Below are 60948 nucleotides of genomic sequence, written 5' to 3'. Positions count from 1 at the left end.
GTCAGAATGCAAGAAGAGGGATATGGAGAATAAGGAACATGTGTGTTCCATGATGGGATGTTGGAAGCAAAATTACCCAGGGTGTAAAATGAAGAGAATTAACCAGCAACTAGCACTCGGTTGTAGAACATACAACAGTACAGCACCAGAACAGGCCCTTCAGCCCACGATGTCTGTGCTGACCATGAAGCCAACCTAAACTAATCCCATCTGCCTGCACATGATCCATATCCCTCCATTTGCTGCCTGATCATGTGCCTCTCTAAATGTCTCTTCATGTTGCTGTGGTATTTGTTTCCATCACCTCCCCTGGCAGCATGTTCCAGACACCCACCACTCTCTGTGTAAAATAAAACTTGCCTTATAAACCTCCTTTAAATTTTCCCCCTCTCAGCTTAAATATATGCCCTCTAGTATTTGACATTTCCACTCTGGAGGCAAACACTCTGACTATCCATCCTATCTAAGCCTCTCATACTTGTATCAGGTCACCCCTTAGCCTCTTACGCTCCAGAGAAAACAACCCGACCCAAGATGATTTAGATGATCTTACAGGACTGGAGGGTTTGGGTTATAAGGAGAGGCTGGATAGGTTGGGACTTCTTCCCCTGGAGTGTGGGAGGCTGAGGGGTGGTCATACAGAGGTTTATAAAATCATGAGGGGCATAGATAGGGAGTCTAAAACTAGAGGGCACAGGTTTAACATGAGAGGGAAAAGAGACCTGAGGGACAACTTTTTTGCACAGAGGGTGGTGGGTAGATGGAAGGAGCTGCCAGAGGAAGTGGTAGAGGTGGGGACAATTATGGTATTTAAAAGACATTTGGACAAAATACATTGATGGGAGAGGTTTAGAGGGATTTGGTCTAAATGCGGGCAAATGGGACTGGCTCAGTTAGGCAACTTGGTTGACGTGGACGTGTTGGGCCAAGGTCCTGTTTTTGTGCTGTATGACTCTATGACTAATTTTTTTGAAGTGAAGATTGACCTGCACTGATCACCTTGTACTATCTCACCTACACTGATGATAGCTTAAGAGTTCAGGAACTGCTGTTTAGCTTGCTCACAGAACCACCTGGTGCCTAACGCCCGGAACTGCAACTCCTGCCTATCGTGGATATTGATTACATTTAATATGGGTTGGGGTTGTGGCTAGTCTGACTACAACGCAGCAAAAATGTCACCTTCACCATTACTGACTGGATGTTTAGTTAGGAAAATAACAGGCTGTATGAAATTTGACATGTGTATGTAAATATGAGGATTAACTGCAGGTTAGTTTATGGGACAAAGGAATAGGAGTATGTTTAGTTCTGTGACCACATTCTAATTCGTGGCTGATCTGTGATCTAGCTCCTGTTACCTGCCTTCTTCCCTGATCTCTTAATATTTTTGACAATTATTTATAATGCAATCTCAATTTTAAAATTAACAGTTGGCTCACTATCAACTGCTGTTAGTGAAATAGAAATTTCAATTGCTATCCCTAACGTACCCCAGTTTAGCCTCCTGCCTAATCATTTGCAGTTTACCTTCCTACCTTTGGTTTTGTGAAAGTGTCTCTTTATCTGCAAAGTGGTTTTATTGGCAGGTCTTATCACTCTTTTGTAAGGTAACTCTCAATGCCCTTGGTTTTTGATTGTTAAGCATCATTTCTTAAAGAGAGATAAAGGAAGTTGAGCCCAGGGAAATATTTTACAGTATGACCTTACTACAATTTTGTAGATAATAAAGGAAGATGTCAATGTTTATTCAAACAAACAATGGGATCAAAGGGACTAAACAAATGGATCTAGAAAGAGTTAGCATCTACAGGGAAAACAGGCAGGATGTGTTTTTTACTAAAACATAATGCAATAGGCAAGAATAATTGCCAGGAAAGACCATCAACCATTGACATGGAAGCAACAGCCGTCCAAATGTTTCTGGAGGAGGAAAGTATTGAGGGACATGGTACAACATGGGATCAATTGTATAAACATTATAATAGGTCTAGATGCCTTTTATGACTTCTTACAGGATTTCCACATTCCCCAAGCTCATTGTACAGTTCTTATCAAAATTGTACTTTTTATATTCATCTACTAAAGGAGGATATAATTACTGCTTGAGCTCTACACTTGTGAAGGTGGTGCTGAGCTGCCACTTTGAACCATTGTAATCTGAGTGAAGCTTCTTCCACAGTGTTCTTGGGGAGGGAGTTCTGGGATCTGGAACCAGTGATGGCGATGGCCTGATGATATATTTCCAAGTAGGGATGGTACATGACTTGGAGGGGAACCTATAGCTGGTGGTGTTCCCATGAGCTTTGTGAAAAAAAAAGTTATTAATTCATGAGATGTGAATGCCATTGGCAATGCCAGCATTTAATGTCCATCCCTCATTGCCCCTGAAATGAGGAGAGTGTTGGTTGGTGTTTGATGACCTTTTTATAAAAAAGTTATCAATAAAATTTGATCAAATTATTGGGGGCGTGGATGGGGTGAACGTGCACAGTCTTTTTTCCCGGGTTGGGGAGTCAGGAACTAGAGGGCTTGGGTTTGGGATGGGAGGGGAGAGATTAATAGGAACCTGAGGGGCAACTTTTTCACCCAGAGGGTGGTCAGTATATGGATGAGCTGCCAGAGGAAGTGGTTGAGGCAGGTACATTAACAACATTTAAAAGGCACTTGGACAGGTACATGGGTAGGAAAGGTTTTAGAGGGATATGGGCCAAACATGGCCAAATGGGACTGGCTTAGATGGGAATCTTTGTCGGCATGGACTAGTTGGGCTGAAGGGCCTGTTTCCTTGCTGTATGACTCTATGGTCTGGAATCACAGAAGGGCCAGATAGGTTAAGGATGGCTGATTTCCTTCCTTGAAGGACATTATTGAACAAGATGTTTTTTACAATAATTTGGTAGTTTTGTGCTTGCTTTTACTGAGACTACTTTATCGTACCGCTTAATTTTAAAAAAATCAAGTGCAAATTAAATTCCCGATACACTTGCAGTAAATCATAACAAGATATACTAATAGTCACCCTGAAGCTTAATGCATGGCTTCAAAATTCTTCTTCATTTTTTGATTTGTTTCTCCATTTGCATTTCATTATGAAACAAATAGAAATCACAGAGTGTAAAGAACAGGAAACAGATAAAGGAAATGAAGATACATTCCCATTCTTTCCTGCTTCCTACTCAGCAGCGTTCGATCATCACTTCCAGGTGCTGCTCACAGACAAAGTTTTGGTCCAAAGTTTATTTTGGAGATATTGAGTGCAACCTGCCCCCAAAATAAAAGTCTGAGGTTTATCCCCGACTCCATCTGAACTGATCATACTTCAAAAGAATTAAACTCTTGCATTTTAACAAAACTGAATGGTTCTATGTTGTTTGTGGCTGTAAAATGGAAACCATTTGGGATTTGTAATCTGCATTGCCTGTGAACACTAAACAGGTATGAAATTTGTAACTGAGGAAATCGCATTGTGGTGCACACACCCCTGAGTCAGAAGGATGTGGGTTCAAGTTCCAATCAAGAGACTTGGATATAATCGAGGGAACTCCAGGGGGAATGCTGCACCATCAGGCTTGCTGTCCTTGGGTGAGTGATTAAACTGAGCCCCCATCTGCTCACTTTGGTGAGAAGAAACAATCCCATGGCATCTCTGGGATGTTCTTCCCAGGGTCATCATTGCGTTGGTGTTGTGGTTGATTGGGATACCTTGGGCAGGTGAAGAGGGAAAGGGTTGGCATGATGTTTAGGAGAGGATTAATGGGTGTTGGTACCAGAAGGTGGGGTAGTGGGAACTGGCTTTTAAGGGAGACAAAAGCAGGCATCTATGTGAAAAAAGATAGATCATTCATAGAGTCATACAGCACAGAAACAGGCCCTTCGGCCCAACTTGTTCATGCCAGCCAAGATGCCTATCTGTGCTAATCCCATTTCCCTCTATTCCTTTCCTATCCATTTACCTGTTCAAATACTTGTCTAACCCTGTGGTTGTACCTGCATCTACTACCTCTTCCAGCAGCTGGTTCCACTTACCATGTGAAAAACCTACCCCTCAGATCTTTCTCCTTTAATTCTTTCCCCTCTCACCTTAAACCTGTGCCGTCTAGTTTTAGAGAAAAGACAGTGACCATCCACCTTATCCATGCCCCTCACAATTTTATAAACCTCTATAAGGTCACTCCTCAGTCTCAGTCTCTGGCTGGTAAACTCAGGTCCTTTAATTAATCCGAATGCCAGCCTCAGAACTCGGTGCAGGACCTGGGTTAGTGTTCGAAGAGCCTGTCCTACAGAGGGGGGTGGGGGGTGGTCCTTGTACGGTCAGTAGAATTTTGCATTAGTGACATTCAAAGTGTATTGTGTTCTGTTTGTGATCACAGCACATGTCAGCACCCTCCAACAGCAGGCGAGTCATCAGCACGGAAATGTCATCAACAATTCCAAACTGGCTATGACCCATCATTCAAATATCCCTTCATCTAATTATTAAAAAGGCGTATGTTGTGTTGGCCTTCATTAGTCGGGGTATTGAGTTCAAGAGCTGCGAGATGGTGTTGCAGCTCTGTAGAACTCTGTTTAGACCACACTTGGAGTATTGTGTTCAGTTCTGTTCGCCTCATTATAAAAAGGATGTGGAAGTTTTCGAGATGGTGCAGAGGAGATTTACCAGGATGTTGCCTGGATTGGAGAGCATGTCTTATGAGGATAGGTTGAGTGAGCTCGGGCTTTTCCGGTTGTAGAGAAGGAGGATGAGAGGTGAGGTGATAGAGGTGTACAAGATGATGAGAGGCATAGATCGAGTGAACAGTCAGAGATTTTTTCCCAGGGCGACAATGGCTAACATAATTTTAAGGTGATTGAAGAAAGATATAAGGGGGAAGTCAGGGGTAAGTTTTTTACACAGAGAGTGGTGGGTGCGTGGAACACACTGCCGGCAGAGGTTGTGGGGGGCAGATACATTAGGGACATTTAAGAGACTCTTAGCTAGACACATGAATGATAGAGAAATGGGGGGGGGGGGGGGGCTATGTGGGCCGAAGGACCTGCTCTGTGCTGTAGTGTTCTATGTTCTAATACCGGGATTAGTTCAAGAGATGAATCAGAATCAGGTTTATTATCACTGACTTAGATGACGTGAAATGTGTTGTTTTTGCAACAGCAGTACAGCGCAAAGACATAAAAATTACTACAAATTACAAAATAAATAAATAGTTCAAAAAAAAGAGAATAATGACATAGTGTTCATGGACCGTTCAGAAATCTGGTGACAGTGGGGAAGAAGCTGTTCCTGAATCGTTGAGTGTGGGTCTTCAGGCTCCTGTACCTCCTCCCTGATAGTAGTAACGAGAAGAGGGCATGTCCCGGATGGTGAGGGTCCTTAGTGATGGATGCTGCCTTCTTGAGGCACCGCCTCTTGAAGATGTCCTCGATGGTGGGGAGTGTTGTGCCCGTGATGGAGCTGGCTGAGTCTACAACCCTCTGCAGCCTCTTACGATCCTGTGCATTGGAGCCTCCATATCAGACGGTGATGCAACCAATCAGAATGCTCTCCACTGTACATCTATAGAAGTTTGCAAGAGTGTTTGGTGATGTACCAAATCTCCTCAAACTCCTAACGAAGTACAGCCACTGATGTGCCTTCTTTGTGATTGCATGACCCCCTCCAATTCCTAAAATGTATCTTCCAGAGTTCTGTGTAAAAGCCTATTCTGTCAACTCTAGATTCATCTTTCTCTTGTTTTCCCTTGTGTTTATACCGACCCTTCAGCTTAATTTATGATTTTGTCCATTTGCTACTTCTTTATAGTTTAATCCTTGCAAACCTCTGTAAGGCATGATCAGTTTGGGCCTTCTCAGTAACTCAGTCCTTGAAGCCGAGGTTGTGTGCATCCCTCCCACCTTAGACTCTGCCTAACCTTTCCTGCTTGCTTTTCATCTGATGCTGCTCTTGGAGACAGGTTGTGTGAGGAAACACTACAGTATGCCACAGTGTGGGAAGAGTCAGTATTGAGATGCATTTAAGTTTAGTGCCTGAGCTGGACCTCCCACTGAATGCAATTCTTCAACCAATCCAGTGGCACAGCTCCCTCACCAATCTGCTCCCCAGGGTCTGAGAGACACCAGGAATCTCACAGCAACATAGGTTTTCCCTCCAGTACGTGAATCAACTTTTACCCACACCTTCTGTGGTTGCCCAGGACCTGGTATATGAACACATAGTGATTGTTACCGGGTCAGTAACCAGAACCCTGGGCTACTGATCCAGAGACAGGAAATCCAAACCTACCATGGCTAACTTAAATTAAGTGGAGTAACAATGGGGCCATGGATCTGTCAAATTGCTGTAGAATCCCATCTGGTATATTCCTGTCCTTTAGTGAAGGAAACGGACCTAGAGTGGTCTATGTGTAGTTCTTGGCTGCCCAGTGTGTCACTCAGATACAGGGCAACTGGGCAAGGTAATACTGTACATGCCAGCCTCAGCAGTGATGTCACCATCTTGTGGATCAGTAAATAGGAGAACAACTCCACAATGTTCTTCACACAGGGAAATTCACAGTGAGTGTTATTTGATTGGTTTGTCAGTACCTTGCTAAATTTAGAGTCTTTATTTGATTACGTTCTGCCTAAAACACATAATTCTAGCACAAAAGGACAATCTGTTTCTACCTAATGATCCTGATTTCTGCTGCAAGGGCATTAAATGCCTCTAGAACCTCACAGGCATGATGCTCTCTGTATGAGTCTCCTTGGTGAACGTGCACATCACACCCATTCCCACAATTTGCTAAACAGCATTGGTAGCTGGAGCCTAGGCAAATATTCCCCATACCAGCCCTTGTACTCAGGCCAAATGTAGCCCAGCACTACCGGCTTGGCATGGTTTAGTGTGCGTAAATATTACATGCAGCTCCATCTGTCCATTTGGGCTTTACTGTTGAGCAGGAAGATACAGGAAACACAATTCCTGACATTGAACTTCATGGGGTGTTTGGAGGGAAAAACCAAAAAAAATTAGGGATTACAATTCACATTTATTGTACAAAATCCAACTTCAAAGAAATTTGTCCTGAACAAAACAAAACAAATCAATTAAGAATTTGGAAATTGAAACCTTCCTTTCCCACAATGAAAATGTTCAGCAGGTTCCCTTTCCAAGCCCCAGCAAGTGGCAAATGTTTCAAACTGTTGGCTTCATCTCCAAATCCCTGTGTGACCTCAGCCCTTCCTATGTCAAGGTCAAAGTCAAAGTCGAGTTTATTGTCAGATACACAAGTCCATGTGTGCACAGGTGCAATGAAAAACTTACCTGCAGCAGCATCACAGGCACAGAGCATCAGATAAGCAGCATTCACAAGATAAACATAAATTATACACAATTTTTACAAGAAAAAGATCACAATTAGAACAAAAATAAACAGTCCACTTTAGTGCAAAGTGACCAGAGTGGTCATCGTTGTTGCTAAACTGTAGCGGTGATGAGGTTTTCCTATTTCTGGAGCCTCCTACAGTTAATAATCCCCTGAGATTTCTGTTCCTTCCCCTCACACACACCCTGCACATTATCACCTCATTTCGATGCCACAAAACAAACAGAGCATTGGAAGAACTCAGCAGGTCAGGCAGCATCTGTGGAGGCAAAAGTGTTAGTGGATGTTTCAGGTTCTTCCAGCGTCCTGTTTTGTGTTCCAGATCCAGCATCTGAGGTCTCTTCAGATCGTCCTAAGCTCAGAAATACTCTCCCCAAACTCTTCCACCCTTTTTCCCTTGACTGAGACGCTCCTTAAAACATAGAACATAGAACAGTACAGCACAGAACAGGCCCTTCGGCCCACAATGTTGTGCCGACATGGCTAATCCCTCCTACCTACAGAATGCCCACATCCCTCCATTTCCTCTCATTCATGTGCCCATCCAAGCCCCTCTTAAAAGCCCCAAATGAATTTGCCTCCACCACCCTATCAGGTAATGCATTCCAGGCATCCGCCACTCCCTGAGGAAAAAACTTACCCCTCACGTCTATTCTGAACCTACCCCCTCTCACCTTAAATGCATGCCTTCTTGTATTGGATCGCTCACTAATGGGAAAAAGATATTGCTTGTCCACTCTATCTATGCCCCTCATAATTTTATACACCTCCAACAGATCACCCCTCAGCCTCTGCCGCTCCAGAGAAACGAGCCAAGTTTGTCCAGCCTCTCCTGATAGCACATGCCCTCTAATCCAGACAGCATCCTTGTAAACCTCCATCTTTATTGCTGTTCAAATGTGTATGAGCTTCTTAGGATGTATTTCTACATTAGAAAATCTTATTTAATGCGAGGTATTACATGTTGCATCTCACATATTCTGGAATATCATTGTAACCCAAACATTGTCGTATGATTTAGAGTATTTGTCAGTGGAATGTGTCAGTCCAGTGTTTCCATTACTAAAGGAGAGTTATGAATGTTACTTGCTTGAATGGATATTAAAAATTTGTACCAAAGTTGTAGAAGGTTTCACATTATTTACAAAACGATGTCTGGCTAGTGAGTAGGAAAATATATTTATCTTAGAAACTAGATGATCCTGTGTCCTATCATGAAAGAATGTTCAATAGAGAGATATAACAATACTCTGCAGCCTTTATTTTCAGAGATATTATCTGCAATGTTAGTTTGAACATTTCTATCAATAAACGGCACCGTGGTGCCACACTTGGTGCTGCTCCCTCTCAGTTCCAGAAGGTTTGATCCTGATCAGTCCGGGTGAAGGATCTTGACCCAAAACGTTGACTGTCCATCTCCCTCCACAGATGCTGCCCGACCTGCTGAGTTCCTCCGGCATCTTGTGTGTTGCTCCACATTCCAGCATCCGCAGTCTCGTGTCTCCATTCTGCTGGTTCCACCACAAAGTTTCTATAGTTTCTTACAAATTTCTACAGGTGAGACAGAGAAATGGGTGGCGAGGTGGGACTACGCGTTGAACCAAATGATCCCTGTGTTATTAGATAACATGACATTTGAAAATGCATCATCAATATTTAAGATTGAACAATTGTTTAAATATTTTTTAAACATGATCTGAAATGAGATGTTAAAAATTATTGGAAAGTGTGCCAAAAGAACCAAATATCCAAAGAGGATGGTTTCAGCATGGACAATCTTCTGAAATAAAGAAACTGAGCAACGACTGTAAGTTGAAACGTGAGGATATTTAGCGACTTGCAATATCGATATGGAGACTTTAATCACTTTTCACTGTCAACACAATGCATGAGGGGGAAGGTTCTCCCCAGCTTTAGGAGGCTGGTTTAATCATACAGTTTGGTGTGTTTGGTGAGTTAGAGCTTGGTTTTACGTGCTCCAGCAGGAGTAGGATCCGAGAGGGCAGTGGATTGACTGGTCGACATGGATGTCCTGGTACAGCACCTCCTGACTCTACAGAGTTCCCTCGCTGGGGCCCAAGGACACAGTTTGTTGCAGTTAATGTGTGCATGGGCAGGTTTTACATCAATGAAGTAGACCCTGCCTCCATCTCCCACAGGAGTTGATCTAAATGTGTTCTGTGCCCTGGAACAGGTGGGATCTCATAGGTAGTGGCACCACATCCAAGCTCTGGCTCAGGGTGGATTTAGTAAACCACCCGGGACCTGTCTCCTGTTCAGGTATCAGACATACAGAGAGAACTTTATTGGGAGTTGGAGGAGATTCGGTACGTCACCAAAGACTCTTGCAAACTTCTACAGATGTATGGTGGAGGACCATTCTGACTGGTTGCATCATAGCTCGGTATGGAGGCTCCAATGCACAGGATCGCAAGAAGCTGCAGAGGGTTGTAGACTCAGCCAGCTCCATCACGGGCACAACCCTCCCCGCCATCGAGGACATCTTCAAGAGGCGGTGCCTCAAGAAGGCGGCATCCATCACTTAAGGACCCTCACCACCCTCTTCTTGTTACTACCATCGAGGAAGAGGTACAGGAGCCTGAAGACCCACACTCAACATTCAGAAACAGCTTCCTCCCCTCCACCATCAGATTTCTGAACGGTCCATGAATCCATGAACTCTACCTTGTTATTCTTTCTTCTTGCACTATTTGTTTAGTTTTGTAATTTATAGTAATTTTATGTCTTTGCACTGTACTGCTGCCGCAAAAACAACAAATTTCATGTCATATAAGTCAGTGATAATAAACCTGATTCTGATTCTGATTCTGAACCATTTCTTGACTGGGCAGAGTGTTGGGAAGCAGGAAGGGGCAGAGTGCAGAAGTCCAGAAGGGAAATAAAAAGTTTGAAACTGGTGGAACCAATTTGCACAGAAGTGTTCTCCCTCAAAATAACAGCTTTTGCAGGGAAGCTCCTTAATGTGCGTACAACCTTAGGTTCCTTCTCAAGTACACGGAAGCCATATTACTTGTAGCACCCGGTCCTGTTGTTTGGAAGAGTTGAGGTGTTGCCTGGTTTCTGGCCTCCTGTTGTCTGGTCCCTCTGTCCACCTGTTGAGACTTGAATTGATCCCCACTGAGGGCTTGGCCCACTACCTCGAACACTTGAGACATACATGGAGACCCAGTGTACCTCTGCTTTAGTGGGTCCCGTATAAAGCACTACAGAGCACACCAAGCGGCTGTGGTTCAGAGAATCCCATCTTTTCGTGCTGCCCTCTATTTTTCAGTCCAGATGAAGGGTCTCAACCTGAAACATCGACTGTCCATTTCCGTCCACAGGTGCTGGCCTGACCCGTTGAGATCCTCCAGCATCTGGTTTGTTGCTACTGTATTCCCAATGCTCTATGTGACTTCACTCATATTAGTTTGTACCGAAGTGATAGTGACATACTCTATCATGTTTTTTCATTGCTTAGAAGTCACTTGTGAGCATTAACAGCTTGCCTGAACCATTGGGGTTGCTTGGTGCTTGTGAATTCAGATGCCTGTTTTAGACGGAGACTTTAAGAAAGATGGGCATAAAGTAATAATGGCAAAAATAAATACGCAAATCAGAACGTTCTTCAATGATTAGGATTTATATTGAAAATAAATTCTTGCAAACTAATTGAACAAAATGGAAAGGGGAACAGGTTACATCAACTAATTATTCCATTCATAATCGAGTGTTGCAAATTTTAATTAAGCTACAGCTGAATGAGCAAATACAAAGGAAAAGCAGAAATTGTGTTACATTTGTGTGCAGCCGTTATTATACAGGCATATTATAGGAAAACACATATCTTTGCTGTTTGGAAAATAAGGCTGACAAACTTGTGACATCAGGGTTTGATAAAAATGATTGTACATGTTATAATTGTATATAGATGGTAGATCTGTACTGCCATACATTTATTTTAACCAGCATTCAGTATCAGTATCGCAACGCTCTGCCTTCCTGTTACACTCAGCAGGTGAGTGATGTGACGTTAGTCTGTGCTCCTAGCTCCTGAGACAGTTATTTCCCAATCTCAGTCAAGCCAATTGGAACAAAGCAGTTGCCACGCTCGAGAAATGGCTTAATAATTGAGTGAAATCATCTCAGTTTTAATAAGGCTGTACGAATGTTGGGAGTTGTCCTCCTTCTGCTGTAGAGCTACAACTGTCCGGGGAATGTTACTCAGTCAACCCTGCACAGGGATCAGTCCACGAGCCGGGATGGGAAAATATAGGGAGCTGTAGATTAGTCAAAGAGACAAATCCCTTGCAGGATGTATTGTCGACAGCTCTGGTTTAAACCGTTATTTCAAAATCAGCTCCAAAAGGAGAGATTCTATCATCCTGTACTATCAGGGAGCAACTTGGAAAAGAAAATCCTCTGAAATGAATGATTTAAAAACTTCTCCCAACCACTCATCCCTGATTTACCATTTCTGACAGGGAGAGCTAGCCATTGAATAAGCCCAATAATTTCCATACAACACAAACACTTTTGGTTTTAATAAAATGTCACTGTCAGCAATTTTAAAGCATGCACTTCAATTCTGAACCACAGCAATTAGTTCTTAGCAGAGTTAGTGAGCTCGACGGATTATGGACAGGTTATGTATGGAAATTTGGAGTTTAATTAGTGGGTGTGTGCTTTGAGTGTATTTATTTGAATTTTGGGGGAACCTTGAGTGCAAGGCTTGGACATAAGTTGCCATGTTGTTGTTGTGGGACAGATAATGTCCTGTCTCTTCTGTCACATCTCTCCTCCTCACTTGTCGTCCTATTTCATAACCAGTCACTTTCTGCTCTTATGTTACCTTGTGGTATTTGCACCACGTACATCCTGATCCCAAAACCAACACCACCTTCCCTCCATCTGCTGCATCCGTCTTCACTGCTCACTGTTGTCCATCCTTCCAGTTTACAGAGATCGTTGCTGTGAGCTCACCATTATCTCCATCTCAGACCATGACGTGTGCAGCACTGTTCAGTCTAGTGAACTGTAACCTCACTCACGATTCCTCACTCCCAGCGGAGTAAAGAGCAGGGGCTGACAAATACGCCCAAAGGTCAGTGACAGCAGTGAGACGAGGAGAAATTCCTTCACTTGGAGCAGTGGAATCTTTGGAATTCTCTGCCTCAAAGGGCTGTGGATTCTCAGTCACTGAGTACATTCAAGGGTAAAATTGATTATCTTTGGAGTGAATTACTAACAACGCAAATGAGGACTGAGCAGGAGCAAAGGCCAAGGATGAGCACGATCTCATTGATTGGCAGATCAGGCTCAAGAGGACTACTTGGCCCACTGCCTCTGTTTCTCATGTTCTTATAACTGCCTCCTGTGTCATGAGGTATAACAGACAGAAAAATAAATGCAGAAAGCTTATCAAATAATATTTCACCCATGTCTACTATGCCCATCAGTCCCAGCCCTTCACAGTGGTCACCGCACCAGTGGATGTCATATTCTGCTCCAGGGTCCCCGGGCATGGACAAGGTGGTGAAGAGAGAACGCACAGGACCTTCGCTGTCAATGAATCAAAACCAGTCTTCTTCTTTCCCATCCCGACACCACTGATTATTGCAGAATTAACCCATATTCTGCCTGTTCTAATGAAGAATCATATTTATTATTTTAAGCTTTGTTTCTTCTGTTGATAAGAACATGAGACACAGGAGCAGAATTAAGCCATTTGGCCCATTTATCTCTGCTCTGCCATTCGATCATGGCTAATCTTGATCATGATGTTGATGAGCCTACTTTGCATTTCTAATAATGAATGTTCACCCGGATTTCACCGTTTGCGGTGTGCTATTTCACCTCTACATTTCCTGTACTTAGTCCTCGATGACCGGTAGGAATACTTTCCTGCTGATCTTCACTTCAGTAGCACTGCTCTTTCAGATGGCTGTTCACTCTATATCAGTGGGTGGCTGCTGGTCAGCACGGACTCGGTGGGCTGTAAGGCCTGTTTCCCTGCTGTATCTCTGTGATTCTATGACTCCTCTCGTTATTCACACAGTTGCTTTATCCCAGGCTTCCTCTGTGTTGGTCTCCAGTGTCTCAAAGTTGAGAACCCTCTGCTTCATGTGTTCGTTACAAATCCCCGTGCTTCATTTTAAATGGCTGCAGGAGAGGGCATTGAGAACAAGCACAGAGGGAACGTTTAACTCCCTTCCCTGGGGAGGATGTTGTTGTGTTCCACAGGTTGAAAGATGACCAGTAACTCCATTGTTGACCAATCAGACGGTGGTTCGCCTCTCACAAAACCTGCAGACAGCCACAAGAGTTCCAGACCTCTGAAATGATCTTGTCTTTTCAGTGACCATGAGTAGAATATATGTTATCCTTAGCTGGTGCAGTGGAACGAGTAATTAGAATCAGAGGAAATCATAGGAGTTATACAGCATGGAAACAGGCCCTTCGGCCCAACTCATCCTTGCCAACCAAGTTGTCCACTTGAGCTAGTCCCATTTTCCCACATTTGGCTCATATCCCTTTGAACTTTCCTGTCCATGTACCCGTCTAAATGTCTTTTAAACATAATTGTCCCCCCGTCTGCACTTCCTCTAGCAGCTTGTTCCATGGGATTGAGGGACTTGTTCCTCAGGTCCCCTTTAAATCTTTCTCCTCTCGCCTTAAACCCGTGTCCTCGTCGTCTTAGACTCTCCACCCTGAGAAAAAGATTGTGACCATCCACCTTATCTATGCCCCTCATGATGTTATGAACCTCCTTCGATCCAGAGAAATCAGTCTCAGCCTATCCAGCCTCTCCTTATAACTCAAACCCTCCACTCCCAGCAACATCCTGGTGAATCTTTTCTGCACCCTCTCTGGCTAATTATAGGGATGAGGCTGATTTGGGAAGAAGGGAACAGGGCTGAGTTATTAATATTAGTGTAATTGGGTTCAGATTTTTAATAACTGAATTTGATGTGCAGTTTTGGTTGTATCTGATGCATTGTGAAGGCAGTCTGTTTTTTTAATTCTTGGCGTTGTCTCTATTTATTAATATGCCTACATAAATGACCGTTCAGTAGGCAAAGCCTGGTCCAAAACTAATGTCAGACAGGTGGGTGTCCTAATGAGGCTGGGACATACCCCGTGAATCGTAGGGTCTTAGGGAGTATGAGGAACCAAGGGACCTCGGAGTGATAGATCTTTACAGGTGGCAATACAAGTAGATAACACGGTTAGGAAGGCATTACGGATACTGGCCTTCATTAGTTGGGGCACTGAATGCAGAATAGGAGGTTATGCTCCAACTTTATAAAAACCTTGGTCAGACTTCAGCTGGAGAACTACATGCAGTGGTGGTGACCATGCCTTAGGAAGGATGTGACAGTGCTGGAGACGGTGCAGAGGAGATTCACCAGGATGTTGTCTGGGATGGAGCAGTTCAGTTATGAGGAGAGACTGGAGAAGATAGACCTGTTCTCCCTGCAGCGGAGGAGGGTAAGAGGGGACATGAGTGAGGTATATAACACTATATATTATAACAGACGACAGGAAACTTTTCCCCTTATTAGAGGTAGATAAAACTAGAGGACATAGATTTAGGGTGAGGGGGAAGAGATTAAGAGGGGACCTGAGGGGGACCTGAGGGAGACCTTCCTCACCCAGAGAGTGGTGAGTACCTGGAATGCTCTGCCTGAGAGAGTGGTTGCAGCTGGGTCACTGACAGCATTTAGGAAGTGTTTAGACGAGCACTTGAATGGCTGAAGCATGGAGGGGTATAGACCAAGTGGTGAGTGATACAGGAAGGTGCCCACTGGTTGGCGTGGATGAGTTGGGACAAATGGCTGGTTTCCATGCTATACAATTCTATGTGGAAATGGACAGTGAATTATTGGATAATAAAGAGTGAAAGGCTAACTGTTGGCCAACGGCGTTCAAAAACTGGGATCTGGCAGAGGTGTTCAGTGAGCACCGTCAGTACGTTCATTGGCCAGAAGAAAAGGAAGCAGCAAGTAAAATTGGTGGGGATTGGACAGAAGGTAATTAAAGAGCAACAGTGGGAGCCCGTTCAAACCCATATTAGTGAACAGCAATGGAAGAGTTCTGGAGGAGTCACAGCCACTGAAGGCAGAAAGCAATTGTGTGGCAAAGAACAAGCCCATGCTGTGTACAACTGTTTCACGTTAAAAATATTAACCAGCTCCTTCCTCTATAAAAGAACAAATCTTTCAAGAAGAGATTCATTTGAATTGACTCCAGCAAGTGAAAGTTCCATAAATTCCTCAGCACGCGATTCCTCTTATTAACAATTAACTCCATGGGTGTCAATTCTGTTCAACTTAAAGATTATAATTAGAGGCAAATTGTTAGTTGCACATTCAATTAAAAGTGATTTAAAATGTGTATATAACTGAGTGTCGCATTGATTGGCCCTAAAACAAAAGGCAATTTTGGTAACTTTTGTTTTGGTTTTCAGGACTAACATAAGCAAAATATTAACTGGATGGCAGCTAATGTATTTTCACAAGTAACCAGGAATGATGAGTGGCTGGCTGTACTCAAAATCTTCTTATTTTGTTTTTAATCCACTTTATATACTTGGCTACATTTGTGTAAACGCCTGGGTATTTGTAGTGTGCACAGCTGATCCCCCAAGAGACAATTCCTTGAATTACTCCATCACAGATCAACGGCCCTCCAGAATCACCCTGCAAGGAAATGTGGGAGAGAATCAGAATCCACTTGAGAAGGTATCGAGAATCTTCATTATATTCTTGACACAGGCCCCTTGGGATCTTATATCGGGAATAATGACTAAATACCGTCTTCAACGGAAGCAGAGCTGGAGGAAGATAGTTGAAACCATTTCTATTTTTTAAGACATTGGCCCTGCAATTTTAATCTCTGTAGAATTGAAGTGGCTGCAAATAAACTGGAATTAAAAGATAAATGCTGAAAATCTAAAATTAAAAAAAACATCAAAATGTATCTGTTAAGAGAAGATTGGTTCAGATGAAAAGTCTTGAAATTTTTCTAAGCGTTTGGGAATCAATCCATTAATATTAAACACCCCTCATCTGCGCACATTGCTACATCAAAGTCTGAGCCAAATTAATTTTACATTAGGTGATATTTGAGAAGATTTTGCATCTTCCTTTTTCTTCCAAAGGTGCCAACACTTCCTGTGTGATTTATTTATCGATGCAGCAGCCTTATGTCCAAGAACACAAATAGCATGTGTATTGGTTAGGTATTGAACCAGAAGTTGCCATCAAAGTTGTCTCCCCCTATCTCCCCCTTGTGCTCGTTAACTGGAACATTCCATGGTCGAGCAACCTAATGCAGAGAATAACTGTTAAACTGTAGCGGGAAGCATTCCTTATTAGAGATTTGCAAGGAGCATTCAAACTGTAGCTTGCTTTGGTCTGTATCTGTGTGCTAAATACCCAGAAGCAAGCTGTTCCTCTCTGACTGCTGCACAATCTCACATGGCAGCTCTTCCTATCAAAGTGCACCTCAATGTGAAACATTCTACAAACAATGCAGATTAGATTTCATGGTGAAAAGTGACAATAATTAGGTCATACATGTAGAAACATGGATATTACATACCTGACAAGAATCCTTGCCTCCTTTGTGGTGCCCTGCACAGATCATGTAATGATTCACTCTTCCATTGTAGGAGGAAGGTCCATTGCACTTATAATGAGAAATGATCGGAACCTGAACAGCCATGAGCACGTCTGATAGGCTGTAACTGTAAACAGTGGTGACTCCCCATCCTGAGACTGTACATAAAGTATCTTTCGGCACTGTTCTTGCAGAAGTTGGAATTGGTATGGGGCTGATATATGCATTCTGCTTTGCTGGTTTGTTAATCTGATATATATACATATAAAAAAGTGTTACATACAATGCATCGACTGAGCTGATTTGCTAAAACTTTGGTGTGAAGTATCAAACAAGTTCAGATTAAGATGTTCCTTCTTGCATGTTCAGAACCCACATAAACACATCTACATCTGAACAACTCATTTCAGGGGTACCGATGTTCATAGCAGAGGTGTAATGAAGTTCCAAGGACTCCCTAGCAGGTTTCTTGAATGTATCTTTACATTTTCAATTCAGTATGTGAAAAAAACACTACAGTTGATTATAATAGTATCTACAGGAGGCACTGCCTCAACAAGGCAACATCCATCATCAAAGATCCCCACCATCCGGGCCGTGCCATCTTCTCGCAGCTCCCATCGGGCAGGAGGTACGGAAGCCTGAAGTCCCACACCACCAGGTTCAGGAACAGCTACTTCCCTTCAACCATTTGGTTCTTGAACCAACCGGCACAACCCTAATCACTGCAGTTTAGCAACACCATGACCACTCTGATCACTTTGCACTGAAATGGACTTTGTGTTCTTTTATTCTAATTGTGTTTCTTTCTTGTAAAATTTTGTGTATAATTTATGTTTATGTTTTTCTTGTGAATGCTGCTTATCTGACGCCATGTGCCTGTGATGCTGCTGCAAGTAAGTTTTTCATTGCACCTGTGCACACGTGTACATATGACAGTAAACTTGACTTTGACGTTGACTTTGATTTCCTCTTGTAGAGTTACTTAATTGCCCACAACTAAAGCCCATGAGGCATCACAGATCTCTCTACGTCTAGGATACCTCCTCGCAAACACCCTTCATTCATATTCCACAGAGTTCTACAGAATATTTAGTGTTTTGCCTGGACCTTTTATCGCATTCACACTTTGTTGACGATTTACAAAGAATTAGATGCCAGAAGCAAGCAGCCAATTTGGCCCATCTAATCCATTCTGGTGTATTTGCTCTACACGAGTCTCCTCCCAATCCTTTTCTGCCTGTCAATGTGTTCCACCTCTTGCTTTCTTTGACCATGAACACTCAACCTCCTCCCAGATGCATCTCAACCACAATCCACTTTCACATTCTCACTCGGGGGATGTTTCTTCAGAATTTCCCATTAATGACTCTAAGTTTGAGGATCTTTGACTCTGATGGGAATGGGTCTCTCCAGGAAGTGAGGCGGAGGTGGGAGTGACTGTGTGCCAAAGGTCACAGCAGGTCTCTGAAGGTTCAACAATATTGGAGGTAACTTGGTTATAGTCATAGAGTTGTACAGCATAGAAACGGGCCCTTTGGCCCACCATGTCCGTGCCAACCCTTCTGCCCATCTACACTAATCCCATTTGCCCGCATTAGGGCTGTGTTCCTCTGTGCCTTGACTATTTAAGTTAGTGTCTAAGTGCCTCATAAACGTAGCGATTGTATCTGATCCCACCATCTGCTCTAGCAGCACATTCCAGATATCAAACACTCTCTGTGTAATAAAAACTTATCTCTCAGATCCCTTCAAACTCCTTCCTCTCATCCTAAACCTTTTGATACCCTTAACAGAGGAAAAAGATTTTGACCATCTACTCTCTCTTCCTCTCAGACTCTTGTATAATTCTATCAGCTCACCCCTCAGCCTCCTTCGCTCCAGGGAAAACAAGCCCAGCCTCTCCAATCTCTCCCCATAACTAAAGTCCTCCAATCCTGGCGACATCCTGGTGAACCTCCTCTGCACTGTGTCCAGTTAGAAAGTTCATAAAAAAAGTAAAATTAAGTAAATATCTGGTGTAAGTTTCTGGTATAATGCCACTGAATCTTTGAAGTTCCTGTCATTATAAATCTATTTTTGTCATAATGAATATCACACACAGTCGGTGCTTTGGAATATATTGTACACAATTTTGAAAATGAATTTTACTCCGACTTCTCAGTTTATGAAATCTCACTGAAAGTGTTTGCTGAGCGATGCCTGTAGTTGGCACATTCTTGCCTGTGGGGTGCTGGAAGTTCCCTAAGGTGAGTATCTGGGAAAACAGGGTGGAATCTGATCCACTAGCTCTCTGCAAGCAACACACAAAGCGTTGGAGGAACCCAGCAGGTCAGGCAGCATCTGTGGAGGGAAACGGACAATCGATGCTTCGAATCAAGACCCTTCATCTGGACTGAGAGAGTCTCAACCCAAAACGTTGACTGTTCACTTCCCTCCACAGATGCTGCCTGACCTGCTGAGTTCCTCCAGTGTCTTTTGTGTTGCTCCAGCTTCCAGCATCTGCAATCTCTGGTGTCTCCTCACTAGTTTTCTGCCCCTGTTGGAAAAATTCCAACGTGGGGGTCTGTCTTCTGCTCTCCCTGTCTGTAGAGGACTCTGGATTACCCAGGCCTTCCATTACATCAGGCCCTGATAGATCTCACTGTATCTGCAGCTGTTCAGAGCAGGAGGAGGTGTTAGCATCAGTAAGGTTCTATCATCATGGGATCCTTCCCGTCAGGGACAGGTCAGAAGTGGAGTCTGGCTACCTGACCCGGACACGACAGGACCCGACCTTGTGTCAGGATTGGTCGGGTTGAGGGTACGTGTTAATTATGCAGACACAAGAGACTGCAGCTGCTGGAATCTGGAGCAACACACAATCTGCTGGAGGAACTCAGCGGGTCGAGCAGCATCTGTGGGGGGGAAGGAATTACAGGAATCGGTCTTGATGCAGGGTTTCGACCTGAAACGTCGACGATTCGCTGAGTTCCTTCAGCAGATTGTTGGTTGCTCTTAATTCTGCATCAGGTTCAGGCTGGGCTGGGGATACTCACTGACGATCCATTTGGATTTGGGTCATGCTGTGTGTGCAAAGAATAAGAAAGGCAGAGAGAGAAAGGGAGGGGCAGGCATGCAGTGAGAGATGCATGGAGTTGAAAGGTAAGGAAAAAGGCTCTTCAGCCCATCTTTGTCCATGCTGACCTTGTCTGAGTCGAGGAGTGTTTGTGTGAAAGTGAGGGGGGGGCAGGCGTGCAGAGATGACGGCCGAGTCAGATCAGGGAAATGTCATATACACTTGGGCTTGGGTTGGGGCTGCGGTGAGCCCCAGATTTATACCTAAGCAGAATTCTAATCAGAACTCTTGTTGTTTCAATGCAGGCATGGGGCATCTGCTCCAATCAGTTAAATTACCTCGAGCTTGCCAGTTAAGAACAGGGAGGGTCACTGTCAGCTGAGAGCAGAGGAGAGAGAGGTTACAAGCTACTGCCCGTCAGTTTGGAAATAAAAATTGGAAGCTTGTAGTTGTGGGAGTAAGAGTCACACAGCCGTTGATACTTGAGTAGTGTCTGACCCACTTTCATCAGTTAAATGTAAACCCAGCCGTACAGCACCAGCATCAGTCGTTTAATGTCATCAGGTCACATTCTTCTTCTTTTGTATCAGTTTTTTTGTGTTTGAGGATGACTTCCTTCTCCTGTGTCTTGTTACAGGAAGGATGTGGAGGCTTTGGAGAGGGTGCAGAAGAAGTTCTCCAGGATGTAGAGGGTATGAGCTATAAGGAGAGGTTGGACAAACTTGGTTTGTTTTCTCTGGAGCAGCGGAGGCTGAGGGGAGACCTGATCGAAGTTTATAAAATTATGAGAGGCAGAGATAGAGTAGACAGTCAGAATCTTTATCCCAGGGTAGAAATGTCAAATACTAGAAGACATACATTTAAGGTGAGAGGGGGAAAGTTTAAAGGAGATGTGTGGGGCAAGTTTTTTACACAGAGAGCGGTGGGTGCCTGGAACAGGCTGCCAGGGATGGTGGTGGAGGCAGATACAATAGTGGTGTTTAAGAGGCTGTTAGATATATGGATCTGCGGGGAATGGAGGGATATGGGTCATGTGCAGGCAGAAGAAATTTAGTTTAATTCAGCAAAATGTTTGGAACAGATATCGTGGACTGAAGGTCCTGTTCCTGTGCTGTACTGTTCTATGTTCTACGTTCTACAGAGGGTGGAGATCCCTGTGTGTGATTTATTTTAACGGGATGGCTGTTGCTCATCAGTTACCACAGGGTCTCGACAGTGAGGCCTTGGTCCAACAGTCAGCAGATCCAAGACAACAGGAGATATGCCACACTGTGTGCACACAAACACACACAAAGTACACACAGATGTATTCGGACCCGCCCGCTCACCATGAACGTAAGCATGTAACTGCGCACACTGGATTCCTCTGCTCACTCATACGCACACCACCACCCCAGTCCCCCTCCTCAGTCTCCCCTATCTCTGACCCAATTCCTCTAGCCTCCTCCCGCAGTCTCCCACTCCATGGTTCCCGCCTCTCACCTTCCTGGTTAGTCCATTACCTCGTCTACCCCCATGTGATTCCCCAGCACCGCTGCTCCCCAATCTCCAGATGCCAGCTGCTCAAACTCTCTCTTGGTGTTTTCAAGGATTGTTTCCTAAAATCCCCTAGACCCAACAACCACCCCACCAAGCCCCCGTCTCACTGACTTACTTTCAGAAGCATGATGTCATGTTTGAATGTTGCCGGCTGGTAATACGGAAACATGATGAGTTTGGCCACCTTGTAGTACTGCTCGTTACCATCAGACTTGGATAGACGGTGTTCACCCAGAACAACCGTGATGAGATATGGACTAGAACGGCAAAACAGCCACAGGTTACGTGTTGTAGCAAGAGCCTTCTAAAATCTGACATCTCATTTTAAAATATGTAATTTATATTTGCAAGAAACTTACGGTTTCACACAGTGAGCTGCAGACAGGATCCAGGATGGGTTAATTAAACTTCCACTGCAGTAATGCACGGATCTTATCTGCAAGGAGGCTTGATATGGAAGAGAGTGGGGGACAACCTCTGATCCTCCGATGATTCTGTCCTGGGCTAAACCTGGCAAAAGGAAATCATGAGCATTTAAAACAAAATATTGGGACCCAGCCACTCCAGACCTTGAGTTTGCTCCTCAACCCCCATGCTAACTGCAGGATTGCATTGACCTTCTGCGGCTGCAGTTCTCAATGCATTGCTGTGAAGCGGAGGGAGCCGTCAATGGTGAAAGGCTGCGGACCAAGGAAGCTGAGGCTCAGGGTCTGGATCACCTGATGGCCATCTGTCAGGTCACCAGCCAAAGGCCTTTCCACTGTCACTGACAGCCAGAGACATTTGGAGACTGCTGTAAAAAAAAATTAAATAATTAAGTTAATAATAAAGAGTCACAATATCACCAAATGTTAAATTAAAAACATTAATATCAATTAATTTAATGGAGAACCAAAACATTTACTTTCACTTTCTTTTTAATGAGTCCATTAGGCTTGTACTGGATGTGGTGGTAATGTCTAGTGTTAGGTACAAAGGGTATCTGAGCCCTTGGCTGGGTAGGTTACTGAACACCCCGGACACAGTGGTAGTTGTAGGGGTGGAGCAACAGATTAGCTTTAGGCGCATCTGACCTCCAATACATTCTGCATTTACTTGCTGCAATGCAGAGGTGCAGAAGTTTGGAATGTGCAGGTGCATGTTCTGCAGCTGCCCCGTGGTCCTCTGTGGACCCACTCATTGGTGAGAAATTGTAGCGCTCTTCTCACTCACTGTTACAACAAAGGTTCTTTGGCCACAACTTCGGCAAGGCATATGGACATGGTTAAACATGGAAATTTCAATGAAAATAACAAAAAAAACTACAGATGTTGGAAATCTGAAGCAAAAGAGAAAATGTTGGAAACACTCAGTAGGTCAGGCAGCATCTGTGGAGAAGGAAATGTTTCAGAGCAAAGACCCTTTGTCAGAAGTGGGAAAGGGAACAAACAAGTTAGTTTCAAGTTGCGGGGGGAGGTGTGGTGGGGGTAGGAATTATACAAAAAGGGAATAGCTCTGAAAGGATGAGGAAAGGATTGCTGAGGGGAAAAGACGGCTGATTGTTGATCGGTTAATGAGGGAAATTAGAGAGAGAACACAAATAATGAAACATAAAAACTGTGAAATGCAAATCTGTAGGAAATGCCTGGAGGGAAAAAATCTGAGCCAATGTTCAGTATGGATGATCCACATCAGAACAGAGAACAAGTTACCTGAATTCTTGAATTCAATGAAGAGTTGGAGGGCTGCAGCATGTCCAGATGGAAGATGAGGTGTTGTTCTCTTTAACTGCTCACTCTTAACCTACCAAGCCGCAAAGGTTTGGGATGCGGGAGGAAACTGGAGCATCCAGAGGAAACCCACACGGTCACAGGGAGAACGTGCAAACTCCACACAGACAGCACCGGAGGTCAGGATTGAACCTGGGTCTCTGGCACTGTGAGGCAGTCTTATAACAGATAAATAGTTTGCAAATTCATCTCAGTCATTGTAACCTGTACTGGAGATTTTATGTAACGGACACAAAGATATTGACAAAGGACAGATAAGTTCAGAAGATGCTGTAAGGTGACCATTGGGTTAACCAAGATCCGAAAAAATATTAATACCTGATAACCACATCGTCAGAATGGAGGGAAATGTTAGCTTCTGTCACCTTCAGACCCTAATTTCACTGAATACTAAGAAAACAAAGTGATTATATTAGTCTAAATCTTCAAATTCTGGTTTAATTCATGAATGTCACCAGTTTTGTTCAATCATTCACAGAATTGGAACATTGCTGGCTCGGCTGATATTTATTGTCCTGATGCAGAGCTTCAACCTGAGACGTGGACAATTCCTTTCCTCCCACAGATGCTACACGAGCCGCTGAGTTCCTCCAGCAGACCGTTTGTTGCTCCAGATTCCAGCATCTGCGGTCTCTTGTGTCTCTGTGATATTTATTGCCCATCCTTAGATGCCCCCTAGGACATTTCAGAGGGCAGTTTAGCCCCAACCGTACTGGTGGGTCAGGAGTCATATGTAGGCCAGTCTGATTAAAGATGGCAGGTTTCCTGCTGTGGATGTGGAGAGGATGCTTCCATCAGTGGGAGAGTCTAGGATCCAAGGGCACAGCCTCAGAATAAAGGGACGTCCCTTTAGAACTGAGATGAGGAGGAATTTCTTCAGCCAGAGGGTGGTGAATCTGTGGAATTCATTGCCACAGAGGGCTGTGGAGGCCACGTCATTGGGTGTATTTAAGGCAGAAATTGATAGGTTCTTGATTGGTAAGGGGGTTAAGGGTTATGGGGAGATGGCGGGAGAATGGGGTTGAGAAAAATAATCAGTCATGATTGAATGGTGGAACAGACTCGATGGGCCGAATGGCCCAATTCTGCTCCTATATCTTATGGTCTTATGAAAACCATCAGTAAACCAGATGGAATTTTATGATAATTAATAGTCTCATGGCCACCATTATTGGTATTGACTTTTTATTCCAGATTCATTTAATTACTTGAATTAAAATTCATCAGCTGCCTTGTAGAGTTCAAACTAAATCTCTCGGTCAGTAGTTTAGAGAGCTGGATTCCAATCATGTAACCAAACCACTATGTTACCTGGTATCCATCTGATATTCTGATTGGCACCATTAAAGTTCACTTAAACTCAGTTATCAAGAATCTATTAGATGGTTATCACTGGAACTCAGAGTAATGTATGAAGAAGAACTACTATATGTTGTTGACACAGGAGATGGCAGATGCTGGAACCTGGAGCAACAAACAATCTGCCGGAGGAACTCAGCGAGTCGAGCAGCATCTGTGGGGGCGGTTGGGGGGGGGGAGGAATTGTCAACGTTTTGGCTTGAAACCCTGCATCAGGACTGAGAGGTTCTCTCACATCAAGGGTTGAGTCTTCTGTCCTCTGAAATTCATCTCTCAAAGCCAGAAATGATATCAAGGTGCATCGTGTCAAAATGACTAATATACTGCAAACAAATCAAAATAAATCTGGTGTTTTCAGCACTGACTCCTGCAGAAAAGTTGCAGACGTGAATAGGAACTGCTTGCCTGCTGATCTACAACATACAATGGATTTTCATGTCTGTTCACATGAGGCATACATAACATTTCACAAAACTGATTTAAAAATAGAAAGTATAGGTCTCAATAAAGGCACATTTCAAAAAATTGTTATTATACAAAAATGTAAACCATCAGAACTTCCAACCGTGTCTAAACTTCTGGAAGTAGGTTTTAAGAAAACAAAGCTCCTGTTAGAGTGAAACAGTTTCATTACTGTAATATGATTTCTACCATCATAGTGTGCTGGTTCCAAAGAAACAAAAACTCCTGATTTGATCTCAAATTCCTTGAGCTTATTGTCTCTGAGACTTTTCTATTTAATGCAAAGTGTAAATTCTCCGATGAGCTTTAGAAGCAACAAATTAATTTTGTTGCCCTCATTCATGTTTCAGCTCTCTGACAGAACGATCTGTTGCCTCATCTCCACCTCTTAAGTTCTGCCCTTGCAGTTATACACTGCTCCAGTGTACAGCTACTATCTTCAAAAGCCACCACTACTTCTGATTGAATTCTCCACACCCCAAGAACCTACATCATGTTCTCAACCTCTCTCCTCACTCCTTTGGACTTCTGAAATGAAACACAACATTGCTCTCGTGATCTGTGACTCCATCAGTAAATCCTGAGATCCCATTTATCTCCAACTCGTACATTTTCTTCATCCCTATTATTCTTCACCCCTTCACCAATGGGATTCAAACTCACGTTGTTGCAGCAGTAGCTCAGGCCTCTGGCTATCAGACCAGTAACTTAACCATTATCCCACCACACTCCTAATGGACCCTACATTGGCAATCCTCCATTTTCTGAAAGAACTCCAGTATCCAAGGGTGTTTGGAAGATTGTAGATGGGGCAAGTATCATTTTCTCCTGGTTCCTGTAAAGTTCTAGAAAGCTTAACAAAGTCCTTTACTTGTCAGCATCCTTTCAGTACACATCGTGTCTCCTTAGTTACGTCACCTCTACCCCTAACGTTCTGTCATTTTGTTACCACATTCCTCTGGCATTTTTATTTTTTGGTGTCATTTTCCCTTTACCCTTCACTATGCAAAGTACTTGGTTTAATCCATCAATTCAGATGCCTTCCAGTGGGCCAATGCATCTTCGTTCTATTTCCTGGGGTTGCAAAGTTGACTGACATTGGGCAAGTGCTGAGACTGGTCTCCCTCAAGCAGCAGATCATGTTCCCAATGGCCTGTTATGCCAGTGATTGGTAATGGAGATCAGACAGTTTCTACAATGAGCTAGGGACTCGCCCTCAGTGAAGGGGAAGTTGCTTTCTCTATGCATGCAACATTTCTAACCTCACATGTACTCTGACAAATATAAAGGACGCAGCGCCATAATAAGGGTCAAAATATTTTGAAGGACATACTACCTCACAGCCCCAGAGACTGGGTTCCATCCTGACCTCCTGTGCTGTCTGTGTAGAGTTTGCACGTTCTCCCTGTGACTGCGTGGGTTTTCCCCGAGTGCTCCGGTTTCCTCCCACATCCCAACAGCATGCAGGATAGGAGATTAATCGAGCCCCTAGTGTAGGGGGGATGGTGGGAAACTCAGGGGAGAGTTGGTGGGCATGTGAGAGAGAATCAATTATGGGGAAGTAAGTGGGGGGAATGGGATTAGTGGGATCTCTCTGAGAACCGGCATAGACTCAATGGGCAGAATGTCCTCCTTCTAGGTCGTGAGAAAATACAAGAATGCTATTCAACATTAACCGGCCCCGCCTAGCTGGTCTGAATTAGACGGCAAGGATCTGCAAGGGAAAGTGAGCTGGTCCCTCAGGGCCTGCTGGTTTTGAGGGAACTGCGGGCAAAGTTTAAAGAGAAGCGACTTCCATTTTAAGCTGATTACCAGCAGGGTCATTTTGCAACTGAGATTCTTTAAGCTAACACCTCAGAAAGGCTGTGACATCCTCAGTGGCTCCTGTGCACTGTGAGTGGGCTGCCAGGAGTTTTAAAAAGATTCCCTCTTGTCATTGCTGAACGACCACAAAACATTTTTCAACTTTTAGGCGTCAGCTGTGCCATCTGGGAACACACCCTTGAAGCCATCTACCACCAACATTTCTCTTCATTTTATTACAGTAATATGATTATCATCTGTCAAACTAAATAGCTTTGAAACTCTGGTTAAGTTCAGATAGAATGAACTATTTTTCATAAATGCATGCGTCTCAGAATTCAGTTTGCTAGTAGATTTCTTCATACGTATTTTAGGCTGCCCAGTTTGTTTAATGTGAAATTTAACTTTGCACAGGGAAGAAACTGGTGCATTGTGTCCTATCCAATTCCCATTCCATGCTCCGGCTCCATACTCCTGTCCTTTCCCTGATGTTCATTTATATTTCTACTTCTTAAATAACTTATGCCTAATAGTCACTTGCTATAAAACATTTCATATCCTAATAACTGATGGCTGAACGAAACTGCTTCAGCCTCAAATTATCAAGCTATAAAATTATTGAATAAGTATCTTAATGTGTTCTTGACAGGGATAGAACCATATTCCAGAATGGTTCTATGTTGTATACAATGGTGGTGAAATATATTAGCTTCTAACTGCTCTGCCCTGATGCACACGCGTCTTCCCCAGGTTACGACAGGGGTCTGTTCCTGACAACTGTTTGCAATCCCAACAGTTTGCAAGCCAGGTATGCAGTAGCCTGGAAATATATTTAAATAAAAACACAGGCCAACCAAGGGCAAGGTGTAGTTAAACCAGGGGCATTTAATTCAAGCATTCAGATATTGCTCTGTACCGAGTTCCCATATGGTAGAAGATACCTGTAGCCCCACAGCAGCCCGCAAATCCATCCTGCCGGTCTCCCAGACACTCACTCGAATGTAGGGGCTGCACATAAGTCGGACGTTTGTAAACTGGGGAGGCCCAGTATCTGGGAACACTCTCCCTGACTGCAGTGTCCTGTTCAGCTGCCAAGGGCTTTTATAATTCAGGTTTAAAAACAACAATCAATACATTTCTGGAAAGAGGGAATAGATGTTGACTTTGTAGATTGCAATGGGAGTGAGTGTCTTAAGGCCAACAATCTAAAGCTTTAAATGATCCAGGCAAAGCATATGTTGTACTATGAGAAAACAAGAGTGGGAGTGAAATCTTATAAGCTTCACCTTTGTAACTTGGTGCTTGTAGTAACTCCAAGATATGCCTTCCACCCCAGGCTTGGCAGAGTTAGATATTTACTGATTTTACCTCTCACTCACAGATCACCAAAAACATATTCCTTTGTAAACAGCTGGAATTCATTTAATGTGTGCCCTCTAGTAACTATCAAAGGATTCAAGATCTTTTGCATTTTTTCATTTCCTCTTTCTTGTCAATGTAACATTACTGCCAAATGAACGCAATCAATTAAAGCAGTTTATTGATTGGTATTGTGATTGATAAATCGTTTGCCCATGCACCTTGAATTTTGGGCAGATCTGGATATAATCAATAAAAATCAAAATAAGTGCCTAAAATTAAATATGATTTTTTTCTGTTGAAATTATCAAAAAATAATAACCAAGTTCTGCCAAGCATTTTCATATCACAGGCAATGGTAAGTTGATCTTCACTTTACCTTGTGCAATACCCATTAACACCAGAATCTTCACGTATATAAGAGTTCCCATTGTGTGGTATCTGTAACAAACACAGAACAGAAACGTTTAGACACTTACACCTCAAGCTTTCTCAGTAGCTCAACAACTTCATCTAGATTTCATCTAAACTTCATCTTCATCTCTCATCAGCGGCTGAGCGTTACCAACCTGTGTGACCTTGATGAAATGGGACACTAACACTGGAATATTATTTCATCTGTTAAGCCCTGCTCTTGCTCTCTACCCGGTGACTTGGTGTGAGAATGGGGCATTTGCCCCAGATTGGAGAAAAGCCTGCCTCAACTCAGTGTGAAAACCCCGAGGAGGAGATCCGGCTGCTCAGCAGGAAATGTCCAACTTCAACAGAGGAATAGAGGAAGGAAGATTGGCATTGTATTAAAACTTACGTTAATAAAAATAAGATCAAGTAAAACTTGCGTACTTGGTCCCCACACAGAATTTTAAAACTCTAGTTTGTACTCAGTGGTTAACCGTTAGAAGCATTTCAGCTTTGAGTATTGTGGATCCCAACAAATCCCTTCAAATGTAGCAAAAGCAAAAACCATAAAGAGAGCAGAGTGACTTATCCCAAGCCAGAGTTCTTTACTGTGTTCTGGTGTCTGCTTCTATAACACAACTATATTAAATTAATCTCCATTAAAATCACGATTATGTTTTCCCATGAGTTAGACGTACCTCAAGGAAAGGATGATACTCCTACGACCAACCAGTGAGCACTCTTTGATCCGCCTTGATAGCTAACTGACAAGTTTCACACTTACACCATTATATATGCCTGTAACATTACACTGTAGCATTACCAGGGTAATCCTATTGTTCCCGCTCTGGGCAGGATAGCCTGAGGGCTAAAGGAACTCAATTGGACCCTCATAAATGTACAATTTTCTGAACTAATTCTAGAGTTACGTCCTTTATCCTCAAGTGCGAAGCAGAGAATCTAATTCCATTGTATTACTCCTGAAAAAAATAAGGTGTATAGTAGGCTGGGACCTAGAATTCTGTCATGCAGTGCGATGCTTATGTGCCCTACTCCATAGAAGGTCTTTGGAAAAGCAGCAACTGAGGGCTGATCGCATGAGCTTCCTTCCAAGTTCCCTTCTTTCCTTATGACTCATGAATGCACAGAAGAGTCCAGGCAGACATCACATAATCCAGCAGTACGTAATGCACAGCCGGATGTCACTTCCATGATTTTCACTGGCATGGGATGGATCTGAAAACAGCGAGAGCGATTCGTACAGCGGCCACCTTCACAAACCAAGTGAAGTTCAAGAGGTTGGGTTCCAGCGTGTGGAATCTGATGGGAGGAGTAACTTTCAGGAGAGTGCCCTTTAAGTGAGATCCCTTGGCCTTGCACCCACCCAACCCCTTCCCCACCACAACTTCAACCTGCCACCCAGCAGTTGCTCCAATATCGAGTCGTCAAAGTCGAGTTTATTGTCACATGCACAAGTACATGTGTGCACAGGTGCAATGAAAAACTTACTTGCAGCAGCATCACAGGCACTTAGAATTAGAGACACAACATTCACAAGAAACACATAAATTATATAAAATTATACAAGAAATTGTATAATTTTACACAATTAGAACAAAAAAAGTCCATTGTAGTGCAAATTGGTCATAGTGTTGCTATACTGAGGTAGTGGTTGGTTCAAGAACCGAATGGTTGAAAGGAAGAAGCTGTTCCTGAACCTGGTGGTGTGGGACTTCAGGCTTCTGTACCTCCTGCCCGATGGGAGCTGTGAGAAGATGGCATGGTCCGGATGTGGGGATCTTTGATGATGGATGTTGCCTTCTTGAGGCAGCACCTCTTGTAGATACTCCCGATGGTGGGGAGGGATGTGCCCGTGATGTATTGGGCTGAGTCCACTACTCTCTGCAGCTTCTTACATTCCTGCTCATTCGAATTGCCGTACCAGACCGTGATGCAACCAGTCAGGATACATTCACCAGTACATCTGCAGAAGTTTGTTAGAGTGTTCGGTGACAAGCCAAACATCCTTAACCTCCTAGGAAAGCAGAGATGCTGGCATGCCTTCCTTATGATTGTATTTATGTGCTGGGCCCAAGATAGGTCATTCGATATGTTAACACCCAGGAATTTAAAGCTGTTGACTCTCTCCACCACTGATCCTCCAATGTAGACTGGCACATGTTTGCCCTCCTTCCCCTTCCTGAAGTTAACAATCAGTTCTTCAGTTTTACTGACATTGAATGAGGGGCTGTTGTTACGGCACCACTCATCCAGGCGTCCTATCTCGCTCCGGTAAGCTGACTCATCGCTCCCAGTGCTGCAAGCTAATCTTCTAGATTCCGATTCCTTCTCCAACTGACCCTTTCCCCACCCTCACACCTCTGAGGTCTCTCACCCCCCAAGCCCCTTTCTACCAAGCCCACGATCTCCATTGGGGAGCAAGCAGAGGAAAGGCCTTTATCGCATTAAAAACACCAGGCATGTGCTCTGGGTCACAATGCCTCAGGCCTTATGTACAACAGAATATTGAGCACTGCATTCCAGGAAATACCTGTTGGCCCATCATGCTCTGCTGTCCTGATGGACTTTCTAGGCATCAAGAAATTCTAGGCCATCTTTAGTACCTTTTACAAATGTACTAATACATAGTTTTTACATCGGCCGGTCATGTCATCTTCTCACTGTTACCGTCAGGCAGGAGGTACAGAAACCTGAAGTCCCACACCACCAGGTTCAGGAACAGCTACTTCCCTACAACCATCAGGTTCTTGAACCGACCTGCACAACCCTAACCCTACCTCAGCAACGGAACACTACGGACCACCTCTTGCACTGCCGTGGACTCGTCTCTGAATGTGTCTCGTTTTTGCACTACGGTCTTGTTTTGGCGCAGTCTTTTTATCTCTCTCTCTCTTCACTGACCTGTGTAATTTATGTATAATTTATGTTCTGTGTGCTGTCTGTACCTACGTGCCTGTGATGCTGCTGCAAGAGAGTTTTTCATTGTGTCTGTACCTGACCATACTTGTGCACATGACAGTAAACTCGACTGGACTTTATGCCACAGTGACCTCCTGAGGTGTAAACGTAATGGAAGAAGGCAAAATACGTGTTTAATTGAGGAATTCTGGAAGGATGTAAATATATTCCAGTTCTTGTAAGTTCTTGTATGTTGGCACTTCAAAAATGTTTCTACATAGAAATATATTTATGCATTGTGTTAGAGATAAATAAATGACATCATGGCCAGCTGTTATATAACATTTCAGACTGCTCTCTTATCAATTATAGTGGGTTATTATTTACTCCAGTGACCTAGCTTCGTGATCAAGTCCATTACTCCATGGAGGAAGAAACGAAGGCTAAATTCTCAGCAAGCTCTCCAACTCCTGGGAAAACAAGAACCAATGGCAAATGAGTTGACTTTGCACTAAGTTACTTTACCAACTAGCAGAGACTCTGGGCCATAGTCATTAACTGGTGCTTTGGGGATGACTGTACATTTTAGTGTCACAGGATGATAAAGCACAGAAACAGACCTTCAGCACACTGGATCAGCGACACCTATCAATCCTACACTCATCTTATTTTGTCCTTCCACATTCCCATCAACTCCTCTCAGATTCAACCCCTCATCTACCCAATGGGGACAATTTACAGCGGCCAATTAAACTACCAACCCACCCATTGTTGGGGTGTGGGAGGAAATCGGAGCACCCGGGGGAAACCCACGTGGTCACAGTGAGAGCGCGTAAACTCCACACAGACAGCACCGGAGGTCAGGACTGAACTCAGGTTGCAGGAGATGTGAGATGACAGATCTACTAGTTGTACCAACCATTAAATCACCTCACACAAGCACTGACAACAGGAGCACCTCCAAGGACTCGCTAAGAGGTGTTACTATCAGTCACTATGGAAGATGATACCAAAATTGACGGCTCCATCTGTTTAGCTGCGCAGTGGTCTAGGGAGGCTGGGCGAATTAGCCCAGCTTTTTGTTCTCCAGTCAGCCCCATTAGAAAATGAACCACAGCCCATCTGAGCAAAGCATGAGGTTGGGTTTGGCTGTAGTTCTGGTCCTCGGGTTTGGAGAAGGTTGACTCAGCTGAGTCTTCCCTGCACCTTGTGGGGCTGCACCTCACTGCCAGGGAAGGGAGGCAGGGAGTACAACGGGTAACGGGGCAAAGGGGAGAGCAGCGGCTGGCAGCTGGAGAGTGAACAGTGGTCAGCGTCGGAGTGGGCAGCGAAGAGAGTGGAAGAATTGTGAGAAAAGAGAGGAGAAGGGCTAAAGAGGGAAGGATGTGAGTGAAGGGGCAGTGAGCTGAAAGGAGCAGGTTTAAGGGAAGAGGAGACAAAAGGATCTGAAGAAAAGGGTGTGTGCAGGATCATTGGTCCACGTCTATGTGTGTGTGTGTGTGTGTGTGTGTATCCATGTGAGGTGTGCGTGTGTGTGTCTGTGTGTGTGTGTATGTGTGTGTGTGTGTGTTCATGTGCGTATCCATGTGAGGTGTGTGTGTGTGTGTGTGTGTGTTCGTGTGCGTATCCATGTGAGGTGTGTGTGTGTGTGTGTGTGTGTGTGTGTGTGTGTGTGTATCCATGTGAGGTGTGTGTGTGTGTGTGTGTGTGTGTTCGTGTGCGTATCCATGTGAGGTGTGTGTGTGTTTGTGTGTTCATGTGCATATCCATATGAGGGGTGTGTATGTGTGTGTGTGTGTTTTTGGGTGTGTATGTGTGTGTGAGTGTGTGTTTGTATGTGTGTGTGTATTTGTGTGTATGTCTGTGTGTGTGTGTGTGTGTGTGTGTGTGTGTGCACTGCCAGGATGACATACCAGTAAAAGACTGGCCAAAGCTATCAGTACAAATGTGTTAATTTGGCAATGTTGAGTAAGAAATTGAAGCTGCTGTCATGCCTGCATTAAACCAACATTTCACTAAAAATGTTCTGCTTTATTGTGTGACTTCCAGACTTAGGTTGACTAACGGCCTGCAGTTCAAGTAAAGAAGCAAGTTACCATGGTAACTGTTCTGTTGCCTTGAAGTTAATTTTCCTCATGTATTGTGCTCTTTTCTATTGCAATTTGACCCACATTGGTTAGAAAGTGAAGGAGATTCACCCACTTTAAATCCCCACTGTCTGCAGATGGGAGGAGGGTCTACAGCATGTCTCTGAATGAATGGATTTTATTTCATTTGTATTGCAGTTGTTGTATTTTTGGCTGAGGTAAAAGTCATGCATTTCATGTCTCTTCAAATAACTTCCTTTGGAAAGTTCTTAAAATAAATTGATTTATTCCGTAACAGGAGATGGGTGTGGTTCAAAGTCAAAGCTCTTCTTAATGCAGATTCATCAATTGGAAACAACTACCACAAATAAGTGCATGCAACCAGCCAGCAAGAGGGATACACCCCTTGATTGCAAACTCCTCTACTTTGCAAAGTTTAAAAGTTTAACCTATTGCTTTAAGCATTTGGCATTCTGAATTAAATGGATTGTTGCCAAATAGAAGCAGTGTAAAATATGTTGATGTGGAATTAAACATTATCACTTTCACCTCTAATAGAGGCGTGCAGCTAAATCTGATCCATGCTGTTAGTGCTTGGTTGTAGTTTTACTGATTCCCATTTAAAGCCAATTACAATATATAATGTTACAAGGGAAGCTGTCGGAGGAAACTGGATAAAAGAGCACTTGACCTGCTGTAATTTGCTTGCAGCTCCCAGACAGTGAGTTCAGTATTAAGCAGCAGTTGGTAGTTTCAGCCCTGTTTCTCACAGAACACACAATGAATGTCTCCAACATTTACATACTGTTGATCTTCTTAAAATTACCACCAGCTTATGGTGAGTGTTTGCTGATTAACTTTGAACTTTCATGATTTGATAGAACTGTATAAAACTCTGATTGCTACCTTGCAGTTCACTTCTAACTGGGAAGGAAATGCATGAACTTTTACATTTCTTTGTTACATTGCTAACTGAAATGTATAATGTTTAATGTCATGTCAAGAAATTGAAGTTGGCTGCCACATACAGCAGAAGATCAGTTGCCGCTTACCTTTCTAAGAGCAAACATTTCTGAGCAGATGCATATAATTGCTGCAAGTTTGGAATAATGAGCAATATCACAATATATCCCACTGCTGTGAGAGCTTCTGATGTGTGACGGCACTGTAATCAGCTTATCTGCTGGTTTTGTAAGAATACGATCCATGAACACTACCTCGTTATTTTTCTTTTGCATTATTTATTTATTTTTGTGACTTATAGTAATTTTTATGTCTTTACGTCTTGCACTGTACTGCTGCCGCAAAACAACAAATTTCACCACATATGTCAGTGATAATAAACCTGATTCTGATTCTGAAATGGGAAGTTTGTTTCAATTCTAGGGCAGCGGCGAATTGTCGGTGGGCATTCAGTGTTGCCTCATTCCATCAGATACCAAGTGTCTCTGAAAAGACCAGGAGGGATTCATTACTGTGGAGGGTCTTTGATCCACCGAAGATGGGTTCTGACAGCTGCACACTGCAAAGTTGGGTTTGTAGAACTCTGTATTAAACATCTTTCAATCACACAAATGAAGAGACTGCATTAATGCATAGCTGTGTATTCCTGCTCCATTACAGAGGTGCTGAGTCTGTGCAGATAATTGCAGGGGAGCACTCAATAACCAGATATGAAGGGACCGAACAAATGTTTTGCCCATCTAAGATGATTCCCCATCCTCGATATGACCCAGAGAGCAAAGATTCTGACATCATGTTGATTAAGGTAAATTTTTGCTTGTGGAAACCCCTAAACGTTGAATTGTTAAACTGCAAATGACACCCGTGTCTTCTCAGCTATAGACCAAACCATGCAAAGTTAAAGGTTCTTATTTATTAATGTATCTGTCACAAAAATATCTAAAAAATCATTTTCCTTTAATGTTGTGCACTGTTCAGTCATCTTCAGGGTGTTCTATTGCAAGAATCCACAAATTGTACGTACAACTGGATAAGTGGATCTTAATGCATCATTAACCAGGCAGTGATTTTGTAAGTAAACATGACTTTGCAGTGGGCCAGCTTGCAAAACATCCACAATATTCTCAAAAGATGAAAGAACACGTAACCAGTTCTGCTGACCCATTTAGAGTGTAATCAATCCCTACAGCTGCATAATATGTTTTCCCCACTGAAATGGCCTTTTCAGCAAGTAACTCCGCCAAGTTTCTGTACTGTACAACCCTGGATTCAGTGTTTAAAATTGAAGGGTTCTTAACTTGTGTCTTAATGTCTGTAGAAAAGTTCACAGAGCCAAGGACAACTGCCCAAAGCCAGGATCACCTCCCTTTTCCTCTGTGTGTTGTTTGAGGGGATTTCTTAAGCTGAGCCAAAGATCCATTTCACTTTTCATTAATAATTAAAATTAATAATGTCATTTGGATACAGCTGGCTGGAAAATCCACTTAGTGAGATTATTTAATTATTTGTTTAAATCCTAATTTGGATTTGAAATATCTCCACTGACAAATACGCAAGATAAGTAAACACTCAAAATATTTTGAGTGCACTGCGTGTTCCAAACCAAAGGTAAAAGCCATCACAAAATATAGTTTCACTCACCAGCTGTTGCTTCTAAGGGCGTAAGGAAACCTCTTGACAAGATGGCACTGCCTTCGGAGGATGCCTCCTACTTGCCTTTGTTCAAATCAAGGATGCCCACTGTCTGAGTTAAATACAATAACTTATTGGTCGCTGGTCGGGCAAAAGTATCCAATGGCTGTGAAAGCAAGTGAGTGCCAGAGGACCAATATACCCGACATATATACGGCATTGTGCAATATCCCTGGTTAGAACAATGTAAAATAATCTGAGGTATTTCCTTACATCAAAGAAGGAGGCCATCTGGCCCATCAAGTCTATGCTGGCTCACAGTGCAATCCTATCAAATCTGCTACCCCTCCATTTTCCTGTAATCAGTTCCCTCTCACATACCCATCAATTCCACTTCAAACATCAGCCCTGTTTTCCAACCATCCATCCACACTCTGGGTGATACACGGCACCCAATTAACATTAACCAGCAGCTTTTTATCCTCCTGAAATTCTTTGGGATGTGGAAGGAAATCAAAGCTCCTGAGGAATCCCACGCAGGAGGAATCCCACACAGTTATAGTGACAATATGCAAATGCCAAACCTGCTGTTTTTATTTGTCATTTTTTCTGTCTGGACAGTTTCATGTCAAGTAAGCTAATAACATAGTTTGATTTGATTTCAGTTGGCTCACACCTTGTAAACCATTGACAAAAACTTGGTTCGTGCGATTCTGGTCTCTTATGACCATTAATGACACCATCAGCTGGGAGACAATGTTGGCAGTCGTTAAGTTATAGTTTCCTGCGCTCCCATGGTGATTGGTGGCTCCAGTGACGGAGGAGCTGGACCCTGTATTGGACTCTGCTTGGCTTTGATGCTCCCTCTTCCCTGGGCCAGAGCTTTGCTAGTGCTTCGTATCCAGGCCTACAGATGCAGGTTGCCTCTGGGCAAAGGGCTGAGGGGCAGCTTCCACCAGCAGATCCACACCCCTGCTTCCACTGGAGGAGATCGGAAGTAGATGAAAAACATCTGCACGAAATGGGAAACCGTGAGCTCCCCTCAGTGTGAAGGTTGCATTTAGGATCCTCCAAACCATCTCTTGTGTTGCGGAGTGTGAGATGTTTGTGTCCTGGACTGGAATATTAGCCATATCGTACACCTCTTAAGTTGTTCTTAGCTCTTGACCAAGTTCTGCAACTCACCTTGGTGGAAATCTGTTCCATGATAAAAGTGAGTCAGAAGGGCCAACACCGACTATCTTGTTCCAACCTCTCTGGTCATCTGAAACTCTGCTGCTCTGCATCTGAGCTCTGACAAAGCTCCCTTCACCCATTGCTCACCTACTTGATGACCTAAACGTCAAGTTGATAAGATAAGATCTCTTTATTAGTCACATGTACATCGAAACACACAGTGAAATGCTTCTTTTGCGTAGAGTGTTCTGAGGGCAGCCCGCAAGTGTCGCCACGCTTCCGGCGCCAACACGGCACGCCTGCAACTTCCTAACCCGTACCTCTTTGGAATGTGGGAGGAAACCGGAGCACCCGGAGGAAACCCACGCAGACACAGGGAGAGTGTATAAACTCCTCACAGACAGTGGCTGGAGTCGAACCTGTAATAGTGTTACGCTAACCGCTACACGACCGTGCCAGACCAAAGTCAAGTCGAGTTTATTGTCATGTGCACAACTACGGTGAGGTACAGTTACTATGAAAAACTTGCTTGCAGCAGCATCACAGGCACGTAGGTACAGACAACACACAGACCATAAATTATACATGAATTATTCATAAAATTATACCAGACAGTGCAAAAGTAAGACCTTAGTGCAAAAAAAAAGATACAATTGAAGACAAGTCCATGGCAATGCAAGAGGGGGTCCATAGTGTTCTGTTGCTGAGGTAAGGTTAGGGTTGTGCAGGTTGGTTCAAGAACCTGATGGTTGAAGGGAAGTAGCTGTTCCTGAACCTGGTGATGTGGGACTTCAGGCTTCTGTACCTCCTGCCTGACAGTAGCAGCAAGAAGAGGGCATGACGTCCCACACCATCAGGTTCAGGAACAGCTACTTTCCCACAACCATCAGGTTCTTGAACCAACCTTGATGATAGATGCCGCCTTCCCGAGGCAGCAGCTCCTGTAGATGCTGTCAGTGGTGGGGAGGACTGTGCCCATGATGGACTGGGCTCCTTGTTAAATAATGCCTTGATTTTCAAATTCTCGTCCTTCTTTACCAGTTCCTCCATGTTTTCTGCTCCTCTTCGCTGCAATCTCCTCTGAAATGTCTCTGCAGTTTTACATTTGTCTTCTTAATTATCCTTGTGTTTAGTTGGCCCCCCAATGACAGTTGTGCCTTCAGTGAGCCGAGGTTATGGAACTCCCTCCCTCAGGAAACAACCTCTAAAATGGCCAAGAGTTTCAGCCAGCAGAAAACGTTAATGTAAAAATGGTACATAGGTGACCATTGGTGGGACCTCCAACATCGAGACTGGGCACGTGAGCCTAGGTGAAATGAAGGTCTGGTAGGAAAGTCTGCATCTTCTGCAGTGGCAATCCCAGAACTAAATGCATCTGATCAGGACAGCAAATGCTTTAGCTGCAGAAATCAGAGTCTCTGTATGCAGAACAAAGCAGCAGCTGTCAAGATGTGTCCTGACAGAGGGGCAACAATTAAAACAGAAGAGAGGTTTACACAACATTGAGGAGGAGGAGCAAAGGGAGGACTGCAACTTAAATAACACATTCACTGCTGGTGGTGATAAGATACAACTGGCAATTTCAAAGTCAAAGATTAATAATCAAGATATCAGCATGAATATTGTCACAGCTGCAACTTGTTCTATCATGACTTGGGAGTTCAAGAAGTTGCCATCAACAAAAAGCATATCAAAAATGAGAAAATTTACTGGTGATGTCCAGAGGATTATAGGGTAAATAGAAAGTGTAACTCTCCATAATGTGCAAAAGGCAAGGCCACTGATTACACCGCTGATGATGTCAACAGACTGGCTCTGGTAGGGAGAGATTGGTTGGAAGAGCTGGGAATGGACTAGGGAAGTGTACTGAATATGAACATGTCACAGATCAGTTTAAATAAGCTTGTGGAACATTTGCATTCAGGCATCAAGGAGCATAAAGTTCATATCGTCGACTGACCATCGAGTTTGATGGTGTCATTTGTCCACTCTTTGTCGGAGAGCCCGTTTGTGGCTGGCAAGACCAGCCCTGGAGCTGCACTCTCAGGGACAGTGGGGGCAAGGGAAAGACACGGTGTCAGGTGCCGATGCTGAGGCCTTGCTGTGTCCTTTGGCTCTGGTGGCTTAATCCCATTGGCTGCCTTCAAGGGTTATACAGGGCCTCTGGTCAAAACTCGTCAACCTATTCCGTCCTCGGCATCAAGGAGCAACAAACTGATAGATATAAAATTAAATGCCATGGCAATCTGATCCCTACTGAAAACTCAGGTAGGAAAAGATGCTGAATGGCATGGAACATGTGGAAGTGGGTCAGGTGACAGCCTCCTGGTGGTACCTTCAGCTGATAAGACTCTCCAACTCTACGGAGATTGTGAAGAGACCACAACTGAAGCAGTGGATGGTGAGTGATAACCTCTGCCCAAATTGCATGACCTGTCTGCTGAATTGGCAGGAAGAAGAGCTTTCACTGAACTGGATCCATCTAACACTAATGCCCTGTGTGAGTCAACAGTCTTTTACAATGAATCTCCGTCAGGGACAGTATTTCTTTACTAACCTACCTTATGGGATAAAATCATCACCTAAATGCTTCCATGCGACAATGAATGAGATGGTTTTAGGACCCAGTACTTGTGGTTTGACCGGGGTGACATTCTAATTGCAACAGCCACACCGAGGAAGCTTTCAGGTACTTGAAGTGTTTAGAAACTTGCATCAACATAATGCAAAACTTAAAAAGAAAGCAAGTGTGTCAGTGTGCAACCACAGATAATTTATTTGCTTTTGACAGTAGATAAAATGGGTTGAAGGCAGCTGAGGAGAAAGGCAAGGCCCTCATAGGACAGTGGGGATGAAGGTGTTGCCTACACGTCACTCACCAAAAATGGGAGGAAAGGTATTGGTATTGGTATTGGTTCATTATTGTCACGTGTACTGAGGTACAGTGAAAAACTTGTCTTGCATACCAATTGTACAGGTCAATTCATTACACAGTGCAGTTACATTGAGTTAGTACAGAGTGCATTGATGTAGTACAGGTAAAAATAACAGTACAGAGTAAAGTGTCACAGCTACAGGGAAGTGCAGAGCAGGTAGACAATAATGTGCAAGGTCACAACAAGGTCAGAGTCCATCTCATCGTATAAGGGAACCGTTCAATAGTCTTATCACAGTGGAATAGAAGCTGTCCTTGAGCCTGGTGGTACGTGCCCTCAGGCTCCTGTATCTTCTGTCTGATGGGAGAGGAGAGAAGAGAGAATGACCCGGGTGGGTGGGGTCTTTGATTATGCTGGCTGCTACACCAAGGCAGCGAGAGGTAAAGACAGAGTCCATGGAGGGGAGGCTGGTTTCCGTGATGCACTGGGCTGTGTCCACAACTCTCTGCAGTTTCTTGTGGTCCTGGGCAGAGCAGTTGCTGTACCAAGCCATGATGCATCCGGATAGGATGCTTTCTATGGTGCATCGATAAAAGTTGGCGAGTGTCAAAGGGGACATGCCAAATTTTGTTAGCTTCCTGAGGAAGTAGAGGCGCTGATGAGCTTTCTTGGTTGTGGCATCCACGTGATTTGACTAGGACAGGTCAGATGTGCTCAGATTGAGATGCCTTGGCGATAATATTTAGAGTTACAAGGTTTCATAGTTTCTTGCTGGAAAAGACCAGTCACACCAGTTACAGACCACAAGCCACTGCTGGCCATTCTGGGACTGAAATATGCCACTCCCATGATGAGGGCTTCAACCATGGAGGGTTGGGCCATTCCTTGTCCCTCTGTGGTCACCACATTGTGTGCAGAGCCACAGTGGATGCCTTATTGAGACAACCTAATGAAGAAGCCACAGTGAAAGTTGAAAACAAAGTGTTTACTCTGCAAGTGAGGTTAGATGATTTCCATCACAGCAGAGAAGTTGAAGGAGTTACGCTTAAAGATCCTGTTTTGCAGCAGGTACATGGACACATGTTAAGTGGATGGACTGATTCAGACACAGGTGAAGACACGAAAATAGAACATAGAACAGTACAGCACAGGAACAGGCCCTTCGGCCCACAATGTTGTGCTGAACTAATTAAACTAGTAATTAAATGCCTACCTAAACTAATCCCTTCTGCCTACACAATGTCCACATCCCTCCATTCTCTGTTCATTCATGTGACTGTCTAAGAGCCTCTTAAATGCCTCTATCGTATCTGCCTCCACCACCACCCCTGGCAGCACATTCCAGGCACCCACCGCTCTCTGTGTAAAAAAACTAGCCCCGCACATCTCCTTTGAACTTACCCCCTCTCACCTTCAATGCATGCCCTCTAGTGTTAGACATTTTGACCCTGGGAATTCTGACTGTCTACTCTATCTATGTCTGTCACAATCTTCTATCAGGTCTCCCCTCATCCTGAAAAAAATATTTCACTCTAAATTGTCTGCAACCAGGGCTGTACAACTTGGAGACATGGGTGATGGAGCTACAAATGAATATGACAGAGAACACCAGGCTGAACATTTGTATGTAATGAATATGAAGGCAATGGTTGGAGGATTTATCTATTGACTTGGCCTCAACAAAGACACAGAAGACACAACTGGTAGCTGGTAACTGATATCAGGAGAAGACCATCTCAGTAGGCCCATAGGGATTAATGTGATAATGGGCTGAACATCTCAATGTTAATTTGAAGTGGTTAGAATTAAAGCAACGTGGGGTAGTGTGAATGCCCAGTGCATGCCAGATTGCCACACACGGACTTCCTGAAGAAGTTGTATCAGGTAATGATCCACAGTTTAGATCATTTCAGCCTGAATAATTCAGAGAGACCAGTGGAGTATGACCCGACTTCTCCTTACCAATGCATTTCAAGTGGGGAAGCTGGAAGGTACCTCCAGCTGGTAAAGCAGACATTGGCTGTGGAAGCCTAATCGAGCTATCCATAAACATAGACTTGCAGCATTTTTCCCAAGCCACAGGGCACCACCATCACTTCACCACAGGGTACACTCCGGGTGAAAAATACCACACTCATAACAGGTTGAAATCCTGCTGAAGCTTTGATGAATAGAAGATTCAGAATGAGGTTGAGTCTCATCCGACCAATTTGGAAAGGAAGGTGATTAAAACCAGAACAGTACTTGGTGCCACAAACCACAGAAGAGGTCCGGCCTGTACAACAGTTTGTGTACTGAGGTCTCCTGGCAGATTGGAGATAAGGTGACGGTACATTGGGGAAATAATGCACGTATACCTGTCTCAAAACTATTTTGTGAAAATTAGAGAGAGATTTTGAAAAGTCTACATTGACCACTTAATCCTTGTGAACGATTCCCGGGAGAATAGTAAAGAAGACGGCCAGACTGAAGATGTTTTTGAATCGAGTCCAGCGGTCATTCATGAGGACGCTCTGTCTGGTGTTCTTGATGTTGTCTCACTCAGAGATGGAAAACACCTCAACAATCCCTGCTGAATTTGTGTCGTCAACACAGTAACACCAGCACCACTCGAAGATCGCAGAGGGGTTGGAAACTTGATTAAATTCGTAAAATCTGTAAATTATGGTATATTTTTGCTTTATTCTTTGTCTAAGCAAGAACAAGGGGAAGCTGTGTGGTATATAGAGGCACAGAGTCACAGAGCACAGAAACAGGCCCTTCAGCCCAACTGGTCCATGCCGACCAAGATTCCCATCTAAGCCAGTCCCATTCGCCTGTGTTTGACCCAGATCCCTCCAAACCTTTACACCCATGTACCTGTCCTCCTGCCTTTTGAACACACTTCATATGGCTCAATGTCAAATGTTGTTTGTAACATTCTTGTGAAGCATCTTGAAAGGTTTAGTTGTTTAAAGATACCTTATGAATTGTTTTCGCTGTTGAACAGACATTCACACACACACACACACACGCACACACACACGTGTGTGCACACACCCACTTCTATCACTAACACCAGCTAAGCACGATGTTGCTTACTGACCACAGTCTGTCCTGTCTCTTCAACAGCTGTCACGACCTGCCAGGTTGAATTATTTTGTGGGCATTGTACCTTTGCCTCGTCGAAGATCGTCACTGGAAGCAGACACATTATGTCGAGTGTCAGGATGGGGTTTCATCAGTCCTAATGGAAAGTTCATGCCAAGGAAGTTGAGGGCAGTTAGACTGCCCATCGTGTCCAATTCACAGTGTAACCGCACTGATTCATACAATGGGAACATCACTGCCAACATGATCTGTGCTGGGTTCAAAACAGGAGGCAAAGATTCCTGCCAGGTACAGATACCTTTAGCATTAAGGCATCAGTTAAAATTAAAATGTAAAGTGTTGCTGCTTTATTCATTCCCAGGGTGTGGGTGCTGCTGGTGAGACCAGCACTTATTTACCTTCACAAAATGCCCTGACCTGTGTAACTGGCTGGACCACTTCACACTTCCTGCTGTGGGTCTGGAGTCACATCTAGACTCAGCTGGATAAGGATGGCAGCTCTCCTTCCCTGAATGGAATATGTAAATCAGATGAGTTTTTGGAGTAACCTGATTGACATTTGGTCATCTTGACTGACAGTAACCTCTAATTCCAGATTTAGTTAATTAGCTAAATTTCAATTCCTGGTGGTTACACTTTCATCAGTTAAAGTTACCGGTTCATTAACAGCAGCACTGATGCAAGGTCACAGAGTCATACAGCATGGAAACAGGCCCTTCAGCCCACTGAGTCTGTGCCAGCTATCAACCAGACATTTATGCTAATCCCATTTTATTATCCCCACATACCCATCAACTCCCCCTGGATTCTACCACTCACCTACACAATAGGGGCAATTTAAAGGATCAATTATCCTATTTGATCCCAATTCTGGAATGTCTTGCTACCAGCTGTTTTCAGTGATGTTTAGTTCAAATTGTTGTATTTGCAAGGCACCATCGACTGAATGGGGATTCTCACACACGGAGGAGAGAATTGTAGGCACCTCTTGCCAAGTTCTTCTTGTGTTGGCTATTGGCTTCAGACACCCCTAACTCCGGCAATAGGATCCCACGCCAGAATTCATCTCCCTAACGGGACTGGAGATCTAAAGGCTGTCTCCCTCTCCCTCACCGCACCTGTCTTCCCTATGACAGCCACAATGTGGCTTGCTGCTCTCATGGGGAGTATGTCTTTAAGAGCGGATGCCATTCTCTGACCTCTGCTAAGCGGAGTGCCTGTATCTGCGTTGAATTGAGCCTGGTCCCATCGGGAACTGCATGCATCCTTAAAATCTCTAAATGCTGTTTCAAATATCCACATTCACAAATCTTTTCCTGGGTGTTGGTGTTAAAAACAGCAATGGTTCAATTCACCTAAAATTGGTTTTCTAGAGTGATATGTGCAATAACATTCAACTTTTCAAATTATAATTCACTTCTGTTGCCAGATATAATTATCAAAATTTGCAGGCTTTTGAATAGATAGGAGTGACTTTGATTCATCAATGTATTTAGCCAATTTCTTAGGACAATAAATATATTACTGCTGCTACATTTGCAGTTGATTAAAAACTTGGAAATGATTTCTGAACACTACTGCCCCAAACCTGCTGCAAAGTGTCAGGATTTCTCAGTCCGGGATGAGGTCCACCACTGACTGTCTGCTGCAGTCCAACATAACACTCCATCCAGAGTCCAGTGGCAGACAACAAGCTTGCTCACACACAACCTGCCAGAGGAACTCAGCGGGTCGAGCAGCATCTGTGGAGGGAAAGGAATTGTCGACATTTTGGGTTGAAGCCCTATATCAGGACTTGATCCAGGGTTATGACCCAAAATGTCGACGGTTCCTTTCCCCCCACAGATGCTGCTCGACCCGCTGAGTTCCTCTGGCAGGTTGTTTGTTGCTCTAGATTCCAGCATCTGCAGTCTCCTGTATGTCCATGTGCTTGCTCAACTTCCCAGAACTTATGCTGGGGACCTGCACCAGGTTAGACCTGGTACGGGAACAGTGAACCCACTGACGAGAGAGGAGTGGCTGTGAGGGTGAGCATGCTGTTGAATTCGTCGCCATTGCGTTTAGCTGCTTTAAAAGTATTTTAATTTAAGAAAGTTACGTTTATAAAAATGTAATGAAGAACAAAAGAGCATAAGAAATAGGAACAGGAGTAGGCCACGCATCCCTTCAAGTCTGCACAACATTGTTCATTGAGATTATGGCTAATCTGCTACCTCAGAGTCATTTTCCAGCACTATCCCTAAAACCCTCGCTTCCCTTGATACCCAGAACTCTATCGATCTCTGTTTTAAATGAACTCAGTGACTGAGCTTCCACAGTTGAATTGATTTCCAATGGTTCTTTAATATTTTTGAAAGCCAGGAACATTCAGTGTTCTTGACAGTAGGCAAGCACAGCTTGTTATGGGGGAGCTTGTTAAACGTCTGCTCCCTTGCCTACATGACCATGTAAGACCCTGAGGTCTCTCCTCGCTGTGTGCAGGAGGCTGCAAGTTGGGATCAGGGGATCTGCAAAAGGAGGTCTACTCTTGGCACATTCACCAGTGACGAGTGAGGGCAGTAACTTCTGCCCATTGTGTGTTTGTTACTTTCTAATGTCTGCCCAGGGTCCTGCCTATTAACTCATCTCTGGTATTCTATTTCTTTTTAACAGGGGGATTCTGGTGGTCCTTTGGTTTGTAAAGGCAGAATATACGGGATAGTATCCTGGGGCAAGCTTTGTGGAGACGGGATTTATCCTGGGGTATATACAGCTGTGGCCAGGTTCCGTAACTGGATCATTAGAACCATCAACCAGTCATAAAACAATTTGTTCTTCCTGATCATTTTTGTTAACTTTCTTGCAGTTGTAGCTTGCCAAAGAATTTAAGAAATAACTGGTCAAATAAGGCTTGGATTGATAGTAGCAGATTATTGTAGATAATACAACTTGGAGGGAGCCAATTCAGCCCTTTGGATATGAGACAGATCATTGATGAAGCCATCTAAAGAGTTGCAGTTCCCCTTGAGACTGAAATTGTTTCAATAGGCCGAATGTTTTATCCAAATCATGTGCGACAGTACCAATTAAGGCACCATAACTGCATTAGCAGGAAAAGGATTTTGATTTTGACTGAAAGCAGAATTTATTGAAATTAACCTGAAAGTAGCAGATTTACATTTGACTAAGAAAGTTATATCAATTGTCTTGAGACTGCCTAAAGTGTAGCTGATGTTCTATTTCAGGGTGATTTTGGTTTCTAATTTTGTGAAAATAAAGTAACTGTTACTTGCAAGTTTTCTTTCATAGTTTTGAAGGGACCTTCCACTTATTTCAATTTCTACACAGAGTAGCACACACCTTTACATATCTATTGCGTTGCTGGGTCTATAAAAATCAAATATTCTCTTCTCATTCCCACTTATTTACATATTAAAATGTGGGATGAATTAACATCGCAGCAGTTAAATATTTATTTAGAGTTCTTGAGCAATACAGCACGGATACAGGCCCTTCGGCCCAACCAGTCCATGCCGACCACGGTGCCCACCCAGCTAGTCCCAATTTCCTGCGTTCGACCCATATCCCTCCAAGCCCCGTCCCTCCATGTACCTATCCAAGTGCTTTTTAAATGGTACTCTTGTACCTGCCTCACCCACTTCCTCTGGCAGCTCGTTCCATACACTCACCACCCTCTGCGTGAAAAATGTGCAGTTCAGGTCCCTTTTAAATCTTTCCCCTCTCACCCTAAACCTATGCCCCCCAGTTTAGGACTCCCCTACCCTGGGGATAATCAGAATCAGAATCAGGTTTATTATCATGTCGTATGTCGTGAAATGTGTTGTTTTGCAGCAGCAGTACAGTGCAAGACATAAAAATTACTATAAGTAACAAAAGAAAATAAATAGTGCAAAAGAGGAATAATGAGGAATAAGAGGGAAAGACTGTTATCATCCACCGTATCTAGGCCTCGCATGATTTTAAACATTTCTATAACGTCAAAATTTGAATTGATTTCTGGCTTCCCGGAAGGCATGGATTTGAGCTGAAGCACTGTCCTAGATACTGGTGGTCTTTGGTTTGTAATTTTGGATCTGTCTGTGAGCTCCAACGGTATTGGAACCCATCGCAGCCGATTCTGTCCTCACCCAGCAACAACACTCACGTGTTTCTCCAAGAACACTAGTTGGCTCTTCTTGTTCCTTCAGTCTTTCTGTGTTGAAGTTCCTCACCACGTACCCTGCAGTCTGCCCATTTGGCTTCAACGTGACATGCTGTGGAATAGATTCCCAGACAGGGAAAAGTCTACGTGCAGTCAATCTCTGTCACTGGGGTCTATACAACAGACTAAGAGTAGGTTCAGCAGTTAGCTACAAGAACTTCACATTGGTAATGGGGGCACTATTGCACTGCATGGATACAGTGCAAACCCTCAGTGAAGAAATTATCTTAACTTTAGCATTCTCTCCAAGGACTTCAAAACTCTGGATCTCCGCCCCCTTTCTCCTTCCTTATATATAAATATTGGTATTGGTTTATTATTATTGTGGTATTGGTTTATTATTGTCACTTGTACCGAGGTACAGTGAAAAACTTGTCTTACAAACCGATCATACAGGTCAATTCATTACACAGTGCAGTTACACTGAGTTAGTACAGAGTGCATTGATGCAGTACAGGTAAAAACAACAACAGTACAGAGTAAAGTGTCACAGCTACAGAGAAAGTGCAGTGCAATAAGGTGCAAGGTCACAACAAGGTAGATCGTGAGGTCATGGTCCATCTCATTGTATAAGGGAACCGTTCAATAGTCTTATCACAGTGGGGTAGAAGCTGTCCTTAAGTCTGGTTAATATTCATCTTGTTGATCCAATGTTCCTTGTTGATTGTCTGGGTGTCACTAGGATAGGGAAGTGACAAAAGATTGGTATTAATTTTTCAGGTGGAGCCCAGTGTGGCTGGTACCCTCTCAATGGAGCATCAAGGATCTGAGAAGAAGACATCAGTGGTTGATGGAGCCCTCACCCGAACCTCTTCTAGTTCCCACACTTCTGATCCCCACCATTCACATCTTCCTCTTTCTCCCATGACGGGGAAGGAATGGTGATATGTTTCCAAGTCAGGATGGTGTGTGGCTCGGAGGGCAACTTCCAGGGGGTGGTGTTCTCTGTGATTTTGCTGCCCTTGTCCTTCTAGCTGGTAGAGGTGGTGGGTTTGGAAGGTGCTGTCTAAGGACCCTTGGTGAGTTGCTGCAGTGCGTCCTGTAGATGGTACAAACAGTTCTGAAAATGCCTCAAGAAACTGGACCAACAGAGCGATCTGTAAATTTCCACACATCCTTCTCCATAATTGAAAGTCTAATGTTGCAACTGATAGAGTTCTTAATTAACTCAATCCTTAATGAGTCATATCACTCTCTACATCAATGGGTTTTGTTCTCTGGGATTTCGAAACACAACACAAATTCACAGACTGCTCTTTTATCCTTAAGTAGTGCTGGGATTGGATTTCACAAGAGTTTTCAGTTTTCTTAACTTAAGATACCTGATCCAGTGTCTATCTTTTGTTGGTCTTTAAAGACACAACTCTTTCAGGAATTTAGATTACTGAGTTGGTCTCAATGAATGAGAGCTATATGAAGATAGTGATTGACAAAATACAGCAATTCCAATTCTCACAACAATAATAATTCAACAGTTAAGTGAAAATAAAAAAAAAACTGGAGACGTTGGAAATCTAAAACATAGACGATGCTGGGAACACTCAGCAGGTCAGGCTGCATCTGTGGGAAGAGAAACAGAGTCAACATTTAAGATTGGAGACCCTTCATCAGAACTGATGACTTCTTCCTGTTCTTCCCTCCCCTCGTATTTGCTTTGATAACGACACAAACTTTGCTTTTGAAACTTTGCGGTTGCCACAGTAGCTGTTTCACAGTAAGCACTGGATAAGTTGAGCAACAAACTATCTGCTGGAGGGACTCAGCAAGTCGAGCAGCATCTGTAGGGAGGAAAGTAACTGTCAACGTTTCGGGTCAAAACCCTGTGTCAGGACTGAGAGTGGAGAGCGGAGATGGCCGCTATAACAAGGAGAAGGGGAGTGGTGAGAAAGGAGTCCAAGGTGATTGGTGGACTGAGGAGGGGTGTAAGATGACAGGCAGGTGACTGGATAAATTAACATCAACATTGAAATGAATTTTCCAATCAGATAAAAATGTTGTTTCTGATAGGAAATTGTCCACCTTTCCTTCCAATGCTATCATCCTGTCCAGTAATCTAAGACTGCACCATTTCATTGCCTTCTCTTACAATGAATACTATTCTAAAGTAACCCTCAGCACACAGTAGAAAATCTGCCACATGGAACATATTATTATGGTCCACATGTGAATGGAAATGCAAAATGCAGCATCCGTGGAGAAAAGCAGGCGGTCAACGTTTCGGGTCAGGACTGAAGATAGGAAAAGGGGAAGCCCGATATACAGGAGGGAAAAGCAGAGCAGTGATAGGTGGACAAAAGAGGGGAGGCGGGGTGGGCACAGGGTAGTGATAGGTAGATGCAGGTAAGAGACAGTGATAGGCAGGTGTGGGGGAGGAGGGGAGAGCAGATCCACCAGGGGATGGGTCAAAGGGGTGGAGGCAGGTGGCATGAGGGGAGGGGAGGAAAAGGCTGGGAAAGGGAAGAAAAGAGGCGAGGTGGGGGGTGGGTGTGGGGAAGGGGGGGTGGGAATTGGTTTACTTAAAGTGGGAGAACTCAATGTTCGTGCCGTTAGGCTGCAAGGTTCCAAGGTGGAGAATGAGGAGCTGTTCCTCCAGTTTGCGCTTGGACTTCTCCTGGCAGTGGAGGAGGCTGAGGACTGACGTATCAGTGATAGTGTGGGAGGGGGAGTTGAAGTGACCGGCAACGGGGAGATGCAGATCGTGGTTACGGACAGAGCGCAGGTGTTCTACAAAACAGTCACCGAGTCTGCGCTTGGTCTCGCCAATGTAGAGGAGGCCACAGTTGGAGCACCGAATGTAGTAGATGATACTAAGGGAGGTGCAGGTGAATCTCTGTCTCACCTGAAAGGACTGTTTGGGTCCCTGGATGGAGGTGGTGGAGGTGGTGTAGGGGTAGGTGTTGCCCCTATGGCGGGGGCAGTGATTACAGCTCCTCCCACCCTGTCTCCTGCAAGGATGCTCTCCCTTTCTCTCAATCTCTTCACCTCCGCCACATCTGCTCCTATGATGAGGCTTTCCACTCCAGGACATCCGAGGTGTCCAACTTCTTTACTAACTGTGGCTTCCCCACGACTGTGGGTGAGAGAGCTCACACCCAGATCTCTGCCATTTCCCGCACCTCTGTTCTCACCCCCACCCCTCCCAGACTCAACAGGGGTAGGGTCCCCCTTGTCCTCACATTTCATCCCACCAACCTACATATCCAACACATCATTCTCCGCCACTTCCGCCATTTCCAATGGGAACCCACCGCCAAGCATATATTCCCCGCCCCACCTCTTTCTGCCATTTGCAGGAACCGTTCTCTCTGTGACTCCCTAGTTTACTCCTTCCCCCCCACCCATCCCGCTCCCACCCCGGGGACTTTCCACTGCCCCCGCCATAGGTGCAACACCTGCCCCCACACCACCTCCACCACCTCCATCCAGGGACCCAAACAGTCTTTTCAGGTGAGACAGAGATTCACCTGCACCTCCCTTAATATCATCTACTGCATTCAGTGCTCCAAGTGTGGCCTCCTCTACATTGGTGAGACCAAATGCAGACTAGGTGACTGTTTCGCAGAACACCTGCGGTCCATCCGTAACCGCGATCTGCATCTCCCCGTTGCCGGTCACTTCAACTCCCCCTCCCGTTCCACCACTGATATGTCAGTCCTCGGCCTCCTCCACTGCCAAGAGAATTCCAAGCTCAAACTGGAGGAACAGCACCTCATTTTCCGTCTTGGGACCTTGCAGCCTAGCAGCATGAACATTGAATTCTCCCACTTTAAGTAAACCAAACCACCGCCCACCCCCCACCGATCTTGCCTCTTCCTTTCTTCCATTTCCTAGCCGATCTCTCTTTTTTTTGCCTTTTCCTCCCCTCCCCTCCCCTCCCCAATGCCTCCACCCCTTTGACTCATCCCCCGGTGGATCTGCTCTCCCCTCCTCCCCCGCACCTCTCTGTCACTATCTCTTACCTGCATCTACCTATCGCCACCCTGTGCCCACCCCGCCTCCCCTCTTTTGTCCACCTATCACTGCTCTGCTTTTCCCTCCTGTATATTGGTCTTCCCCTTTTCCTATCTTCAGTCCTGACCCGAAACGTTGACTGCCTGCTTTTCTCCACGGATGCTGCCTGGACCGCTGAGTTCCTCCAGCATCCTGTTGTTTTTTTCATCTAGTTTCTAGCATCTGTAGTCCTTTGTTTCTCCTTCATACTTGTCTTCTCAATGGGAATTTGTATTCGTAAAATAGAGACAGATATTCCAGGATTGGAAGCCTGATCAGAATCAGAATCAGATTTATTATCACTGACTTATATGGCATGAAACTTGTTGTTCTGCAGCTGCAATATGGTGCAAAGACATAAAATTACTCCAAGTTACAGAAATAAATAAATAGTGGACAAAAAAAGGAATAATGAGGTAGTGTTCATGGGTTCATGGACCGTTCAGAAATCTGATGGCAGAGGGGAAGAAGCTTTTCCTGAATCGTTGAGTGTGGGTCTTCAGGCTCCTGTACCTCTTCCCCCACGGTAGTAATGAGAAGTGGGCATGTCCCGGGTGATGAGGGTCCTTAGTGATGGATGCCACCTTCTTGAGGCACCGCCTCTTGAAGATGTCCTTGATGGTGGGGAGGGTTGTGCCCGTGATGGAGCTGGCTGAGTCTTCAACCCTCTGAAGCCTCTTGTGATCCTGTGCATTGGAGCCTCCATACCAGGCGGTCTCCACCGTACAGCCCTCTTTCTCTCTTTCCATTATTCATGAGTTTAAAGGGTTTTTCCTCTAGCAAGTAATGTGTTAGCATCTAGATCGTTTGTGCATGAGGACATTAATCTTGGTAAAGATATATCTAGCTGGAGGGCTTAAAATGTTTAGCTGGGGCAGATGTTATTGTGGTTGATTCCGATGATTCTGTTACAGAGAGACCTTGGACAGGGTTCCGGATCTGCTGTTGGTGTCACCGTGATTCTGTCTTCAACCACAACTCACTGGCTGGATGAAAATGTGGCCCAGTACTGAGTTCAACTTGGATCTCCTTGTTCAGCCATAGGGATTGTGCTTTGCATAACTCCCCGAAGAGGGGACGCTTGAATCTGGAGGTCCCATTAAGGTTTGATTGCATAATCCAGGATTCCTTGCATGAGCATTTTCATCTCTGCCTCTGCCCCAAGAGAATTCCCATTCACTTAGATCCTAATTCTTATTTAAGTTCAAGTTTAGTGTCACCTAGAGTAATAGAATCAATCACAGAAATTTACAGCGTAGAATGAGGCCCTTCAGTCCATCTTGTCAATGCCAGCCCTAATGCACTTTAGATTGATCCCATATCCCACTTCACAGTCAATAGCCCAGCATCTGCTCAAGTTTTTTTTGATTCACCTTGTCTTCTTGCTGCCATTTTAAGCTCACTGTCCTACGCTGAGGGCTCTGATCTTTCTCAACCTTCCTCAAAAGGTGTTCTGCCAGGAACTGCAGCTGGTCACAAATCGGTATCACTACAACACAACACCAAATGGAGTTCAGGGGAAAAGGTTTGGCAGGACCTTTGTTTTGTTTGGCAAGAGAGAGGACAATTTTTGTCATAATAATGTCCTGCATAAATGGTGGGAGGCTGTGTTTTGACACAATTTATGCCTTTGTGTTGTGTGTTTAACAAACATTTTTTGATGAAGGTGAAACCTTTTTAATGGGTGCTTTCAGATACAGAGAAAGCTGAGTTGTCATAGAGATGTTCCCATTAACACACCTCTATTATCTCACTACAATATAGGATAGCAGACTGGGTTTGTTCATTTAAATCAATACAAAGCAAGATCTAGCCCATTTCCAGGGGATGCAACAAGCCATTCCTGAACAGGAATCACAATCAAACTCAACCAGCAAGTTTCAGCATCTCCTGCCTTGCAGTTACAGCCTGTCCCCAGTAGTCTGTAATGGTTAGGTACTGGGAACATCCCTAACAGCATGGGTAATAACGTAATGAGTTTATGAAATAAAATCCCAAACTTGCCCAGATCTGATAATGTTACACAGTATTAGTGACTTTTTGTTTGCAGTTTTATATAGTTTTCCCATACAATCAAGTCATTTTACTTAAAGTCACTTCTGTCTGAAGCTAACATCTGCACCAATTGCCCCAAAGTTACAATGGCTGGGCAGTTATGTGCTTTCGTTGAGCGTGTGTCCAAGGGATCTAGGTTGACCACATTGCATGGTCAATGGTTCATGGGGTGAGCTGGGTGTTAAAATATCCAAATCTCTTGTCCACATCTGAATTTTGAAGCATTTCCACTGTGCCATGTAAAATAGGTCACATGCTTCTAGATTAGGGAGATAAGCACCATTAATTGGAGTTAGTTTATTATTGTCACATGTACCGAGGTACAGTGAAAAACGTTATTTTGCATGCCATTCATACAGATCATTTCACAACATCAGTACATCAAGGTCGTAGAAGTGAAAAGTAATAACAGAGTGCAGAATAAAGTTACAGAAAACGCGCAGTGCAATTAGACAATAAGGTGCCAGGCCATGACGAGGTAGATTGTGAGATCAAGAGTCCATCTTATCATCCTAGGGGACCGATCAATAGTCTTATAGCAGCGGGATAGAAGTTGTCCTTGAGTCTGGTGGTATGTGCTTTCAGGCTTTTGTATCCTGACTGAAGGGAGGGAGGAGAGGAGAGAATGTCCAGGGTGGTTGGGGTCTTTGATTATGCCAGCTGCTTTTCCAAAGTAGCGAGAAGTATAGACAGAATCCATGGAGGGGAGGCAGGTTTCCGTGATGTGCTGAACTGTGTCCACAACTCTCTGCAGTTTCTTGCAGTCCTAGGCAGAGCAGTTACCATACCAAGGTGTGATGCATCTGGATAGGATGATTTCTGTAGTGCATCTACAAATTTGGTGAGGGTCAACAGCGACATGTCGAATTGGGGTCTAAAGGTCTGGTTTTGATTTGTTGATGTTAACATATTTGAATTGTGCTGAAATCCTGAAGTCAATTGCTAGATGCCAGCTTTAGTTTGATTGTTGACTTTTTATTTATGCAAACTAAAGTGACTGTCCATTAAGAGTTAAATGCACAACGCACCCTGATCGCTTGGGCTCTCCATGGGGTCTCAGGTAACACTTCAATCATTTCACAGAATGACTGTATTGACTTAAAGCAACAAATTTAACTGAAAGCCCTTGTTCTCAAGGTATCAGATATCATTGTTCTTCCTGGTTAATGGGCACAGGTCTGAATATAGAGTGTGAGTGGGCATGAAGCTGACGCAAAGAGAAGATTTTGCTTTGTGCACTGATCCAGAATTACGTTACAGTCTCCAATGTCTTGCTTTGAAATTTGTTTCAAAAGAAAGGCCTTTTTTTGGACTCCCAAAGGAAATGACTCTTGGGTCAGTTTTATTGATGGTTAGATAGAGTACTAAATGTATATCAGAAGCCCTCCACCCCAGAGAAGTTGTTATGAGAACATGCATCCTTTGTACGAAGGCGAGGCAAAGGCCAAATCTGCCACCTGATTGGTCTTTTCAAATGGTTACTGAATGGAAATGCAGTTTTAATTCAAACTGTTCGGCTGAACCAAGTCTCCTTTCCCAATATCAAACCAACCTGCGGTTGTAAAGTTCCTGTAATGTAGAAAGCAGTCACCACGTGCTTCTCAGAGGGATGATCAGACCATGAGGGGCTTCCACCCAAGAGGAACCTGACAGATTCAAGCGCCCCATCTTCTGGGAGTTATGCAGAGTGCACTCCCTAGAGCTGAACAAGGAGATCCAAGTTGAGCTCAGTACTGGGCCTCAGTTTCATCCAGTCAAAGAGAGCTGATTCAGCACACATGATTTATTTTATATCTATCCTTCACTTACAGCGCTTTTCCTGGGAAATGACCCTGTTTCTATTGGAAGAAGTTGCTGCAGTTTATGGTTCATTCATTCTTTCAACAGATTTTGTTTCCTGAATAAATTTAGTTCCTGCTCTGACATGTCCCACCTCCAGTTAATTGGCTGACACATGCTATCAGTGAAGACTCTGTAAATGAAAATGAGGTCCATTTCTCAATGTTAGCACTGAACGTGCTTCCATTGTCCTTTCAGCCAAATCCCTTTTAAAAAATGTTCAGGAAATTGTGCCTTTTTTAAATGTTTTTAAACCATCTTCCAAACCTGTCGTGACTTCCATGCATCTTATTTTTGGATAAAGCTTTGGATAAAAATGTCCGGATAAAATATGTTGCAGTTACCTGCATCGTAACATTCACAGTGTCCTCATGAATTGGGCTCCCACAGGTTACTTTCCTCAATATTCTCCCACACACCCGGACCTCCTCTGTTGTATCCAAAGGAGACTGAGGGGAGTTGTAACTGAAGCGTGTAGCGTTATGAGATGTCTACATATGGGGAGCAGAAGGTAATCATTTCCCTCAGTAGACAGGGCAGTAACTGGGGTCATGGATATAAAATTACTTGATCGGAGGATCAAAGGGGTGCTGAGAAACAATTAGTTCGCTCAACGAGTGGCGGGAATCTGGAACTCACTTCCTGAAAGGATGGTGTCAGGAGAAACCTCATTACACCTTGCCTTCAGGGCTATGGATCAAGAGATGGAAAGTCTGAAGAACCGATGGTCCATTTTTGGCTGGCACAGACTCACGGGCTGAATGGCCTCCTTTGTGCTGTAAATTGGGCAGCATGGCGGTGGGGCTGGTAGATCTGCTGTCTCACCACTCCAGCAACCCGGTTTTGATCCTGACCTTCAGTGCTGACTGTATGGAGTTTACACAATCTCCCTGTGGCCGTATAGATTTCCTCCCACTTCCCAAAGATGTGCAAGTTGGTAAGTTAATTGGCCGCTGTATATTACCCCTGGTGAAGGGTAGAATCTGGGGGGAGTTGACGGGAATGTGGGGAGAATAAAATGGGATTAGAGTAGGATTGGTGTAAATGGTTGGTTGATGGTCAGCATAAACTTCTTCATCTGTCTGAATCTATGACCTCTCAATGATAATGATTCGAAATTGTCTCCAACATTTAGCAGTTGTCAATACTCAGTGAGCGAGCTTGGGATGCGGTTGTGGCTTTTGTATGATGAGAGACAAAGATTGTTTCAGGTAATTTGTCATGAGTGGGTGAGTGTGACCAGACCCATGGATTCACCACCCTGGAGCTGTGCTTTGTGTCCTCACCTCAGTCCTTCATTTCTCTGTGGAAATATGAACTCACGGTGAAGCTCCTGTTCAGCAGGTGCTCTGCCTTTCAGAACAGCGTCACTAATAACAACCACTCATGTATTGTTTGAGGTTTTCTAATGGGACCCTCTCACGCTTCCGGCTCTGTGACAATGACCCATTACTTATATTACAGCTGACTGCAGAGTTAACTGCTCACAGTAAAAGCAGCGCAAACAAGGTCAGGCCATCCTTGGGTTATGAGCACCTGACTCATGGACAACCTTACATACCAAAGAGCTCCCATAATATTATTAAATTTCAAAGTCCGACGTAACTACATATATTTGTTCCTACAAACGGCAGATTTATTTTCTAATTTTAACCAAATGTTCTTTCTTATCAGTCTTATGTGTTTTTGATGCCATTCATTACAATACTGTGGAGGCGTAGTTACCATATTGAGTGATCTTTAGCTACTTTATGACTTATGGGCAAATTTGACGTAAAAATGGAAGTAGGGACAGTTCTATAACAACCTCTGGGCTGGAAGAGAAGATTGATCATAAATGCTAAAATGGTCCGCAGGTTACAAAGGAAGACAAACTTGCCTGTCTATGGCAACTTTCAAGAGACCCTGTAGTGGTTTGCAACCATTGGGTACTTTTGAAGCCCAGTCACTATTGTACTGTCAGAAGCCTGGCAGCAATATGTTCATTGCATTTTCATGACCAGGTAACTGTTTTAGCCTGCGGATAGAGAGTTTCGAATAATTCACATTCTAGTTGCATATCTTCCATTTACCCTGCTTAAATGATCCAGTGCATTCATATCGCCAACTATGTATTGCCCAGTTATAACACGGTGAGAGCACGGATAGATTCAAATATATGCAAGGAAAACACAAATCCAGAAGGTTCTGTGCTGGAACAGAAAGCAGGAACTGAAAAAAAATGTAAGTCAATCTTAAAGCTGCCATTAATAGATTGCATTTCTTTACTTCAGTACTATGAAATTAAATGGTGATTTAGATCATTAGAAAGCTTCATCAACAGGCAATTCCAAATATAAGGTCCAGCTCTTATATTGCAAAGATACATAACTGAATCCAGTGTCAGAAGATGAATTTCAACTTCTAGCTTGCAATCTATCTTTTCATTTCTGGTTGATTGGTAGCTGATGGCTGGCTTAAATCAACAAACAAACAGTGAAATGTTGGGCTGTGTTTGAAAATGGTGCAGAAAAATGATACACAAACAATGAACAAAGACATTGAAATAAGTTCCAGTTAGGATGGAAAGGAAAGCCACAACCATATTAGTTGGATGAGCTGATGCTGTTTTATAAGCAAGTTTTCAAATCTCTTGCTGGAGTCATAGGCTCAACTCTCCCACGAGATCAATGCCTTCCAGAGATGGCACCTCTGGATGGAAATCTGAGAGGCTGTGATCAACGACATCTCAAGATGTGGCAGTGTTAAAGTAAGAAAAACTCCCATTTCTACAGCAGGTCAGAACCCTCCACACATCCCTTTACAGACAGGAGCTTCCGGGTTACGGATGACAACTTACTGAAATCCGACTTTACGCAATCATTCCATACATTGTTAAAACATTTTTCAAGTCAGTAATAATAATAATGTTTTGTGATATCCATTAATGACTAGATACCATATATATTCCATTAGTTTAATTATTGGTAGATTATTCAATGAAATGAATGAAAAATAGCGTAGAGTGAAATTGGTAAATTGGTTTATTATTGTCACATGTACAGTGAAAAACTTTGTTTTGCATGCTATCCATACAGATCATTTCATTACACAGTGCATTGAGGTAGTACAAGGGAAAACAATAACAGAATGCAGAATAAAGTGTCACAGTTACAGAGAAAGTGCAGTGCAGGCAGACAATAAGGTGCACGGCCATAATGAAGTAGATTGTGAGGTCAAGAGTCCATTTTATCATACTAGGGAACCGTTCAATAGTCTTATAACAGCAGGATAGAAGCTGTTGATTGAGCCTGGTGGTACGTGCCCTCAGGCTCCTGTAGTTTCTGCCTGATGGGAGAGGAGAGAAGAGAGAATGACCCGGGTGGGTGGGGTCTTTGATTATGCTGGCTGCTTCACCAAGGCAGCAAGAGGTAAACACAGAGTCTATGAAGGGGAGGCTGGTTTCTGTGATGCGCTGGGCTGTGTCCACAACTCTCTGCAGTTTCTTGTGGTCCTGGACAGAGCAGTTGCCGTACTAAGCCATGATGCATCCAGATAGGATGCTTTCTGTGGTGCATCAATAAAAGTTGGTGAGTGTCAAGGGGGACATGCCAAACTTCTTTAGCCTCCTGAGGAAGTAGAGGTGCTGGTGAGTTTTCTTGGCCATGGCATCTATGTGGTTGGACCAGGACAGGCTATTGGTGATGTTCACTCCTAGGAACCTGATGCTCTCAACCCTCTTGACCTCAGCACCATTGATGTAGACAGGTGCATGTACACCACCCCTTTTCCTGAAGTCAATGACCAGCTCTTTTGTTTTGCTGACATTGAGGGAAAGGTTGTTGTCATGACACCATTCCACTAAGCTCTCTAACCTTCCTGTACTCCGATTCATCGTTATTTGAGATACGGCCTACTACGGTGGCGTCATCTGCAAACTTGTAGATGGAGTTAGAGCAGAATATGGCCACACAGTCATGAGTGTATAGGGAGTAGCGTAGAGGGCTGAGGATGCAGCCTTGTGGGGCACCAGTGTTGAGAGTCATTGTGCCGGAGGTATTGCTGCCTATCCTCACTGATTGTGGTCTGTTGGTTAGAAAGTCAAGGATCCAGTTACAGAGGAAGTGTAGGAAATGGAGCGGTCAGACTTGTGCATAGCATGCTCCCATAGTCTGGTAACGATCAAGTGATTTGTTTCTGCGATGTAGCAACCTCAGGACCTGCGGATGGTCTGACTTGCTATCTTATTGTGTCATCAACGCCCTCTAGCGGATGAGTGGAAAATGAAAATATCAGCTCTGTGAAGCTTCACATACTTCCGTATCAGTTGTGACTAGGTCTTGTTCTCACTTGATAGTGAAATACATTGAATGATGCTGTGCTGACCTTATGCAGATTGTGTGAAAAACATTGATGACATTAGAGAGAACTCCCCGGCTCCTGCATACGAACATTTGATTATGCAAATTAGGAGCAGGAGGAGTCCATTTGACTCTTCCATTCAATTAGAGCAGCGCTGATCTTATCGGACAGCCGACTCTTGTCTTCCCCCCACCCTCCCACCCCACAATAACCTTTCACCCTCTTGCTTCTCAAAACTCTATCCGCCTTGCCTTGAAAATATTCAGACTCTGCCTCATGGTTGTTGGAGGAAAGAGGTTCCAAAACCTCACATCCCTCTGAGAGAAAAACAGTCACCCCTGTCTGTGTTTTAACTGGGGACTCCTTATTTTGACCTGGTTCCACCAATCGTGTACCAGCTCACGTGCTTCTGTCGATCACCTGCCTCACCCCTCCCTCTCACCTCTTTATACCGACTATCTTCCCTTGACACTCTCAGTCCTGATGCAGGATCTCGACTTGACATGTCGACCATCCCACTGCCTCCACAGATGCTGCCTGACCCACTGTGTTCCTTCAGCATTTTCTTTTGCTCCAGATTCCACTATCTGCAGTCTCGTGTGTCCCCTTATTTTTAAACACTGACCCCTGCATTCAGAATCAGAATCAGAATCAGGTTTATTATCACTGACTTAGATGTGAAATTTGTTGTTTTGCGGCAGTAGTACAGCGCAAAGACATAAAGTTACTATAAATTACAAAAATAAATAACTAGTGCAAGATAAAAGGAATAACGAGGTAGTGTTCATGGGTTCATGGACCGTTCAGAAATCTGATGGCGGAGGGGAAGAAGCTGTTCCTGAATCGTTGAGCGTGGGTCTTCAGGCTCTTGTACCTCCTCCCTGATGGTAGTAACGAGAAGAGGGCATATCCCGGATGGTGAGAGTCCTTAGTGATGGATGCGCCTTCTTGAGACACCGCCTCTTGAAGATGTCCCTGATGGTGGGGAGGGTTTCTAATTTCTAGTTTCTCCCACAAAAGGAAACATCTTCTCCACATGCACC

At 44.0% G+C, this 60948-nt stretch overlaps 2 protein-coding genes across 2 annotated transcripts; one reads left to right on the top strand and one right to left on the bottom strand.

The window, feature by feature from the left end:
- Positions 1-15916: 15916 nt before the first annotated feature.
- On the bottom strand, positions 15917-22179 carry LOC127583246 (trypsin). The gene is made up of 5 exons (XM_052039014.1): positions 22155-22179; positions 21945-22095; positions 21701-21842; positions 16971-17237; positions 15917-16066 (listed from the first exon to the last, which is right to left on the bottom strand). Exons 1-5 carry the CDS (start codon positions 22177-22179, stop codon positions 15917-15919), a joined length of 735 nt encoding a protein of 244 aa, XP_051894974.1.
- A 44-nt stretch (positions 22180-22223) lies between these two features.
- Positions 22224-46281, top strand: zmp:0000001088 (trypsin). Its single transcript, XM_052039013.1, has 5 exons — positions 22224-22317; positions 35129-35276; positions 35366-35510; positions 43501-43767; positions 46132-46281. The coding sequence occupies exons 1-5, from the start codon at positions 22224-22226 to the stop codon at positions 46279-46281; spliced, it is 804 nt and encodes a 267-aa protein (XP_051894973.1).
- Positions 46282-60948: the final 14667 nt, after the last annotated feature.

The sequence above is a fragment of the Pristis pectinata genome, chromosome 26, assembly GCF_009764475.1.
Source record: "Pristis pectinata isolate sPriPec2 chromosome 26, sPriPec2.1.pri, whole genome shotgun sequence".
Lineage (NCBI taxonomy): Eukaryota > Metazoa > Chordata > Chondrichthyes > Rhinopristiformes > Pristidae > Pristis > Pristis pectinata.
The sequence above is the reverse complement of the archived record's forward strand: the minus strand, read 5'-3'. Positions and strand labels throughout refer to the sequence as shown.

Coding starts and splice junctions, on each gene's coding strand:
- zmp:0000001088 (XM_052039013.1), top strand. CDS start 22,224: ATGCATTGCTGTGAAGCGGAGGGAGCCGTCAATGGTGAAAGGCTGCGG. Junction 22,318..35,128: donor GGATCACCTGATGGCCATCT/GTCAGGTCACCA, acceptor TTTCAATTCTAG/GGCAGCGGCGAATTGTCGGT. Junction 43,768..46,131: donor GAGGCAAAGATTCCTGCCAG/GTACAGATACCT, acceptor TCTTTTTAACAG/GGGGATTCTGGTGGTCCTTT.
- LOC127583246 (XM_052039014.1), bottom strand. CDS start 22,179: ATGGGGGTTGAGGAGCAAACTCAAG. Junction 22,096..22,154: donor GGTTGAGGAGCAAACTCAAG/GTCTGGAGTGGC, acceptor TCCTTTTGCCAG/GTTTAGCCCAGGACAGAATC. Junction 21,843..21,944: donor GCAGCTCACTGTGTGAAACC/GTAAGTTTCTTG, acceptor TTGCCGTTCTAG/TCCATATCTCATCACGGTTG.